This window comes from Coturnix japonica, chromosome 3 (genome assembly GCF_054131305.1).
Source record: "Coturnix japonica strain WE chromosome 3, WE-NBRP24, whole genome shotgun sequence".
Lineage (NCBI taxonomy): Eukaryota > Metazoa > Chordata > Aves > Galliformes > Phasianidae > Coturnix > Coturnix japonica.
Window position 1 is genome coordinate 53778957 of NC_140665.1, and position 58897 is coordinate 53837853.

Below are 58897 nucleotides of genomic sequence, written 5' to 3' on the forward strand. Positions count from 1 at the left end.
ATGCTCCACACACTGGAGAATCAGATCCTGTGTGCTTCAATGCCTGCTACTTTCTAGGCATTCATTCTTGTATGTGTGCTATATACTATCCTACCCATAAAAGTCTGTGGAAAAAAAAAGGGATTCTGCCATAATTATACCATTATTACATTTGGCATATTTTAACACCCTTACTGGCAGACGGAAGGAAATTAGACCGAATGCATTATCTTCTCAACACCAGAGGGAGCCCATCTGGGATGTCAACCATTTAATGGCAAGGGCGACGGATTTTATTTTGAGAGTATCCTCATGATATTTCTCTTTTCCTCTCTGTCATGCATTTGTGTGTATGTGTACATTCACACCAGGGTTATTTATATCAATCACCACAGACTGATACCATACCACACACATGCATGTGTGTTTGTGTGTGTGTAACCAAAGTTGTGTGTTGTAGTGTGCTTCATACTTTTTGTTTTGATTTTGTTATTTAATTCATAATTCAGTTGAGATCCGAGATACAAATGCTAAGTAGTTTTTTGGCTTGATGTCATACAAAGTTTTAACACAATGCTTTTTCCTATGGCTTCCCGCCAATGTGTGTGCCTTGCACGTCATTTGTGGATGCTCTCAAGAAAGAATGTGCAGAATTGCATTTATTTTTTGGCATTATGGGTTGTATGAAAGCTGCTTTAATGCTTATTCTAGGCCAGCAATTCAAAAAAAAATGTAATACTACTTGAGTTTTATAAACAAGAGTTTAAACAGGGCTGTTTTATGTTATTGTTACTTACATTTTATAACGAAGAGGCAACATATTGGCCATCAGAAGTCAAACTTCAATTTGCTTCCTCACAAATGTGCAAGTTACACGTATGCTGAAAGCTTTTCCTGCTGTTGAGCCCAACTGTTTCTGAAAGAAAGTGCACAACAAGGTAAAGTGCAGTAATGAATGGCATGCAACTTTCATTTGGTTAGAAGTTTTGCTGTTGATTTCAAAGGAAAAAGGATGAAATAGAAATGTGAAGGTCTATGCAGAAGGCAAAGTCTATCTAGACCATAAGTAAATGTTTGGGAGTAAGGACTTAGTTTTCACTCCGTATATATGAAATGATTGTCAATAACAGCTTTCTGACTGGTACTCTTTGCAGTATCACATGGAGAATATAGGTTCAGCAACCACTCTTTTTACTTAGAAAACTGAGTAGTTCAAAAGGAAGTTGGCTGGAGGCATATATGCCTTGGCTACATGGAGTGTAAAACAAAGTTGATCTATGTCCAAGACATGAACAACTAATGTTTAGGAGTTTAGATGTGGACCTTGGATCTCGGTCTGGACGTACCTTTCCTCCTTGCAGAAACTGTTTTCAAATACCATGATGTTTCTTGTTCCTATCACAACCTGTGGCACCAGGAGTGTATAGCCATTGTCAAGAAACTTCACAGGTAGAATTTTGGGATGAGTTTGTTTACTGAAACATACAAAAGTCACCTTGACAAAATGATGTCTGACATGGAAGTGCATATGAAGCAAAGGTGTGGAATTGAATTCCTCCATGAGAAAAAAACTCTGACTGCTCCATCACTGACTAAGCTGAAGGTTTGAAATTCCAGAGTCAGGCCAGAGAAGATCTTTCTCTTGCAACATGATAATGCCAGGCCCCATACCAGTTTGAAGGTGATAGAGCACTTTGCAAATCTTGGCTGAAATGTCCAGTCACACCCACCGTATATTCCAAATTTGGCACCTTCTGATTTCCATGTGTTCATGCCGAGTAGCAGCTGTGAAATAGTGGGTCACCTCTGCTGGGGCAGATGTTTTGTGAACATGGCAAGCAGGCTCTTGTTCAATGCTGGTGAAAGTGCGTAGCTCATAGAGGTGACTGTTGAAAAACAATGTTTTGTAGCTGAAAGTTTACACCATCAAACAGTATTATTGCAGTCTTTGTTTTAGGAGGCATAACTTTCAGGGCATATAATGATGGTGTTACCAACCTCCATTATCCTTTGTGCAGCATCTGTCTTGCTTTATCTCAAGCTTTCCTGGTCCTTACCAGGTGCTCACAAGATTGACAGTAGAGGATGACTGAAAGCCTCTCGATTCTGGTTATTAAAGCAGGGATAAAATACAACTTGAGAGATTGTTATGTGCTGTAACAGCAGTTGAACACATAAACACCCTTCCAGGTTTCTTGCATGGTAGCTCCATTTGTACAAAATCAGAGCAGGCCAGCAAGAGAGGATGCACCATCCACTAACAAAAGGGAGTTAACAAGTGATGAAATCAGGAATGTGCTGATGTCTCTAAGCAGAATGAGGGGGATAAAGTGTGGGAAGCCACAGCTTCGTAGAGATGAAGCCACTGTTGAGTTAATTAATTGGAGTGGGATGTCTGCACGCTAAGGGGAGGAAAGGAACTTCATTTGGTGTGTCCCTGAGTTTCAGGCAGCAGTTACAAGGGACTGTGAGGCTTGGGGAAGGATGGAAGTGTTGGGCACAGCTCAAACTGGCAAGGAGTCAAAGAAACTTGTCAGATATTTGTGAGAATATGCTACAGCTGCTTGGGCTGGAAATGCTCCACTGTGCAAGCAGAGTGCTGGGCCTCAGCAAGACCCTGCTCCAGCTTCCCCATGTTTTCTGGCAAGGCTGTGGCTGCCAGGTCAATCTTTGCAGGTGGGACCTGGCTTTGATAATACGAGATGCTGTGGGCTTCCTGTGGCATAGCATCTCCCCTAGCCTGACATGTGCTCCATGTGCCTGTTAAAATGTGCTTGCAGAATTAGGGGATGCCTTTTGCCTCTGACTGTTAGCTATGCCCCAGCATCCAGGTGATCCGTTTTTATTTAAGGACAAAGCAATGCAGTTAATGCCACCATAAGTGATGGTCCCTGATATCAAGAATGAGTAGGGCTAACTGCTTTACTCAGCTGCGAAGTAGTGACTGCTTTGCACTCAGATGCAGCATTAAAACTTTCTTTCAGTCTCATAGTCTTTCTTCTTCCTTCTCCCCTTCCCTCCTTAACCTTCAGATGCTTTACACTGATACACTATAAACTTTATCCCAGAGCTCAATTGTCCTAGTAACTTTGGAGGAAGAGAAAAGAATAATTTCAAAACTGATTTTTCTGGAAATACAACTACCTATATGTGAAGGTAGTTATCATAGTCATACAAAATGAATCTGTCCACAGAACTTCTTGGATCTACAATCCTATTTGTATTTTGCATCATTCATCTCTGGAAAGTGTATTTTAATATTGGGAAGGAAAGGATGATGTTGGAAGAAAAGATAAAAAAAGTCATCAGGATCTGTGGTTTTTATTTATTGATGTTTCTGATAAGCTTGAATAATACCTGGACAGAAAAGTAATAATTGTTGACATAACTTTGACTCTTAACAATTTTATGTTGTAATATTTCCAGCTATTTATGTCTGATAATTTACATCTTTAGATGTTTTAAGATGGAAATATTATTCTGGAGAAGTTCTAATATGTTGTTCTGGCTTCAGATAAGCTCCACTGAAGCACAAGTTTTAATCTTATTTCTCTCAAAAATATCTGTTGTTTTTTTCAGGCGGAAAAAGAAAGGGAAAGAAGGATGCTGGGCTGTTTTTGCTGTCTCACTCATTAACTTAGTTAAAGATATTAAAGTATAGCAGCGTCCGTGCTTTAGAAACTTAGGTATCTGGCTGTGACATTAATTTTGTGCAAGGCTGGAGACAGAAAGTGTTCAGCATGGATGGCTCTGCCCATCCTGATGGTTCCTATCTCTCATTTGCTCCTGGGAGGAGTGTGATAACTATTCATCCTGTGGAGAAAGAACAGAATGAGATGAAGACAAAGGAAAGGAACATTTTTCCTGTTTAAAAATACAAAGTAAGCATAAAATAAGTCAAAGGGAGGGCTAAATTCCACTGCTATTCAGAGGTCACATATTGTGGCTATTTATGAACATTTTACAAAATCCTAAATATATGTCAGGAACTTCACAGACTGTGGAGGTGAACCCTGGCACTGGAAGCTCTGATGTGATGTATCAGGATATCTGATTTACACCTGTCCATAGTTTTGGATGAGACTCAGATATTTCACCTCAACCTTTTATCTGAACCCGGAGTGCTATTTCATACATTTTTAAACTTATCTAAATGAGACTAATGATATTCCCACTTGCTCATTATTGATTGAATCTATTTTCTCTTTCCAACTTGATCAAGGTGGAGGAAAGGATAGAAGAACAGCTGCTTGCCTTTTCTGTCCAGCCTGTGGAGGGTAACAGAATGTCTAGAGCTCCCCTGTCCACCTTCAGAACAGGAAATAAAGGAGAATCCAGATGCAGAAAAATAAGATAGGAATAAGTTTTCTTTTCTTTTTCTTTCTCATCCAGTATCCTTGAACTGAAGAGTTGATGTTTTTATCTCCATTTTCCCCTCCGCTCCATAATGAAAAGAGTTATTCCAAAATCACTTGGCAACCGTGAGACAAGCTATTTCCTAACCCTCAAAATAACTGTTGTTTTGAATAGTTCTCAACTACTTAAATATGCATCCACATGTATGCATGTTTTGCATGGGAAAGAAGGCTTATAGTAGAAATAAATACTCATGGTTAATAGTTACTAAAACTCTTTTACAATCATTATTATTATTTAGTTTGGACCAGTTCTGTGTCTAGAGTCCTAGGCATTAATCAACATGTATGTGTGACATAAACTGTGTAAGCACTAAGGAAATGGGCAGTTGTAACCCCAAATTTCTGCCATCTAGGCAGAAAGGTTTAGTTTCTTAGACCCCAAGTTCAAACAGGGAAGGGAATATTTTTCCTTTCTCAAATCTGAAAAGGCCTTTTAAACACTTTTGACTGGCAGCCACAAAAACAGAAATACCAAGCCTGACTTATACAATAAAAAATAAAATTATGGGGATGCAGTTTGCCCAGTTTGGCTTGGCAACTTCATTTCAGTAAGTAGTGAGGGGGCAGTGGATATTGTTGTGCACTTCTGGAGGCACTCACTGATAGCCTTCATTTGATCTTGGATGACTTAATGTTCTTGATGTGAGGTTTTCTCCAATCATTGGTCAGTAGTAAGCTTGGTAATTTCACTTGCACTATGGTTGTAGTTGCTCCCTGCCACTAGGTATTCATCTCTGAAAACTTACCAGAGGAGTAAAGTAGGCCCTGGAAAATAAGATCTGTACTTTGTGAGAAACAGGAATTACCAAATGAGACTGTTTTTTGGTTTTTTTTGTTTTTTTTTTCAACCCATATATAAGGTTTCTTGTCTTTTCCAATGAACAAGAATTATGAGTGCTTCCATAAAATGTCTCTCCTCTTCAGAGCAATAAGTGAAAGGGAGATAATCATTGCTAGGGAATGATAGCATGATAAAAATATACTGAAATTTCACATTTCTCAAATAGCATCTCCTTCTTAACCTACCTCTTTTTACTTGAACCTTTCCTCGCTTTCTAAGTGGAGCTGTGTAAAGCTGTTGCTCTTCTTCACTGAGGCTTGTTAATTTTTGAGTCCTAACATCTTTTTCCCCTTTGTGCATCCTGAGGAATTTGAAGAACTCCATATTGCACAAGGAGAGAAAGACTTTGGTATGTGTTGAGGCCCTTTCAAAAGCATATTTGAAAATCATCTCTATTACTAATTTCAGCAGAGATCCAGCCTAGAGATTCTTTCTTGATCTGCTTCTATTCAACTGATAAATAAAAAGTATTTGTTTTATGCGAACATTTTCTACTGATTTAGTAAGGCCGATTCAAATTAAAAAGCAATGTAAGGTAAAGTAACAAAAAAAATAAAAATAAAAATAAAAGGCCAGGAAAAGCAACAATTTATAAGCAAGTATTTTACTGTGATGCATTGCTGTAATGGAAAAGTTGAACCATTTGACCTCTGGAGGTCTGTTCCAACCTGAACTATCCCATGATCCTGAAACTATTTGGCTTTCTCATCCTGACAAAATGTCTTCAAAATATAATACCGATTTAACGTCTTTTTTTTTGGACACTTCTCATAATCCTGCACCTCTGCTTGCCCTTTTCTTTGCCATGCTTTCTAGCACTGCAAGTACAGCAGCAAACCCATTCCCCTCTTTGCACATAACTTTGGTAGGGGTTGGATACTTAAGGAAGATAACAGATTTGATGAAGAAATTCAGAAACACAAAACTGACAAATGAAATAAACAAGTTTATCTTATTTCCTGCATGGGAGCATAAAAATGAAAGTTTCAAAGGAAACAACTTTCAAGCAACAGAACATGTAATAACATGTGATTTAAATTAGTTTACAAAGAAAGATTTAAATATCAGCTTTTATGTCGGCTGGATGATATCTACCCAGTTTCTAAAACATTCTGGGCTGTTTTGTTCAACAACAGAAAAGATTTAACCTCACTGAAAACTTTATTATGTTACTTAAACAAATGGAAATGTAACAACATAGATGAAATGAATAAAAACAAACCTTGAAAAACTTAAGTCCACCAAGACCCAGCAAAGAAACCACAGACTATCAGTCAGATTAGGTCTTTAAAACTAACATAAAAATAAGTTAGGCATGAAGCAAGGCAGCAATCAAATCAAGAAGAAGCCAGTTATCAGTCTTCTTTACTTGAACTCAATTCTGGTTGTGATAGGAACAGTGGGATGGTTTGGCTATGGATATCAATCTGTTAGTTACATTAAAGGACATGGGATCTGCCCTCATCACCCAGCTGCTCATCACAATTCCTCTACCTGAAGGTATGCTTCTTTTTGAATATCTGATGACCCATCTTATGTGAGTGCCTCCCATGAAATGGGCCAAGTTAGCAATGATGCAGATTTGAAACTAATGATTGTATTTTGGCTGTACTAACTAACTCTGGGTTAGGAGAGTTCACTGGTCAGCCTGCCGTCTTCTGTGTAGGACTGAGCACTGTAAGTACTGGGATGCCCTCTCTGGAGTGACAAGCTGAAGCTGTTCTGAAGCTGGAGGATGAGTGTCTGCAGTATTATCTGTTTTGATGGAGACTTTGACTGACCCTCACACAGATCTGCAGCAATTCCACAACAAAAGTTTAATGATTTAAAAAGGCTGGGATGTTTCCCAACTAGAGATAAATCAATAGCTAAAGAAAAATACAGGAGACAAAACAGAAAGAAAGGAAAAATATTCTGCTCATGAATTCCATCTTTCACAGTAGTTGAGATTCTTTTAAATTATACTTGGAGCTCTGTTCAAAAAAGAGACAGTGCTGTAAAGTGCCTTTTGCTAATTGGCATTCCACATATGAAAACAGATTGTGCAGATATTTGCACAGACCCTTTACTGATATCTTGAACTTTTTTTTTCCCCAATATCCATGGAGTAATTGAATGGCAGCAACGTTCCTTGGATAGGGGGCTTCTTGGCCTTGCCCTGGTGTCTTACTAACAGCTCAGCCTTCTTGGCCAGATGTTCCTTCAGACCCATGGAAAATCAGTTCCTATGGGAATTGATATGAGAGAGCTCTACAATTTTATCTAGTTGCATTTAAATGAAGTTTCTTTGGTTATTGCCTATTTTGGGCAAACTCCTGCTGAATCAAAACTTTGGAAGATTTTATCCCTTTATATCAGGGCTTATACATGTGTTCTTCCCCTCCAAATAACAAAAATGTGGACTGAACACCCCCATTCCTGTCGGAGCCAAGGTTTAATCTGAGTGACAAGGTCCAGGGATGATAGTATGTTGCCAGGTTACGTAAGGTCCAATTCACATATCCAATTAAAAAGAGGGCTTTTGTCAACAACTGGCCACTTAAAGTTCATTTATCAGGAGAGATAAAAGTTAGCAAACCAGAGGGCTGACAATCATCTTTCCATTTGGAACACAGCAGTGCATCAGGCAGCTGATCTTCTGGAGCCTCTCTCAGTACAGAAAGGCTACTTTAAAATTTCTAAGATGAAATGCAGTTGAGAAATAAATTTATCTCACCCTTGTGTATTATTGCTCTCACTATTCATAATGTTCATTTCCTCTCCTGGAATCCTGATGTGCAGCAGCAGGTTACACAGTCCTGGCTTCTGTGAACCCATTGGCTTCACTTAGGATACACATCTTCATTTTCAACAATGTTGTCATGTTCCTTCCTAATCCAGGCCACTGTGTCTGCTTATTAACTAATAGGAGGTATTTCCTCAGGACAGTTCTTGTCTTCATTAGTATGTTTGCTGGTTTATCTCAGACCTGCCAAAATAAAGAATGCATAATAAATTTCAAAATAAAAGCCCTGGATATTTTAAAACTTCCTCCTTATAATGAAGAAGTAATAGCTAGGTTTTTGACCTCTTTTATACTCTTTTGGAGGCACAGTTTGAACATGCCAAGTATGGGAACCAAAGCATCCATTAACTAATTAAGATTTAGTAACTTCAGCCCTTAAATGAGTTCAAAATATTACTTGCACTTTTGCCCCTCTTCTACCTACCTTCACCTCCAGGTGCCATGCTTCTGTTGTATGCCCAGCAAATGAACGTGTCAGGCCAAAATTTAGCCCTTCATAGCAGTAATCTCAGTAAAGGGTGTAAAGATTCATGTGGATAACAACAGATAGCCTTTTGTCTTTTGAATGCTAAAGCTGATACAGTTGCACTGTGGAACAAAAAGTACTGTTGAAATAAACTAAAAACAGTCAGTGGGAGAACTGTGATAGTAACTGGGATGCAAGGAGTTTAAATGCAAAAAGAAATGTTAAAATGAGCTTCAACAGCTTAGTCCTGTAGTCCCTTCCTAAAGGCGCTTATCTCATAGGCAACGGAAATGTTACCTGATTAAGAACTTCATGTTCATGCATGACATCAGCGGAGCTCTTGATATTTATAGTCCTGTAAATTATGGATGTGCAGCCATTTCTCTTTGCTGGAGCAAATTCAAACCCAGCGTAAGCTCTGCTAAACTTGCAGCTGGGTAGGCTTGGCCCTTTTCCTCTTGCGCAGATCCTACTCCAGAAAAGCACTTAACTCTTAAGAACAAGAATAATCTGATTAATTTTGCTGGAGCCCTCACATTAGAATTTGGGCATGTATTAGACTTACAGGGCCCCGGACAGAGATGTGATCACTCAGTTTACCCTCAGTGATAAAATAAAAGTAAAATTATTTCTAATTACATGTAAAACATTCAGCTTTGTATGCAACCATTTTGTTTCTGTCTTACTCTGATACTAGCACACAAGAGCAGCTAGATGTCTCACTAGAACAAATTCTGAGAAACTTTTTCCTTCCCAACCAAGATCAGTTACAGGATCTTTGCTACCAGCTAAATTTCTTTCCTCATTCACAGCTTCAAGCTTCAGAACACTTCACAAATATGTCCCAAAGAGCTCTTGTTGCATAGGGTCAAAAATAAGTGGTGCTGTCCCACCTCCATGTAGGTTGTTCTGAAAAAAAAAACAAAACCCCACAACAAGCATAGAAGAAAAACCCCAAAGGGGAAAAAAACAACCAACCAACCAGCCAAACTAACTAGAAAAAATCACCAAGAAAAAAAACACCCAAACCAGCATACCCTATTATCACTTACATTAACCAGATTGAAATCATTTGGATTGTTTGACTGTTTCAGTCCATTTAGTACAATATGTAACACAAGGAAGTGAAAATCCCTCTGAAAGGAAGGCAGTTACTGTTTTATGTGAGGTTCCATGCACTCACAATTGTTCTCAGGAATCTTCTTGGAGAGACAACTGGAATTTTATATCTTTTTATTGATTATGACCAGTATTGTATCAGGCTTTAAACAATGGGTACAGTTCTTACTTCTTTACAAGTTAGGCATCTTGCTCTTATTGACCTTTAAGAAATAAAATATATTGGCATTAAGCAACCTGATGCTGAGAAGTGGTTTCATTTTGGAGTGTTACACTTTAGGAAGAGCTTATCAGAGTCTTGTAACATATTGGAAACATTCTCCAGAACACCTATAAAATTCATTAGAGACTAATGTCTTGCGCTGAAGCCTGATAAGACAGAAGCTCGGTGAAGAGTTGAGAAAAACATGATCCATCAGAGTCATGAGATTCAAGGGTTTGGAGTAAAAAGCACTAAGCATAGATAGGGAGCATTTCTATTTGTAGAAAAAAGTAGTGATCTTCAGAAACAATTTTTCTCACAGGGAACATAAAAGATCTTAGAATTTTTAATGCTGCATATATCCAAGGTGAGAGCTTCAGCACCAAATCATATAAACCACAGGTTTTATTTATATTGCCGAGTAAAAGAGTCTTAGGAATACAATCTGTATTCTGATTTGCTTAGGACTTGCTTGCTCTGGAGTAGACTGAACACATCTACATGACATAGTGATGGCTACCTGAATGATGCTTTAAACCACAAATATGGAGCCAAGTGTAGTATAATTTAAAGCCTTTGAGAGTGGACCCTGATGTGACCAATTAACACAGCTGTACCAGGGGATACAGACCTTCAGAGAGCTTGATAAGACCTAAATTAACGATTAAGCAAGCAGTTAAGTGGTATGGGTGATCAGGGGCTAGTGCCTGAACCCCACCGCCAAGGGTTGCTTGGTTCATAGCTTACTCATGCTTTCAGAGCTCACAAACTGGGTGCCTGCAATAAACTGCAAGCATATGTAGATCTGTAACTGAGTAAGAAGGAAACCTGCTGTTCCTTTTTTTTTTTTTTTTTTTTTTTCTTTTCTTTTTTAATTATTATTATTGTTTCTAGTGTAATGATGCTACTGTAAAAGGAGAACATATACATTCATTGGTTAATGTAGACATGAACAGAACTGCACTGGCTGCTGTGATTGACTTTCTGTGCTGGATTTTAGATATGGAACTAAACCTTAGGCAGAGGGTTGAAATGGATACTACTTAACCTATAATGCTTCCATAAAATAAGAGAACTGGGATAGGTCATAGGTCCTCTGTAAAAAAAAAATAATTTATTTATGATGTCAACAGAAGAAGAAAGCTTTATTAGCATTGATAATAGAAGTGTATGTCTGGAAGCAGATAGAAATGCCAGGAACAAACACCTATACCTATTAAATATGTGAAAATATAGTAACTGCAAAGAGATCATTAAAAGGATAAAGTAGCAATGCTTATATGAAATTATATAATAGGTATAAAAAGTACCTAATGAATAGTATTTAAGAGGATAAACTGTAAAATGAAGAGTAATTATTTTACTCCATTTCTATATTGGCAAGAAAATCCAGGTGGGAAGCATTAACCATTCTTTGAGCTGCTATATTTTCTAAGGAAATATCAGAAGTGATAATGGGATGGCATTGCCTTATATGATTTGTTTCTGTGGTCTCTGAGTGTCAAAAATACATTTGGCTTACAAATTAGAATAGAATACAAATAGAAACCAAACTTGCTGAGGATGCGCTCTACTGCTGCATCCCGATAACTGATAGAAATACTGAACAAGACTTGCTGTAGAACTGAGCCCCAGGGAACACCTCTGGTGACCATCCACCAGCCAGATGTAGCGCTATTAGCTACAACTGCTGCCACTGAGCCTGTTTATTTCACAGTTGGACAATTTGTCTAGAAGGATACTACAAGAGAAAATAGCAAAGGCCTAACTAAAATCCAGAAAGATTATTTTCACTGCCTTCCCTTCATCTAGTAAGCAGGCAGTCTTATCATAGAAGGAGATCAAATTACTCAAGGCAGAACTTTTCCTTGATGAACCCATAACCTCCTTGCCTTTGTTAGGATTTGTAATAATTTTCTTTATTAATGCTAAAGAAAGCAGTTCTTACTGCAAGAATCATAAAATTATAGAATAGGACTATAGACTTATAGACTCATATGTCCTATAATATTCTTTATCAACCAATCCCATGTATGTCTGAGTATAATGGGAGTTCAAAACATTAACTTGTGCCACCTGTTTTTTCCTTCTTTCCATTCTCTATTGCAAATGCATCAATAATGAAAGGGCACACCTATACTGATGCTTTTCACAATTATTAAATCTTCCTGCAACCTCAAATGAAAATTGAGAACTCTTTTTCAAGGACGTGAAACAGTGCTTGCTTCAATGTGCTACGGAGATAAATAGTTAAAGCATGATAGCATTGACTTTGGATTTTGAATTGATTTTGAACACAGATACCTGCAGTATGTAGTACAAGGTCTGCCAGTAAAGGCAGAGTTTTCTTTAAGGACACTTGTGATGAAGTGAAAATTTAAGGGAAAAGTAAGATGAGGATAGGAATTCTTGACAGCCAACATTTGAAAAGGTGATCAATTTTTATGCACAGAGAAGCTCTCTACTTCGTCACATGCTATTTTGTCTGTTTCACAGGCTTGACAGAAGCTGTTTGGCTAAATTTGTACCTCTAACATGAATTCCAGCTACCCTGTCAGGAAAGATATTGGCTCTTTGATTTTATATTCCATAGACTGCTCAAAGGAGAAGGTTTAGGCTTGGAAGATACAAGTTCTGTCGCCAAACTAAACAAAACATACAAGTTTCAGTTTCTAACTGCTGTATTCTTACTTTGGCATATGCTACAAACTATACACTGGCCAAATAACACGATTAACTTTCTTAAGCTGAAATAAGTTCCTTGTGTGAATTCCCATCTGCTAAAGCAAATGGTAAAAATCTTTTGATTAGAAGAGAGCCAAAATCCATTCCTGACCTTTCAAGATGATTATTGCTATAAATAGATAAAATGTGACCTATTTCATGTTTAATTGTCAGGATATTGAGACTGTAACTTTGGAATCTGCTCTGTGTCCGGATGCCTGGAAAACTCTGAATCCTGCTAAATCTTGACAGTCCCAAGCATGCAGATAGCAAAGGGCCAAGACTCAGGCCCATGGGTTCAATTTATGTAGCAGCTTCTCCCACACACAGCTGCACTAACGTCAGCAGCAAAGGTTACAAATGAGGTTTCTAGATATTTTCAGTAAATTAATTAATTATATTCTGTTGTTTTGTACTTTTCAATTTTCTGCAGTTGCTATTTTATGCATTTTTTTTCTCCAAAAATCTATGTTCTGTTAATTATTAATTCTGTTGTTATATTTGAAATCATTCATTAAACTTCTAGAATCATAAACTTCTCCCATGTAACAGCTCCCATTCAGTAACTGCATAGCAATGTAGTCTGTGTTTGGGTTGAGGGTGAAATGATGAAATGCACTTTACTAGAAGATACTCTTCCCCCAGTACCTCTGGTGTTCATTCAGTCTGTCAGAGAGATGCTAGCTTGCTTGAAAACCCACTTTACTCTATCTTACTGGAGCAAGCTTCACAGGACTAGTAAAGATAGTGTGTGGACATGGTTTTGTTAAGGATATTTGAGGTCCACATCTTTGATCATTGCTGAAGACTGTGGAGTACTCTTCAGAGCATGTTTACACCAAGTGCTGTAGATCCTCCAGATGGCTACAGAAGAGCTGCTTCATTACCTGGAGCTGTACAGATCCATGTAATCATGCAAGGTGAGATCCTAGATTTACCCAAAATGTCCTGATCTGATTAGGTTTAAATTATGGGGCTCTACAGTTTGCAGTTCTGCAACCGGTACAGTGAGCTGTGGGACATCTCTCTACTGACTGCATAGAGACAAGAGCTTCTTAACTGTTTTTCTTTTATTAAATATATAAAGAGAATTATAAACTGTAAAGAGATACTGAAATATTTTCATAGGTGAGAAATTCAGTAGTGTCAAGAATAGATTCAGATGAGTCACTGAGTACTGATACTAATGTATATCACTCCCTTTAGATCCCTGCAGCATGGCTGACTGGGGCAGCCTACCAGAAGTGTATGCTTAAGACTAAGAAACAGAGAAGTGTGGGCTGCAGATTTTTGGTATATATTGCAAGAGTTGCAAGATAATAGTTTAATACAATATAACTGATGCTCATTTGTGCTCTCTAAAGAGGCATTTCCTAACCTTGTCATTTGAAAGGCAACACCTTAACTGTGCCTAACTTTAAGTCTTGTCATATATAAACTTAGTGGTGAGGACAGCTAAATAGCTCACAAGTCTGAATAAAAGTATCAGCTTTCTTGAAAAAGAGGCTACTATCTAAAGATTCTACAGGAACCCATTCTTGGGGGCAATTGCAATCATGAGAGTACAAGCAGAGATTTGACTTAAATCCCAGCCACATATAAAGGTTTCTGGTAGTTCTTCTCAATAGGTTGTGAGCTATCTGTCACGAATACTCACCTGCATTTGAACTTGGATACAATACAGGCCAGTATACCAATACAAGTCATTTCAAATTAAGACTTACTCTTTTCTGGCTCTATAGCATAAGTTCCAATGCAAAATGTACAGAACACCCACGTAACCATGGCTTTTAGATCTCAAAGTAAATGTTTTCACATAATCATGGATTGCATCCAAGCAAATGTCTGTAAGATGACATTTCTGGAAGCTTTTGCATCTTTACATTATATTTAGTTTACACAATATACTGTACAACTGGAAAAATGGCCATATGAGCCAGACCAACATTTGACCTCTTGTAGAGTGCCTTTGAGAACAGGCTATTTCTCTACCCTCCTCTATGCTAACACCTTTTACATCAGACAATTTCCAAATCAGGAATTTCTTTGAAGTTTCTGGTCTTTCTTTCATAGTTTACTTTTCAAAACATCACAAGGCTAGTGGAATTTTTGTATTCATGTGCTGGGGGCCCCCATGCAACTGAGCCTGGATCAAAGTTTCTCTCTCTTCTTGACATCCACCTTATTTTTTTTTCTCTCTGTGATGCAGTCCTGTTGCAGTCTGAGTCACCGGGAGTCACCAAGAGTTTCTGGATGTAGTTGAATCCTGGACCTCCTGGCCCTAACATCATGCAGACTTGGTCCACAAGTGACAGGCTGTTGTGTTTCTCACCATAGTTCACCATATCCAACACACTGGAGAACCATCAGTGCAAAGAGGCTGCTCATCCCTGTAAAGGCCCCCAGCTGTACATGAAATAGATGAAAAAATATTTAGGGGAAGGCAACCATTATTTTTCTACTGGAAATGTATCAAAGGGCAAAATCCAGCGCCTTGTATCATCTGGCTTACTAATGCTACATGCTCTTTCCAGGTCTTCTGTCAAAATAGATGGTGAGCCATTCTGCTTGTGGGAACTGCTGTTAGAAGGGCATGACAAGAGAAAATAATTTCTTTTTGAGTGTTCCTGAGTATCCTGTGAAGCCTGATCCGAAGCAGGCACAGACAGTACTGATGGAGGGCCTTTAATAGTCTTTGGGACAGATTTGAGACAGATTTTTTTCTGTCACTAGTTATTAAGAAATTGCTATGATGATACCTGGGAACAAGGAGAGGGAATATCTCATCTCCTGAGAAGTGGTTTTGTTTGCTTGTTTGTTTTTATACACTGTAAAATCCAAAGATGTAAAAAGTGCCAGCTTTCTCTCTGCTCAGATATCTGGAAATATAACTTACTTTTGTTTTTTAACGTTCATATTTTGTATTTCATTTTTTTCCCCTGCATTTCTAATATTATTTTTTAGCCTGCAGAATCAGAGAGATGGAGCAGAGATCCTTGTCATTTTCAGCTTAGTTTTAGTACTACCTAGATTGCACAATACATCTTCCTTCTCTGACTTGTTTTGCTCAAAGGAAGAAAAGCAAGAAGTAGAAAAAGATGGGACAGCAAGTGGCAAGTGTGAGAATATAAATGAGATAGGGTAAAAAAATACCTAACATAACAAGGAAAGAAATAAGCTTTCTAAGAAATTAATTTGGAATAAGATTTTGAGTTCTGAATGCATTATATTCTCTTTTTTATTCAGTTTCTCTATCAGATCTTCACATAGGTAACATCTCTTTGTTGGTGCTTGCAAACTCATGTTTTTTGAAATGAGCACTACTTACCAGTGTCAATCCTTATTTTGTATCACACCTATTTGCTGCCAAACTCAACTTTTTTTTTTTTTTTTTTTTTTTTTTAAAACAGGGTGGCTTGTGGGACAATGCCCCAATGGAGCAAGGGATGTTGTTTACATCCCTACATAGAGCAAGTCAGCATATAGATCCTAAATCCAGCTGTTTCAAATTCATATGTGGACAGTCACAGCTGATTATATGCTCAAATATTTTATGCTTTGGTTATGAACTCTGGACAAGGATAGCTTGATGAATATCTGGGCCTTTTGCAGTGCATTAGTATAGTCTGGGTGGTGGAGTGTGAGCAGTGTCTATTTTGTAATTATATAACTTGGTACTGGTTCAGTAAACAATACTAAAACACACCCTTCTTTCCCCAGCAGGACAAAAGAGATCACTTTTTATGCTCCTCTTCATGCTCCAGCTGTGCAGATAGAGAAGCTCTAGGAGTGGCCAAGGGCACAAAGCTTTGTGCTGTGAATTGATTTCTTCAACGTCTCATCACAGATAAGGTTGAGTGAGTGTCATTCTTGTCCTCAGGAATGGCATAAAGACAATTTCTTTTCTCAATCTAGACAACTTTTTTTCTGAAACATGATGATGATGATTATTTTTAAGTCTATGAGACTGCTCTTCCCCAATTGGTTAAAACTGAGCAAGAGGATCAACAGCTAAGGTCTGGGGTGGTAGAGGCACACACATATGCATATACAGAGAAAAGCAACACATATTGTGGCATTGTAAGCCTCTTCTCAAATGCTGACAAATTATGGACTTTGCTTCCCAAGGCTAAAAGTCAAGCATTGGCTACAGCAAATAAATAAATAAATAAATAAATAAGTAAATAAATAAATAAATAGCTCTAGTGAGGAGGCTTTAGTAAAATAATAATTATGCTCTGTTTCTTCCCCAGTAAATAAATAAACTAAAAATCTGTTTGAAATTTTTAAAAGCAAATTCAGCAAGTCTTTCAAAGAGAGCGCCACAAAGCTACAATGTTAGCAACACTGGCCTTACTCAAGACAGAGCTTTTAAGAAGTTGGAGTATTTATAAACTGCCACATAAACTGATAAGTCTGTATGATTTTATGCACCATAATTGCTCTTTGCTACATCTCAAGGAGCACAGAGGGGAACATGAAGCTTCCCATCAAGCTATTTGTCACTATAAGAGAACATTTAACAGGAAAATAAAATAGTTAACAACCTTTAAAACAAGCTGAAAACTTTAAAGTAATGGATGTCTTAAAAAAACTTCAGGAGTTGGTTCTTTATGGGAAACTCAGAATTAAAAAAAAAAATGTTTGGAGTAAAGTCAAAATGTTATGAGCAGTGTTCTGCAGTAATGACACATATCAGCAGTATTTGTAACCAGAAGAACAATGTGATAACTTTTAATCGCAAGGGACCAGGCTTTGTGGGAAGTGCCTTATACACAGACATCCTTTATAGGTTTCCAGTTATGACCTATGTCTAAAAGACATTTTAATGATAACTAAAGAAAGTAGATAGATTGTCTTCCCAGAGTGTTGAAGGTCCTGCTTGTTGTCATCCGCAGCTCCTATAAAGACCAGAGATTTTCAAAGGTACTCTTCTGTCCTGCTATCAGCACGCAGTACCGCAAGGATGGGACTATCTAAGATAAAACATGCCAGAGACATGTACTCCTCAGGATTTCCTGTGGGAGTCTGACCAAAAGAAGGCAATATTAATAAATATAAATTCTGGAACATTATTATCATCAGAACCGTGTCATGCAGCTTACCCTTGAATTCTTACAACCCCTCTAGTTTCTCAGGCGGTTCAAACATTTAACTGCAACTGGTAATAGTGTGAGACCTCCCCACTGGGACAATCGTTTTCAGTTACATTAAAGGCTCAAAGACTATGATAGACATGCCGAAGGAAGGAGTTTAGCTTGCGGAATGTTTTAACTCTTTGAACTGATGTGGGATCTGGGAGTCCCTGGCCCCTGAAAATCCTTAAAGAATAGATGCAATCTGAAAGCAGATTACTGCCAAAAAAATATGTAACGGCCCTCCCTTTGAGGATGCTGTTGCCTTTTTTATTTTCACTTCCTTGGAAGTGGTAGTTAGAGAGAGCACAAGAAGCATGTTTTTTTTTCTGAAGAAGGTGAAATAGGCCACAGCCTTAATCAACCATTTAAAGAGAATTCAAATTTTTTTCTGTTCTTCTTATTAGGGGCATCTTTTGGCAGAGAATGGAAATACCAGTACTTGGTATTTGAAATATTGCTCTTAGAAGGAAAAAGAAATAGAGAGTAAAATAAAACTCTTTTAAAAATGCTGATCTTGCAGGTTTTTTGGGTCAAAGCCTGGCACACTGTGCAATGTAGTGTTTATCATTCTGATGACAGGCACCTACAGGACAACTTCTCTCCAAGGTTTGTTTTCCAAAAGTTGCTCTAAATCCTTCATATTACACAACAATTGGGCACTCTCTGCTGCTGCAGACTAGCAGGTCCATCCAATCAGTTGTTGTTTTGGAAACTCGAGAACTCAAAAAGCCATTTGGTTCCATACCAGTCCGTCCTTATATCAGTTTTTATTAAGGTATGGGCATTGGCAGTACTTCAATCTTTCATGCTTTGAGTTGGTTGCCACTGGCTACTGCTGTCATCTCCTCTTCCTCTCTAATTCACAGCAAGTAATAATAGCAAATAAAAAGTAGTTTGCATCAAGTCATTCTAGCTCAGTGGAACAGTAGCTTCTAGACTGGAAACATAGCTTAAAAAACAGCTGTGAGTGGGTGGATCACACTCTAATATTGTATCTCAGCTCTGTTGAAAATAACTTTCTTCATCATTTCCTAGGAAAGGAGTGATTAAATCTCTGCGCAAGTACATTTGCAACATTCTTTGCCTTGCTCATTCCAAATGGAAAGCTAGAGCCTGTCTTTTAGGCAACATGATAGTTTTGTTGTTCAAATTGAATCATGCTGTTATTTTTGATGGAATGAGCAGTAGAAAGCAACTAAAAGCTTAGTTGTAAATAAATATAATATACAACAAATGCTTTTAGAGAGGAGCTTTCATGATTTTTGCTTTCACAAAGATCATATTAACTTTATAAAACATAAAAAATACCTCATAATTAAACACTGTTATTTCCAAGTTGACATCACATCTGACTCAAAGGATGACTTTTTGATTGGGATTAAATTTAGTTTATTGGAAGGTTTTAGTATAACTCCTTAGCTTTCTAGGACACAAGATAAACATAACAAACATGGCATTTATCTTACAACTAAAACGCTGATAAATAAAACTTAGATAGTTAAGAAATATATTTCTCTGTTTCTTTAATTCTTTATATTATATATTTGAGAGCATTTTGTGTATAGAAAAGTCACTGTTATACACGTTAGGATGGTCAGATCATCCTCTTATTGTTTACATGGGTTTTTATATAGTGGAAAAACTAAAAAAGGGACAAATGTAAAAAATACAAACTCACATGCTCCAGAACCAGCAACTCATGACCTATAACATATTTTTGTATTGACTAAATTTCAGAATCATTTTAGGACATTTCCACTTACGTTATTTAGAATAGTGATGGAAATAATACCTGGTTTAAGTTCCTGTTTAATACCTGGTTTAAGTTTAAACATATGCCAGTTAGCAAACAGCAACAGTTAATTAGAGCTCTGTTCAGTCAGTAGCTCTGGTTATCTTATTTCCTGGTTTCCAAACTGGATTTACTTGGCAAGGAAAGGGAAGTGTTGTGGTGGGCAAGAATGACCTTTCATGACCCTGAAATTGGGCAGATGAATGAATCTTTGCACAACTTGGAACTCAAATTAATACCCCCAGGACCAAAACTGGTTTTGTTCTGGATTTGTTCAGTGCTTGTTTATTTATGTTATAGGATCCTAACACTGTCAAAACTCAAAAACAAAAGCAAACAAATAATAGTAAAACCCAGAAAAAAATTGCTGCCCAACTTGGGATGTCATTATCCCAAGCTACTTTCAAGTATGCAATGGTAGTAAAGACTTCCAAATTCTGTATCATCCTGCAGTTTCCCTTCATAGTCTAGGACTGGTTTTAATACTTGCATCCCAGGACAATTCACATCTCACCTTCTCTCATTAGTCAATTGTTATAAAATAGAGGCACCAAATTAGTTACTAAAGCATCTGCTTCTGAATTACTATTAGAAGTCTTACAAAGCAAGAATGGTATTGAAGAGGTCAGTGCTTTAAACCAATATGTGAAATAATTCTTTCCTTGTCCTTTGGCTAAGATGTGCCACAATGCAACCAAAACTTCTAAATTCCAGGGTTTCTTCAATTCTTTACGTCTCCTCCCAGGAAAGAGCCTGGTTGGATTTCCTAGTGAACTCTTGGAAGAAAAGCTCTCAATTTCATTGTCTAATAGCTATTTGTAATTAGTTTCTACTTGTTAAATCTGAAATACAGAGAAAGAAAGGCAGAATTTTGTAAGCAAATCAATAGCACATTGGAAATAACAAACTGAATTCATGATCACCTCAAGTAGCTAAATCTGCAACTAAGTTCCTCTGTTTCACATAGAATCAACCTGTCTGCAAACAGTGGCTAGCTCAGAATCCAGCTCTCATCCCTGTGTTCAGACCTAATATGATTTACTCAGTTTTTTCTTCCTGTGCATGCTGAAGTACAAAGGAAAATATCCCATATCTACACAGCATTTAATAAAAAAAGAAAATAACAGCCTATATCAATCATGGATTTCTGCCTCTTTGCTATATGTTCTAAAGCGTGGAACCAGACAAAGAGTTAAAAGGGTTAATGAGTAGTGGCAGAGATGCAGCTGGGCCATGTTACGCTAAAAGGACCAGCTGATTGGCAAAAAGGAGGATTAGAAAATGGAAATAGATGAAACTGGATTGAGAGCTGCCAGAGCAAGTCTGGAGTTTTGTTTATGGGGTTCTTATTTAGGATTTTGTAGGGACTTAGGCTGTTGAGGGAATTCATTGGGTTCTCTCAATGCTAGTTTTTTGTTATGACTTTAAATTCCAATAGTTATAAGGGTTAGGACTGCAAAGATAAATTGACAAGTGTATATATAGTTGTATAACTGTGAATTTAGATGTAAGTAGGATTTCCTGGGTCGCAGGTGTAACTGATAACAGCAGTCCGATGTAGAAGGATTATAATTGTGTGGGACTGTTATCCACCAGAACTATGGTGGAAAAAGAAAAGAGAGCAATGGAAGGTCTCCAGAGCTGTGCTTAGAGGAGGTTCTAGCTCTTACTCTCTCTTCTGCAGCCTTTCTTATGTCACTGAGAATTTGACAGGGTCTTAACATCATTCACATATCTATCTACCTCTTTAAGTATCTAACTGCTTCTGAGCTTTTATGGTAAAAAATTAGTGAGCAATTAAATTGAATAACCATTGGGTTAGTAGCTCTATAGGTAGGAGCCTGCTGGGAACAGTGAATTTTATACTCTTTTATTTATTTATTTGTACTGTAATGTAATGGCAATGCTCTGACCTGATTGTATACAGGTGAGCTCAGGCCCTGCAAGCTGCTCTCAAAGGGGCAAGTAGCAGTTTCTGTGCATGTTTCTTCTCAATTTGGAAGTTCATGTCAAGCTTCGTGTTGTCATAGCCACAGTCTCTACACTGGGCTGAGGGTTACAGACAGTGTACTGCCTTGTATGGGCAGCACATTTCTCTTAACCTAAATCTTGGTTTGTGGATCTGACCAGACTTGGTGGCCAGACTTTCTGTCCAGAGGTGTAACAGTGGTGGTGCCTCGTTACAACACCCTCGTCCATCCTGCTGGCCCTGTTTTTAAATATTACTGTGTAGCTGTTGGTCCAGCTATGACTTATTTCAAAGATGAGACTAGTGTTTCTGGTCCAAGACATGCATCTGTTTAGAATCCTTAAATAAAAAAGCTCCAGACCAGATGAAGTTTTTCTCCATCCTGTCATACTACAAAGAGACAGAGCACTCTCTTCATTCTTGCTGAGATTAATCTCTGCTTCAGAGTAGGATTCATAATGCCTTATCTCCTAGAGTTTCTGACCATGCCTGTGCAGGTAGATAAACAGTGTGTGACCCCATTGCTTGGTTTTGTGGCCAACACCTCGCACTGAGTGCTGAACCCTCTTACCCTCCAAACAGGATAGTTGGAAGTGCTCTCTGATGTGTCAAATTCCAAGTGACCTCCAAGAAGAGAGGGTAATTTAGCTGTGCCAGGCCCCCCAGAACAGCCAGAAACAGCCCTAACAGCAGCTTAGGAGATTGGACTCAGATGCAAGAACAGCTGCTGGCACTGATTTACTAATATAGACATAGATACATAACTGAGAGCACACACTGCAGAGCTGGTACCAGCTTTTTACTCTGGCAGAGACTGGTTTGAATGTATGGCTTCAGTGTAAATGGGGCTGGCTTGCTTTAGCCTTTTGCTCACAGCAGAAGTGGTATCTGCCGCTACACTAAGGTTTTTGACTATGTGTCTACGGATGCTAGTACTGGCAGGAATGGAGGGCACTGAGACAGATGATGCATCCATAGGCAGCTACCTGTTTGTGGCATGCTAATGTGGACAGTCACAGCTGACAAATGTCCTGGACTCACATGCCCTCTCCTAAACACAGATTTGGAGAGGTGAGAGTAATGAGCCTGTACTTTAAATCCATCTAGAGTTTATATCCAAATTCCTTCTTACTCTGATACCTTGGTGTTTATTACAGTCCTAATAGACCTCCTGTTCTGTGGCTTCCTCATGAGAGACCATTAGAGTACATAACGCTAGCAGGGGGATGCTGTCCTCCTCTACCTCTGTTACTCTTAGTCATTCTTCAGCTCACTCTTTGGGACTGCACTTACCATTTTCCCATAGGACAGCATTTAATTGCTCTTTGACTGACCTTCTGCCTTGTCCCAACAACTTTGCCCCTGAGGTCATTACACCAATTCATTATTCTCAGAGAAGGAGGAAAAAAAGCCTCTCCTAATGTCTAAGCTTCTCTTCCTATTATTTCAGAGTTGATTAAAAGAGAATGATTTAGAGTTATTAACTGCCACCTTTTAAATATCAGGTAGCAAAGCATTCCCTGAAAATACAGGCTTGAGAACCCCCCATCCTTCTGTGCTGAGAAACTCTAGCTTTTGCACCCAGGAATAGGAGAAATTCGATTTGTAACAGCGACTTGAATATCATGCTGGGTCATTAAGCATTATCGTCTTCCACACTGCATCATTTGCTTTAAAAATGGTGGTACAATCAACTCAGATCTGTGCTCTCTCTAAGAAAACAGCAACATTTTGTGGGACATTCCTGAATGTTCAAAACCATTAGTCTATCATGCTGATTACTGATGCTTATAGCACTCTGCTATAATGTGACTGTGGCCTGTACTCTAAGAACATTTATTAACCAGCTATGGGGAGAAAAAAGAAACAGTCCTGGGTAAAGAAATCATTTAATCTTTTGCACATGAGTGCACCTCCATAAAGCTACAGTGTCACCTACCTTTCCTTCTCATGTGCTCTTCCCCTGTCCCCTGGCTTTGGGCTTGCGAAGCAGCCACACTGGCATAGTGTTGCAGTAGCTCATTAACCCTACATCAGACATTTGTAAAATAAGCATGTAACATGAAGCAGGACCACAGCAAACCACCTAAAATATTAATGTATTTTATATGCAATCTCACACATCTTTTGTGCAGCACTGCTGTTCATTTGTTTGATGGTATAGTATCAGCTGTTTGTTGTTGTTTATTTTGTTCTAGCAAATTTTCTTTCCAACTTTGCTCATTTGTGCAGCTTTCCTTTTACAAATTCATCACTCATCTGAAGTTTCAAGGCAATATTTGCAAAAAGGTCTTCAAAATAATGACGAATTGCTAAAATGAGCATTGAAAAATAAATAAATCTAGTAACTATTCATCAAAATTACAAATTAGAAGTGTATTTCCTCTAGCTAATATGTAGAACACTTCACCCTGGCATAGATAAATCATGCGTTTGCCAAAGGGTTAGTTAAGGCTTCCAGTTTCTATTAGGTCAGCTTACTGAGGCTGGTTTTCTGAAGAAAGGATGCAGAAGTTATTTCTTTTTTAAATGATAAGTGAAATTCAAGGTGAAGATGGTAGTTAAGAAAATGTATTTTTCATCGTCTTGAAGTGAGAGAGGATCTGAAACTGTTCAGTAGTTTCTTTCTTTGGTGCAAACAGAAGATTCAGAAAAGGAGGAAGGAATGAAGATTTCTCTCAAATGCAGGGCTACAATTCATAAGAAAAACAGCTTCCTGTGCACACGTGAGCAGGGTAGAGATTTACACTAAAATAAACAACAAAGTAGGGCTTTGCATGGAAAGTACTGACAAGGCTGCAGATATTGGCTTTTAAGCGTTTCATCCTGAGTATCCAGTATCTCCCAAAAGGACATGCAGTAGGAGGAAGTGTTGAGGTTAAGAATTCAGCAAGATTGCACAGATAGTCTAAAGGCTTGGGCAGAAGGTCTGAAATTCATTATGAGAGCGTATCCCATGGGGCACCCCAAACATCCTATAAACACTGGTGCAGTTCAGAAATGAAGGAACAACTATGGTCAATCAAAAGATGTCTCCTCCTCTGTGCATGTGTATGATGAGGGATAAAAAAGGAGGTAATTATAGCTACTCTCTAAAGTGGTTAGAGACATATGTTGCTTCTATTTTTAAGTAATAACCAAAGCACATCGAATTTATACCCATTTCTTAATAATCAAACAGAAATGTGCACTTATACACTATACACCGATACGTCTTAGTGATGAGCAGTGAGGAAAAACACAAGTTTTTTATTACACACAGTGAAATAGAAAAACCATAGTGAAAAAAAGATTTAGGCTGATGAAGCAAAAATAAAAGTGAAACAATTTTGCATTTCAGTAAATGCTTTGATTGACAAAAATAAACCTGTTCAGAAGAATTTGAGGAGTGACTCGGTGAAAAATGAACTAACTGCCTTAACATCTTACAGTGAGGTTACCCAGCACCGGAAGCAGATGTTGTCTTGAGCAACAGAGATTGGGTGCAAATCCAGCAATGAGCACATGCAATGTACTTGATTTTCAACACCTGCCTCAGATCCCTTTCAAAGAGTCTTGGGTGTTTCTGCTTTCCTCACACCATTGATTGTGATCTCTTTAATTTACATTATCATTTTACAAGTTTAAAAAGGCAATTATGCCTCAGTGCTGTGATGGCATAGGAAATAACAATGAAAGAAAAGTATTGCAAACAAGTGAAATGACTGTCCTGTACTCTGTGCTGCAGACAGGCTTCAGAACACCTGAGCTTTATTCCTGCAGATGCTTTTCACAAGAATCACAGTGTACAAGGGTACATATAAATGTAAACCTGCTGGATGCATTGGAATAGCTGCTGAACATTACACAAGATAGTAAGAATAATTTGTAGGACTTGGGTCTAGTGTTAGAACCCTTATGCAGTCACAAACCTGAAAATCTAATGGAAAATATCTTCATATCACATTTGCTCAGTTTTGTGAATTGCAAGCCACTTAGACTGTTTCTCTTGCAACAGCCTGCCAATTTGTTGTCACTCTTGTAAAGACTTTTCATCTGAAAGTTCAGTTTTGCAAGTACAAGATGTGGGAGCTAAGATGATATATTGAGGCATATAAGTAATCAGGAAAAAATGCAGTTCAGCCCATGTATTCTTGGGAAATATGTATAAATATTTACAAATTATAGAGTTAAATCCAACTCATTTTGTAAATGAAGGGATATTCTGCCTTTTTTTTCTTTTTTCTTTTTTTTTTTTTTTTAAATGGGAAACATCAAAATCCAGGAAGCATGAGAGAAAAAGACATGAAATCTTTTCCAAGAGACATTCATAAACTCTCATAAAATCAAACATCATGCAGACTTCAACCTTTTTCCTATTTTCATTGTGTGCACGCCTACACATCTGTGCGATCGTGGAAGCAACTTTCATACAAGGACATTTTTTTTGCATTTACCAGTTACTTTTGTAAACAACTTAAAGAGACTGGTGAGGTACTGCTCTGGAGAAACGATAGCACATCTGCAGCACAGGCAGTAAAAGTCAACAATTAATTAATTGTTGAGGGCTCCGTTCATGCAAACGTTTGGCTCTGCTGTTCCTGCATGATTCATGGTTTGTGATCCCTGGTTCCCAGAGAACTCAGTCTGGTCCTCCATTTCAACCCTTCCCCTGCTCCCCACTTCACCCTTCCCTGCCCACACCCAGTTGCAGAAAGGCTGAGCCGCGTTCCTAATAGAATAACACTACTTTATGGCAAACAGCCCACCCCTGCATCATGTAGCCCTTCTGAGCACATATAGGGAACACAGGCAATGCTTTGCAGAAGCCTATCACATAGCCTTCCTTGGCTGGTGCCTGTAATTGACTGATAGGGAAATCCCTGAAAAACAAACAAGACGCACATGGAAGCATATACAATCATCTCATGCGTATCTGGATTTTCGTAGATTAGACTTTAAGCCCTTGGTGTAGAAAGCAGTTTTTATATCTACCTGTATGATTTTTCCTCCGGCAGCCTGGAAGGCATGGTGCATTCAAGTGGATTTGAGATTCCAGATAAGAAACAGCACAGTGCTTTGCTACAGTTGCCACTTAGAGCAAGACCCACTGTCTTCCATTGCATGTAGGATTGGTATATTTATACATTTATACTACTAAATTTGTAGTACACATAGATGAAAATTTGTAATTCTTAGGTAACTTCTTGAGGTGTTTCTTAAGATGTTCCTTACGTAAAGGATGCCAAAAAAATTGCAGCAACACTTCCTGGAGTTAAAACCCTTTCTACTCATTAATATCTTTATTCTTACAAGCTCTCAAAGCTTCCTACAATTGCTAGACACTTTTAATGTTCTGCTAAGTAACAAAGTGCCTACCAGTGAATTTTTAAAGTAGTCACTGAAGAAACAAAATGTAAAACCATAAACAAGCCTTGAACAAACAAGAAATAATCAATGCATGATGATAAAGGGAATCAAAACATCTCTGGCATCTCAGCCAGAAAACTTCTACAGATGTTTTTTGATGTATGATAAGAAGAAATAACATTTTATAGTCACAGACCCTCAGTGAAGCCTCTGCCTTCCATTCTTGTTAAGTCACTTGGAGGGATAGGCAGTTAGTCTTCCCCTGCTGATCTCAACAGCCCTCCTAGTGAACTGGTTTGAGTGGCTTTTTTTCCTCCCCCCTGCACTCCCCCCTTTGTTTATTTCCCTCTTTCTCTCTTTCCTTCATTCCTTTATTCTTTTGTTTCTCTCTCTTTCTCGTATTGGGGGAGGAATCATAATCTGATTCAGTTTTGAGAATAAAGTGGTGGAGGAAAAATTGTGCTTTTTTGATGCTTTCTTTAGTTACTTAGATCCAGACTGCTTCTAAATTAGCTGTATAATGGAATTGCAACCCAAGTTAGATAATGCTGATGGGGAAGACTTGTTGGTTTTATGCATTTATTTCTTCTTGAATTTCTGTTTGAAACAGACAAAGAGACTAGTGAAAATATTGATAAAAAATATTTCAGAGATAAAAATTTTCTTCTCATTCTTTCTTCAGATAATCTTTCAATCTTGGCTTTCAATTTGTAGCTGTCTGGCAAATTACAAATTTCTATGTCCTATACATCCACAGGTGACAGCAAGCTGCCAATAAACCAGGCAGCCTGCTATAGGCTTCTAGGAGTTAATAACTTTAATTCAGTTAGTTGCTTCCTAACCAAGTGGAAGGTTGCTAGATGAAGATTCATTGCAGTGATCTTTTAAGAAAAAAAAAAAAAAAGGAAAAAAAAAAAAAGAAAAATCATCAGTAAAAAAGAAAGATGTCTTGTTTCATTGGTAAAACATAAACAGAACCGGCTATGGGTGCTCTGCCTCTTCCACCATATCAACATTTTGCCTATGGCAGGACACACAGGAAGTCACTTTAAAAATAATAATAAAAAAAAAATACCTGTCTAGTTGCTGCAAAGATCATTTGTCAAGAGAAGAATGCTGTGGAGGGAAACTCTGACCTCTAAACCTGCAACAACAACAAAAGCCAGTGTTTTAAAAAGTTATTTTGAAGCCTAAATAAACCTTGACAGACTCCCCTTAAACTTCTTTTCCAGTGATTAATTTCCAACTAGGGAAATATTGACTTTGGGAGAAAATGAAAATATTTCCATCTTTCTCTCTAACACTGCATTATAAGATCATCTGACCTGCTAGATAGAGTGGAAAATCACTATCAGTCTTGATGTTATTAGATGGATCAGATTTCACATCTCTTTCCCTCTGTTTTTCTTCGCTTCCCTTGTATCAGCACATGATCCTTCCCAACTCCATTCACTTCAGCCTGGCTGGAGGAGGCAGAGCCCTCCATGCTCATAGCACCTCAGTGACTGCCCTTTGTGTGGGATTTTTGTGAACATGCAAGGGCATGGGAGCTCCAGGAAGGCCATGAGGAAAAAATGTTCAGTGCCCAAGACATTAAAGGAACGTGGTTATGGTTGCCTTTGTGCTGTCCTTATGTCTTCTCCCTGAGCTCCATTTCAGAACTGTGGCCATTTGTCCTGTCACCCTCAAACCCCTGCCATTTCCTTACAGATCTTCTCTCGTGGGTTTGCTGAGAAGCTACAAATGCTGTAGGAATCTTTTAGTGGGTTTCTGATCACATAATACCTGTGAAAGATTTAACGGGAAGCTAAATAAATTGCAGTCACCAGTATCGCATATTCATTTACTGTACTTCTCAGTCCTCTTCATGAGGGAACCCAATCTAAATTTCCTAGAGTGAATACAGCAATCACTGAAAGCATGTGTACAGCTTATGTGTGTATCCTATTTCTTGTCTGGCCTCACAGACAGCAGGAAAAAAAACCAACAACATTTTCTCTAATAAATGGATGTTCAATCCATGCAGTTTCCAAAAGAATTAGCCAACTCAAATAAGAAGAGGAATTTAAAGAAATATCTAGCTCAGCTCTCTGTGTCAAAAAAGACATAGAGAAAACATCAATCAACCCCACAGAATCCACTGCAAATTTTTCTTGGAAGGACGTGGAACATAAGTTGCCCATAGTTCATTGCTGTAGTAACAGTGGCTGTAAACTGTGGTTCATCACTGCCCTGGGGATTTACCTCACTATGTTCTTCCCCATGGCAAACCTCTCAAGGGCAGAATTGTTTGGTTTTTCATGAATCAGAAGAAAGGCTGAGAAAAACTAACATTTCTTTTACAGTCAGAATATACTAGTGGTCACTAGGTACATTCTAAATGAAAAATACAGCCATCCTTCCACAGCAAATACAACATCCAACTGAATTCATATGAATACACACACATAGGAAAATAAATACTTTTAATACTCTTCTATTACAGAATCCTCCCACTGGCTGAACTGCCAACTTCCTTTCACACCCAGAAGCTGAAACAAGACTTCCCAACACTCACTTTCTTACCAGATCCAGTTCTTTAAGCTAGGACACCAAGTACAAAATCTTTCCTTTGAAGAATTGTTTAATTTTACTCTGCTTTAATAATCTGTACCTAGGCATTCTCTTTTAATGTATAGGTGTTACAATTGAACAATTCTGGCTCTTTTAAAATATTTTACGTAGTTTTCTACAGGTTGCCTCATAATGACACATTTATTGTATTTTTGTTTGTCTTGACATATAATTCCTAGCTAAAGTAACAGTCTTGGCTTGCTCAAGAATAAAGGAAAAATTGATGAAATTTCCTGTGCTGTTCATACAGTAGGTAAAAACAATAACCACACACTGAGAGGTGAAAGTCCAAAATCTACTTTACTGAAAGTCCTTGACTCAGATATGTTAATCATAGTGCTGGTGTGCCAATTTATAGACCCTGCCCTGAAGATGCCAAATCTGTTAACTAGAAGATAGATGAAAAGTTTACACTTTCTTGACGTACAGAAATATATGAGCTCTTTCTTCATTTTATCAATCTTCTGCCGGCAGCTCCTGATGATTTGGCTTGTACACTGTGTGAGGATGCATACACGAAGAGTTAATGAACTTGACAAGACTGAGTAAATATTTATTTAGAATTGCAAACACACCATAACCCAAGGGGTTTTTAGGCCTATTAGCCCAGTTAATCCCTATTAGCAAGACTGAGCCAAGAGCATAAATGTTGAATAGATCCATACCTCTTATCACTCATCCCTCTCAGAATCTCTACTTCCACTATGCTCACTCCCCTCACTCTGAGGTTCCCCAAAGGTTATTTCAGAAAGGCATTCCTTTGTCTTCGGACTTATTATTCACAGGTGTCAAATTATGTTATTTCCCTTTAAAGGCAGGGGTAGTTGATCGCCCCCTCCAGCGTCCCTGAGAAAAACACTGACAGAGCCAGGAACCTGACCTCTTCTATGAAAAGCACTAGGCACAATTGCTTCTGCCTCCTGCCATCACTCCACCAGTTTTCAGTGTATTAAATTTTGAATGAATGTGATCTAATAACTTTAGCAAACCAGATACTTTGAGAGCCTTTCAGCCAGCATCTCAATTCACTTCAAAGCTTTATCATTTACATTTACATAAATAGTTTCTCTTTCTCAGTGAGTTGTTCCCTTTTCTCTGTAAGAATCCAGGGACTCCTCAAAAGAATACTGCACTCCATCCAATTCCCTCATTGTACATCATTTTTTCACTTACATTGATTAGCTGAGGGAGAATTGTTTCATGTAAACTAACCACCACAAAATAATCTGTTTTCTTGGCAAAGCTTTCCCCATAACACATTATATGACTGACAATAGCTTGGAGGGGTTTTCAAGCTGAGATCAGAAAGAGGGCAAAGCAGTCTTGCCAAACTCTGTGAGGAATCTGAAAGGAAAAGGAGTTTCCTTTGTAATAAGGAATAGCATGCCTTCTACGGATGATCACTCTGCTTTATAAGGTGATTGAGGGCTGGTCAAACCAAAATAAACAGCATATGCAAGGAAATACTCAGATCTGAGATGCTGAACAGGCAGAAATCAGCATAGGTCCACCAAAGGTAACAAATTAACTTTTATCAATGCCTGGATGCATAATTAAGATAGAGGATTCAGAACTGAGATTTACTACTGAAAACTGACAATTTTGTGGGGAAGAGGAAGAAAGCCTACTAAATGTTTCATGGAAGAAAATTGGGAGAGCTTACTTCCTGAGCAGACCCAAACTGCATGCATATTCTGATGTTTCAGTTGCACCAAATTCTGTAGCTTTACATCTCCCATTCTCAAATATCAAAATGCAGCAGTGATGCTTTTTGTTAATCAAGAACTTACACATTGATAGTATTTTACAACTGATTTATCTTCACATTATCTTGCCATCTCAAAACTTGGAGTTTTGTTAATTGAATTACCTGTTAATTGAATTACCACACAGCAACAAGGATGTTCTTGGTTAGCAATGACATGCTGCTTCTTCTAGGCCTAATGCCCCAAAGCATTCCTTTTTTGAAAGTATCACACTCATGGTCAAGCCCAGCTTTGTTTGTGAACTATTAGCACAGCTGTAAATGATTCAGTAAGCACCTGGTATGGTAAAGTAAGAGTAACATAGTGTTTCTTGCATGCTTATTGCCAACTCATGTTCATTGAAACATTCTGTTTTTGTGTAAAAGTAAATGGGCACTTTTTGTTGGGAGAATTAAACAGCATTTTTTCATTGCACTGTTAGAAAAAGAGCACCTATTGCGGGAGTAAACAGATAGGGCCTAGAACGCAGAATCTCCTTTATATCAGTACTGAGAACACATTTCTGAGAAACAGCAGTCTTCAAGCTAAGTACAGACAGGGAGCTATTGCTCTGTCTTCTGAAAGTTAAAACCCGCTGCTGCTTTCCCTCTTCATTCCATATCTCCTTCTAATCTGTTCAGCTCCTGTCTGTACTCCTTCATGGCCAGCTGGCCTTCCTTCTCTGCCTCTGTTTCATGCAAATAGAGCAGTCACACTGAAAAATGTGCGTTTTCTCTTAAGGAGTAAGTGAAGTACCTTAGAATTATACTCCAATATTTACACTCTACAGAGAAGTTTCTGTCCAAGAGTAGAGCATAGTTTTTCCTCCTGTCTCCTTCATAGGCATCTTGCTTTCAGAGAATTTTTTTGCATCTCCAGATCTGCATCTGCAAAAGCCGCCAGAACTCAGAAGATACCATTTTGTTTTAGAGATAGATTACCACAAATTCTTCACAAGCATATGTACTGTCTATGCAATGAGCTTTCTGAAAAACTGCTTTGGAATCTGCAGTGTATTGCACAGATACATGGACTATATAGTGCATCCAAGAGCTCCATACAGAAAGAAAAGCTTTTTGTTAATCAAGAACTTACACATTGATAGTATTTTACAACTGATTTATCCTTACATTATTATTAATTTAAATAAAACAAAATAGCGATGAGAAGTTTGAGGTTCAACAAGACAGTGACATAATGACAGCACTGCTGGCTTGTGCTATCAAGGACACAGCTGTAGAGTGCAGCTGGGTATATTCATTGGTGCTATAAGAAGTCTGTGCAGGCAGGGCAACAGAAGGCTGAACATAAAATAAGAAGAGAAAATGCAGTACTGCAGTGTTTGCTGATCACCCTCTGTGCATAGAATGAAGAGTGAGCAATCTGTATACCAAGGGAACAGACAGGGGAAAGCTAAGCAGTCTTTTTCCAATGAGCAAGAGGATGGGATTCTTCTCCTCCTCTTAATAGAAGAGGAAAGCAGGAGGAGCATCCATGGAAGATGAACATTAAAAAACTAGGGGGTGTCACACAAGAGGCATAAAGTTAAGAATGGGTCAGGGCTTAAAAAAGGGAAATGGGGATTCTTGAGGCTGACAGGCTTTAAGGAGGAGACAATTATCCAGGCTGAGCCACCTTGACCCTAGGGGTGAGCCCACAGTTGTCAGCATGTTCTCTCCCAACGCAGCTCCTTCAGCTAGGCCTCTGTTTACTACTTTCTAAAACCATAAGGAACCTGAACTATGCAATTTCTACTTGCTAATTTAACCACACTATGTTCACAGAAAGCATTTTGTACGAGGGACATGACCTGGCTTGTTAGCACCATATGTTGTAAGATACAGAAAAGGATCTTTCATACTTCAGAAGTCTTGTTTCTCAATTGCCGTCTCTTACTTTTTAACTTCTTTGCCGTTTTGAATGGATTTCAAAACAAATCAACAGACACATAGAGTCTTTGGTTATTTTTGGCTGGAGTTGGATAAATGAATAGTCCAGAAAGTTTCTGACATTGTGCCAAATGTCTATGTGCCTAAAGTTTAAGAGTCACGTTTTCCAGGAAACCTTGAAGTTTGCCGAGATTTATGCTTTTGATATTGTCATCCATTACTGTATTCAAAGGAGTTGTCTGCACAGGGGTTGATAGAGGGCAGTCAAACCTTTTGCACTGAACAAATTATATCATTAGGTGTCTGCCTGTGGGTCAACTTGTTCTCAAGCCCCAAAAACTAAACACAGCTGAGATCTAAATCCCCTGACAAATGAAGGCTGTGAGCAAGGATCATGAATAACATATGGCAAAAGGAATTTCCAAACACTGTGCTGCCATACAATATACACCTGATAAATGGTTGTCTACAATGATGCTGTTGAAAAAGGCACTTGATGCAAGCCTCATGCATGGCAGAGAGACATTAACAGAACTTAACAAGATGTTTCAAAGCTGACAAGGCATTTATCCAAATGTGCTGTCTGGTCCTCCCTTCCTTCTTGTAAGGACAACATCTTTATTTTCTTGTACATGGGAACAAAGAGCCATAAGAATTTGACTTATCATGTCAGAAGCCTGTGGGGCAAGAAGTATTCAATAATGAAAAGGCACAATAAAGGAAAGGATAAAGGAAAAACCAGCAAAATAATGTTTGGGGTTAATTTTTAGGTGTATTTGTATGCACAAAAGAATAAGTCAAGATTACGTTTTGTCCAGTTAAATAAAAAAATGAGCACTTTCCCTGGATATATAAGACACAACTACCACTGGGGTGAACTCAAAGTTAACCAGCATACAAAACAACAGGTTGTGGCAAAACAAAATTATGGAGTATTTAATCTAGACCTATCCAAGTAGCATCATAGCCTCGAAACTGAGAAGCGTTACACAAAATTCGTCCAGGACAAATGTGTCTTACAGCACATCTCAGAAAACAGGAGCCTTTTGACTGGAGATAGGTTTATATGTTAGTTGCAATGGATACATGGATATTGTGTCATTCTTTGTTTACTTATTTATTTATTTGCTTTGTTGAATATTTCAGGATTTATTGGTAACCTGGGGTCCTCCATAGAGTTCTCTCTCTGAGCAGTGAGAGCTCCTCTGCAGCATAATCTGCTAAGCTATCTCCGGCCTAAACATATACGCACGTGCACAAATATATGTAGTGTGCTTGTTACTGATGGCTAGTCTCCTGAGGTGCTACTTGCTTTAATGAGCTCCTGGCTCATTCATCCTGGCAAAATGAATCAATAAATAAAAATCATGGGAATGGGTTATTTTCAGAAGAGATGTTCAAAAAGAGCACCTTTTAAAATTTATTTTTTATTGATTTTTATTTATTTTTTTAACTAATGAAAGTAATTGTTTTTGCTAGGAAAAGAAATCAGAGAATAACTGGGATGATCTGTTTTCCAGATCCTTTGTTCTCAGACCTTTCTTGGAAAGTAAACTTTCATTCCAAATGTGAAATAAACATAATAATTATGAAGTGATTAAATAGTGGTGCAGAGTTAAAATAGCCTGGCACTATTTAGTCCTTAAAAAAAATTGTCAAAAATGATTTTTTTCAAAGGCAATTCTCCAGTTTTTATTGATAGTAATTGAAGTAGAAAATAGGAAATCTTATCATGCTGACTCCAACTTATCATTCTTTTTCAAACTTATCTACAGCTTCCAAGAAGGGGCATTGATACCTTTGGAAAAATAGTAATTATTTTTAGTGCAATAGGAAATGGTTTTGATGCAATAGAGAAATAGATGGAGTTATTTTTAATCCTCACCCACTTCACGACTCTGTAAACAGTTGCCTAAGCACAAATGATGAAGCGGCACAAGTCAGGAATTTTGTTTTCTTTTAGTCAAAGGAACCACCAAGAATGCAGGGAAAGGAAACACAAGTCTATGTGTCTCCTGTGCCAGTGAGAACTGGCCGCTCAAATAAGGCTAATGGGTTAAAACTGTGGTCATATAGCAGGAATCACCATTGCTGTGAGACCAAAATTACAAGCGAGTCTGGCTGTTAGGTGTCAAGTTCAGCTCTCACAGATTGCCCAGTGTGGTCTGAGCCAACTTTTCAGATGTTCGTCCATACACAGAATGATGCACGTGTCACTCAGGGTCTGTGCTTGCTCAGACAACACCTCCATTAAGGCTTCAGAAGAGAGATTTTCCTGCCTAGAGGTCATGTGGAGTCTGCAGTGAGACTGGTGTGTAGTGTGGGGCATGGCTAAGTGCAGGACCATTCACAAAAGGACTGTGTTAAGAAGGTAACTGCTTAAGATTCAATAATTGCATGAACCTAAGTCTGATAATTATTCTTACTATTGCTATTAACTTTTACAATAGGAATTACTTCCCCAGATGTTCCATAAAATGCATGGATGTGTACGTCAGATTTGCTTGGTGAAATTCTAGAGTCTTAGCAAAATGGGAAGTCAGATTAGATGACTGTAACACTTCCTTCATGACAGAAAAATTCATGACACTATTAGATGTTTTGCTAAATTGGAGTCTAAGTGATAAGCTAAATTAATAGATTTCTGTATTTCTTTGGGTGGTCCATTCATAACATGAGAATGCTGCTTCTGTGCTCTGATCTGTGCATACATATATGTGTGCACGACCCAAGTGCTGATAGATAAATGTAATTTTATTCTCACACTATTTTCTTAAAAGCTCCATAGAAGATCAAGGAGACCAGCTTTGCATATTCTTTTTTGTGCAAGAAGATAACTGAATCACAGTAGCCACTCTAGACACAAAAGCCACTTGCATTTCAGTGAGGCTGTTCGCATGAGCAGACCTCTGCAAAACTGGGCTCTAAATGTTGCTTGGAGTTACAAAGAAGTTTAAGTGCTGAACATGTCTTCCGTACATGTTTCTTTTTAGCCTGTTCCTGGCTTTATACCATCATGCTTTCTTCACAGGAAACATCTATGCTAAACATCACTGTCAATTCCAAGACAAGAGACACATTCAAAAGCACATGGAAGCTTTTTTTGTTACCATAAGTTGCCCGCAGAGGGTCCATTCATTCTGTTTGCTTGTTCCACTGTGTAATAGCTCAACTCAAGTATCAACAAGATAAGCTTTTAAAAGCAGAATATTCCCAGCTGTTGTGGTCAGGCAGCAGCAGCAGGTTCCTATCTGAGGACAGCAGAACAATCCAGTGCACCCGCAGCGATGGCAGAGTCGAGGGGAAGCATGTGTTCTCTGTACACAGTAGCGAAGGGTCCAATAGACAGCAATTAGCACCAGCAGAATGAAGATGAACGGTCATATACATAACCTTAATAAAAATGTCACAGAAGAGAAATCTCACACCATATGGATCCATGCTGAACTCTTTTTTTTTTCTTCTTCTTTTTTTTTCTTTTTTTTCTTTTTTCTTTCTTTTTTTTTTTTTTTTTTTTCTTTTTTTCTTTTTCTTTTTAAGGACCAAGACAGCTCCATTTCTTTGTAGCCTTTTGCATTAATTTCTCTTGCGAGTTTTTGCAGCATTCTCCCTCTCTACACAACATTGTACGCCTATTTTGTTTGATAACTATGGAAAATCATGTTTTCATTTCTGTATTTGCACACAGACAGTCTCAGAATTCCATCAAAAGTATCTCCCTCTCAGCGTTGGCAATGTGTGTAAATTACCTGAAGAAAAGTGCATCCTACTTCCATTAACTTTAGGAAAGAGCTTCATCAGAATTTGCAGCATTTTATTCCTGTCAAATTCAAGCTGATTGTTCTCCTATTGCTAAAACTAGAAACTTTTTCAAATACTAAGGGATATCAGTCTCTCATTTTAAAAGTGAAGCTCTTTTTTTTTTTTTTTTGTCACGTGCATATGGAGAACAGATTATTCCCTTCTTCTTTGCGATAGCCCACTGCATACTTGCCATACTTGCATCCTATTGTCAGTTCTCCCTCTGTCTTCTCTAGATTACACGAAGTAACTTAATCTCATTTCTGCATCCCTGGATAAATCTCTGGATGTGTTTAAGAGCCGTTTGGATGTGGTGCTCAGGGATATGATTTAGCAGAGGGTTGTTAGAGTTAGGGTGCTATAGTTAGGCTGTGGTTGGACTTGATGATCTTCAAGGTCTTCTCCAACCTGGGTGATTTTATGATTCTATGATCCTCTGCATCCAAAGTGATATTTTTTAGACTTCTGATTATTCTACTTGCTCACCTTTGGACTCTTCACTCAGCCAGCTTGAACTGTGACAATCAGAACTGGATATAGTACTGTGGCTGAGGTTATATTAATTCTAGTAGGATGGAAGAATTATCTTATGTGACTTGCACAGCACGTTATTGCAGATACATCAGGTTTTTTTTTTTTTTTTGTTTCTTTTTTTCTTTAATAGAAATGAGCCAACTTGCTGTATTTTAGCTCCATTGTTTCTCAAATGCTTTATATGCCAATAAAATGGTAGACCATGATGTTAAAACACAGAGGGGTGCAGAAATCTCAATCATTTTGCATAGGATTCAGCCCTTCCAACGTTTAAGATATCAGATCTATTTTTACCCTTGGGAGTCTTTACACTGAAATTAACAGTCATGCTCACATGTTCAAAATTTAGTCACAAATTCACTGGCTATTTTAGGGAAAACATAATGACAAAATTCAAATTGGATTTTGGAATGCTCCTTTCTCTTGTGCCACCCCTTTCCTGTTGATATTGTGTAGTATTTCTAAAGACAGGGACAGCAATTTACACAGAGGCCCTGATCCGATCCTTGGACCATTTCTTCCAGAAAAACAAACTTGACGAATCTTTATTTAGAGAATGAAAGCAATATTATTTCAAGGAACAAAGCAACGCACAGAAATACCCACAGGAACACAAGTGTGGACCAATTCTAATATGACATCTCATTTTCCCCCTAGTCCCCCTCATTTAGCTTTAGTGATGACAGCAATCCACTTACAGTATGCACTAAAACATGACTATCTTCTTTTAAGAATGCTCACTTGTAATCATACTGCCATATACCTCTCTAAACAGAAGGGAAATGGATGCATGCTTACAAAAATTGCCTTTGACAATTTTAAATGGAGTGAATAATGAATCAGTTCCAGCTCAAAAGCCATAGAAGTCCCTCTCCCTTCCACAGCCCCTTAATACACACTCCCTCTGTGATCTGAGCATTAGCTCTTAGGGACTATTGACTCAACATGATTCAGGGGTGGCTGGTTTGCATCAATATTTCTAAAATCCCTCTCATTATCTTGCATGCGTCAAAGTTTGATAAGAAGGAAGAAGGATGAAGCTATTTATAATTCAGAATGTTACCAAAAGATATTTAAAACCAAATCACAGTAAGACGGAGTTTACTTTTAAATCAGCTTGAACAAAAGACACTGTTTGAAAACAATTAGGAAATCTGACAAAATTAACTTTGACCTTACAATCTAATAAATGCCAACACAACTTTTCTTCTGATGTCAGTGTGCGTGTGTGTCTGCGTGTGTATTTTTGGCACTGCAGTAACTTCACAGCAAAGAGACATACTGTAATTTAAATCTCAGGCAAGAATTATGCCTTGCTGCTCAGGAGCTCCCTTTGGAGGGATGTGCTATTTCATTGCTCCATTATGCTGGACATCCATCTGTATGGACAAGTTAGATTAGTGCTTGATTGTTCTTAGTACTTGTGGTAAGCAGATATCCTCTCCTGTCCCAGTTTTTTTGTTATTCTCACTACTCAGCTCACAAAGAAGAGTCTTTTAGTTTTCTTCTTAGTTACTGTTAGTCTTCCTCAAACAAACAAACAAACAAACAAAAAACACACACACACACAAAACAAACCAAAAAACAAACAACACAAGCCAAAGCAAAAGAAAAAAGCTGCAATCCACACGACAAAACCATCTACACAACCAACTAATCATCCACAGTCTTACCTTGTGGAGAGGGATTTGCACTTCCTTTTTCTAGGTGATAGTCCTTTCTGTGGCCTGAGCAGACAGAACTGATCATTCCAGTTTGTGTCACAGACAAGCCATCTCTGAACATCAGGGTGGGACCAGAGCCCTCCTGAGGTTCATGCTTTCCAGAGTGATCCTACGGTTTCCCCATAGGCTGGCAGAGCTAGGGGGTGACTGAGAGGTCTCTTTCAGACATCATGATATGTGGATCCTGAAGCCATCTTCCCCAGCAGACTGACTGGCAATGCCCTGAGCAGACACCTCTCTGATGGGATGTTCTCCTCCTCAGTTTCAGTCCTTTGTGTCACATAGGTTTCAGTACTCACCACTGTCTTAACTACTGATAGAGGCTGAAAACATTGTTCTTACAGGTTCCCAGACACACTCAATCTGGTCCATGAAAGTCAGATAGCCTAGCTCCAGTATCCTGAGAATGTAACTTCTTAATAAAGCATGCAGTTCATGTAATCCATAGGAAAATGCCAGCTTTGATTTGCAATTGCTTTAAAACAGTCTCATTTATAAATGTTAATTTAATCCTCCTGGAAATTGTTTTTCTGATTGCTTTAGATAAAAAATAGTCTTCCCTGTAGATTTTAGAAAAAAACAAGATGCAGGATCTTCTGAAGTTTATTAATGAAAGATTAACCTGCCAATTTAAAATGAATTATACTCCTATTTCTGCTTCAAACTACATTTTTCCATGTAGCAAGGATCACTTGAAAATGTTTTTGTTGAAAAGCACTATCTTTTTTGGCTCCTTTTATCTTCAAAAGGCAGCTCCAGGATAGGAGCTTTCATTTAAAAATAAATAAAAAGTATCATTTATGGTACTTAAACTTATTTTGAGAACCTGAATCAAAGTATGACGGTTTGCCTTTCATAGCCTTGAGACAGTGTAAAACTATAGCCATGCTGCGTGAAATACTTCATTCAGCTCAGCCTTTGCTTTGATTTGCTTGCTTGTTATTTATTTACACGCTATAGGTCAGACTTTCTCCTGTGCCAGAGCTCTACTCTGTTTGGGGATGGGTCATAAGGAAGTCATTACCGCTCCCAATCTTCCACATGATTTTTCCTGGTTGCCAGGCAGCTCTGTGTTAGACCTCTTGTGCAAGGTCCTTAATAATGCATTAAATTGAATGTGACTTCTGGATACGCCTAGACTTTGGCACACACTTCTCTTCTGGGCATTTACAGTCCTTAAGGGTAGTCTGATTTTGGAAAGATACTGACAGTTAACTTTCTTGAGTCTGCATTAGTGCATGCAACAGGAGAATTTCATTTATTATAAAGATGCCTATCCAAATACAGCTTCAGAATTATGTGAATCCCTGATCACTGCCTGGCGCAACAGAATAGGGGCTTTCAGGAACTTCAGAAATGTAAAGACCACTTGTAAAGAAATGGGACTGGAAGATCCTTTCCAAGACAGAATGTTAAATGGCAGCATGGAGAGTATGGCTGGAAAACCTTTTGTCCTCTCTTCATGCTTGGTAGACTTGAGGGCAACGTTGCCCAGGCTTTTCCTCCTAACATAGCTGCACTGTGTTTGAGGATCCCAGAGACTGGCCCCTCCATCTGGACTCATCCCACCCACTTCAGAGAGGTGCTTGGTGAGGCTGGCCAGCATGGACTTTCTCCTGAAGCCAGGGGAGGAAGTTGTCTCCCAAGGGTGGTTCTGGCCATTTAAGTTTGTTGTCTGCATTTAAGGAAGCTGTGAACATCTTGGACCTTAGTACACAGGCTGCTGTGAAATGTCTGTTGTTAAGTGAGTGGATTTTTTAATGATTTATATCTGAATCTGAATAAACTGAAGACTGTTAAGGAAAGGTAAGGATGTATTTCTACTAAGGATTCATTTGCAAATTGTCTGAGATTTTTTTGTTATCATTTTTTATTATTTCAAAAATACTGAGTTCTTTTTGCCACTTTCCTATTTAGTGATAAGACTTAATGAAGACTGAGGCCAGGAGATGAAAACTGAGAGTTCCCAGTCATCACTCATCTTCATGGCACAATGTGAAATGTTTGAGTCCTAATTTCTTCCGTTCTTTGTTGTTGCTGTTTGTTTATTTGTTTTTCCTGTCACATCACAGTTCCTTTAACTGGAATAGCTCAACCCAATTGTAAACTGTAGGTAAATCTGTGGGTATCTCCTCAAAGACTCAGTCATCAAAGTTAGGGCAGATGCCATACTTAGAGCCTAGCTTTCAGCTCTCTGAACCAAAATTCATTTTTTCTCTTCATGTAAATCCAGTAGATTTCAGCAACTGTGGGTCAGCTGGTCTGTGTGGGACCATTTTGGTGCATTCATGGGTTGTGAAGATGTTAAAAATACCTAGTAAGAATGGGTTTCTTAGAAAAAATTAGCTAACAATTAACAATTAATTTTAAAATATTTAACTAAAATCAGTACCCCAATTTTTCACACTTTGTCTGATTTTTCAAAACAATAGATTTTGGTTGGATTTGAAGTAGAGAGAAGTGGATCTCTAGCAGGTGATTAAGCCCAACCCAGACAAGCAAACAAGTTAATTCACAAGTCCAGCACAGGCAGACTTCCCACAGAGACCTGAGACAGCTACATTTCTTTTTGTGGTAAGACCTGTCTTACAAACTTCAGTAAAGAAAACCAAATGCAAAAGTCATTCTCAGGTGTAATGTTCCTAATGGAGGAAGGAGCTCTTCTATAAGAGATGTGCCAGTCCCCACCAGAACTACACCACTGATGGTACCAGTCCTGTCTGGCTGAGAGGTGCTGCAGGAATCATTAATATTTCTGAAGAATGGTTCCAAAGGTGGGGGAGAAACACATTTGTTGCCTGGGGCGGCTCTTAGATTGTAAATTATATGGCAGTCCCACATAAATACCTTCAAGAGCTTTTAATGAACCATATCCCATAGGTGAAAGCCAACAGCAATATTAGAAATGGTGTTTGTTTTATGGCCTAGAAACTGCATTTTAAATGCTAGTATAGGTTTATATGACAGTTGTATTAAATATAAAATAGGCCCATTACAAAGAAAGCCCTTTACATCTGCTTTTATCTGTGTCTAAATGGCATGCCCAGCTCTGCAATTTCTCAAATGAGACATTTTTAGAACTTTATTTATGTTACAGCCATAACAAACTAGCAACTAGAAAACTATAATGGGCACAAACGGCTAATAAAAATGAGATTGTTGAAAAATACTTCTTAATAGCAATTTACAAAGGATCCTGATAAAACAGAACTGAGGCTCTGTTTCCCTGGATGCTTGCCACTACTGTAATCACAGTCATTTGGCAACAGGTACTCCCCCTCTTCCATCTTCTGTGACCATTTCCCTCTGAATATGCTGAGAGCCAAGTACCCTGAGGTTACTCCCTGCTTTGCCATTAGTCACTTAGTGCCTACTGATGCATAGACACAGAGCAGCAATTCCCCTTTTCTCTCCCCTTACCATGCATGGGATGACCTGAAGGGTTTATCGCAAGCTCAGAGGAGAATAGGGCAGCAAGGCAGTATCTGTCCTACACATGCAGAGGGTGCCCCTTTTGCTTCTGAAACCTGCATCACCTCTTTGATGAACTGATCTGTTTACACAGACTGGCTAAGACGAGTAGGTCAAGCTCTCTGTTTATAGACTGAAAATTATTTTGCCATGAGCTCCCAAAGCAAAGAACTGGAGACTGAACTGATTTCTTTTGAAGGACAACTTCTGTGAGTTTAGAGAATGTCTGTGTGACTGTTCAGATGATGTCATGAAGAAACTTTCTGCCACCCAAGGAAGAGATGCTGTCTCCCAGATACAGACTCATCTGCTGCAGACCTACTGGTTAGAAAAGGGAGAAAAGGGCAAAGCAGCAAGTTCTAGTCAAGGTCAGATAACTTGTTATGATCTAATCACAGGTAGAGATGAATATCATTGAATATAAATATATAAATAAAAAAAAATATATAAATATGTCTTAACTAATGCAGCATTATACCTACCTAGTTTTTAAATCCAATGGAAAACAACATAGTTGTAGGAAACAAAATGAAACAGGTTTGTTGGTTGGTTTTGTTTAATTATTTGTTTGTTTTTTAAAGAATTATCAAGGGCTGAAAACACTGAGCAGTTTATTGAAAAAAAAATAAAAAATAAAAATAAGATATGTCTTAACATCACTTAAAACCTGCCCTGAAAGTTGGTTGTTCATGTCATTACTTAAAATCATATAGTGAGAGACAGTCCAAATTCCATGCAAAGTAAGATTTACATCAGTGTGGGAAACCACTCTAGCACCTTCCAGGGAGGCTGCCAGAAGCAGTGGAAACGGCACCTACATGCCAGAAATCTCAGCCCAGATCTCTCCTGATCTCACAGCTCTCTGAAGACATCCACTCTAACATATCCGTCATGCTTACTGTTAGTTCAATTTCAGATGAAAGCTATGAATTCTGTACCTAGAAATTCTGCCTTTACCCAAAAGGGATTCAATAGTATAGCCTGAAATATCTGAAAATAGCACTATGTGCAAAATATCTCAAACAATGGTAGGAAAAGAGAGTTGGCAGTACAGGTACATATACATACATAGTATACTGATTGCGGTATAAGTGCAGAATGATTTTATATGTTTTGTATGCTGTGAATCTGTAGCTTTACCTCAATTGATTCTAGCCTCGTGGCTGTCACTTCAAAAATTTAGCCTTCAGATAGACCTCTGCTGACTTTTTTTAACTGAAAATTAAATATTTGGCCAAAGATCAAACAAAAGGAAAAGAAAGCATAAAAATATATTAAACTCCAATCAAAATCTTGGCAGCAACAGGAACTGCAGAAACAGCATCAGTTTAGAGCTTAGCTAATCAAAGAACATGGATTAGCCTGACCTGTGAACAGCTGAGCTTCCACTCTACAGGCAGGTAAACATTTCTTCTTTTCTTTTTTTTCTTTATCTTTTTATTTCATTCTGAGAGAACCAAGGAAAATAAAGTATTTTCCTTGAAAAAGTTTAGATAACATGAGCATTAGTATAGCATCTCAGTTTGTTAACTGATACTGCAACATAGGACCTTAGTTTGTTTAGAACTGATCCTCAGGGAGTTAGTGAAACAGAAAGAGTAAACAAAATTTGGGTTGCTTTATTCTCAGGAGTAATCAATAAGAATGCTTGTGTGGGCAAGACAAGTATGATCTGACCCAAAGAAAATACATTTGGCAAATTCATGTAAGCCGGAAAGTCAGTAGCAGCTATTGAGAAATCATAGTCATATTTTAAAGTTGTCCTATTGAGGATTGCCTTTAAACCACATCTCCCCTCCCCTTTCTCTGTTCCCCTTCTCCCAGGATTTTGTCCCAAGTACTTAATTGTGAGTGCAGTATTTTTACTGGGAAGACATCAAAGGCACTGATTTTAGAAATTCAATTTTATATAACACAAGACCCCTGAACTTTAACAAAAGTTCATTTCATCAACTATCACTAATCATCTGTGAGTCTGGTTCTTTACCAACTAAAACACAGTGATATGAATAATGGATTTTCCCTACATTTGAAGTGTAAGAATAATTGCAAATATGAATGCAAGCAACAATAATGCTTCGCATGAGTCTGTTTTCTGATTTGGCAATGAAATGCAAAAGCAAACTAATACTTCTGCTTTAAAAATTGCTTAACCTGTAAAGCCAAAAAAGTGTAAAACACTTAGTGAAGCAGTGAAGCGCCTTTTTGTGCATCTGTTCTAGCTATTATTTCTTTTCATTTTCTTCCTCCACTACTCTTCATCTCCAGTGTCTCACTCAGATATTAGCATTAGAAATTGCAGAGCTCCTGTTATCACATGTGAAAGGCCCTCTACTCCTACCTCTGTGGGAGCAAGGATGTTAACACTCAAGAGAATGAACCTTTGGTGTGAATGCTTTTTGGCCTCTACCTGAAGCAGAGTGGTGAGAAGATGAGAGGTTCTCCCAGAGTTGCAATCTGCTGTATTCCTACTGCCTCTAGCGATGCAAAACGGCCACTTGGCGGGAGAGAAGAGAGATGCTGTTGGAAACATCTATCTCCAGAGGGGAACTTTTCTTCCTTCTTCCCAGAAGAGGCAATATAGACTCATGCTGTTTTGCAAATGCCATGAATACATACAGATCACAATCTCTCACTGGCTGATGATTAAATTGCATTTTGGACACAAACAACTGTGGCCAACATCTCTCAAAGTAGATAGAATGTGGACCAATAAGAGTAATTTAAATATAATGGGTCCATAATTTATTTATCTATTTATTTATTTATTTATTTATTCATAATTAAAAGAGAGTTACACAAGATTTCTCCTGTAAAAGTAATGTTGTGATGTAAAATACAGCTTTGATCAGATACTGGAGCTGTTTTCTACCTGTGTGACCTTTCTCTTGCATGTCAGAAATGAGGGAAATCAGTAGAGAAAGAAGGAACATGAGTCATTAGTGCAGAATAAAGCACAACTGTCAGCTGCAGCAAACTGGTTTTTAGATGAAAACAAAACAACAAGTAGTCCCAGAGATCTTAAGGTGTAAACAACAGTTAAAACAAAAGTACTGTCATATATATCTCTTGGAAGTATCACATGTGCAGTAGAAAGTAATGGCAAAATGAGGTGTTAATTCCTCTCTGTGTTGCTGGAAACATTTATCTGCAAGAACTCATGTCTTTCTGGTCTTTAATTACATTGATTCTCTCACAGACATAAAGTTGCAGATCTCTCTAATTATATGAATTAGTGTTTCACCATTGTTTCACAACTTGAGTGAGAGTCAGTGAGAGTACAACTCCTAAGAATGAGAAACTGCAGGAAGAAAATTGCATGCTGAATTCATCCCTCAAATCAGAACTGTATTCATAGATACTATTTTTCTGATCAGCTCTGAAGTGCACATTTGGTTATCTTGTACAGTTTCATAGATCTATGCTATAAAATGCCAGTTGAAAGACAGAGACACAACTGAAAAATTTTGTATCAACATTTGTAGGTTTTTTAGTAATGCTTTTCTATTCTGAAGGTATGCATGCAGCATTTATGTCAGCATTTTCAGTGTTTTACAGTTTGCAGACTCCTGTAAGATTTTATGTGGAAATATGAATATCTGCAAGGCAGCTAAACTGTTCCTTTTTGGGAATAGGTGTGTTTCTCTGAGCTACCTTTTGAAAATCCTGTAGTACTCTTCTGGAGATCTGATGGATCTTCAAAGGTCACGCTGAAATTCAGGCCTCGCTCTTGTAATAAAGAAACCTCTGAAGATTTAGGTTGGATTTATTTAGGCAGAAGAACTTTGAATATATTCCAGAATTTTTTGGGTTCTGAAGAATTTCTGCAGAAAGAATAAAGAGCCAACTCTGTTTAAATTAGTTAATGAACAGTAGAGACAATTTTCTCTCTCAGTTCTTTAATACAAAATGCCACAAAAATTAATTATCTGCCATTTGAAGATCATGTAAGGTTACAGAACCGGAGTTCCTGTATCTTGCATGGATGGCTTCCAGTCATTTTATTTTTAGAAACCAGAACTAGAGGAATACGCCAATTTAGACCACGTTTCCTCCCCTATTTAAACGTCATGAAAAGTGCTGGACGTGTAGATCTTAGGTTAAGCAGTGAAAGGACCAAGGATTAATCCAGGTCATCCTCACTTCACTTTTCAAAAAATAAGAATGCGCAGCTATGAATGAATTTTATTCTAAGCACTTAAATAGATACTAGTTTTAGCCAACGAAAGTGTTATGAGGTGTTGTGAGGAACACTCTAAATTTTAAATTCTTCAGAAATTGTGTGCCTCCGGTGGTGCAGTGGTTAAGGACGCCACTTTGCAACACTGGTAGGCCAGGGTTCGAATCCCCCCTGTGGCGCAAGTGGTAGAAGTGCCGCTCTGCTACACAGGAGGCTCGAATCCCGGGGGTTGGACTCGATGATCTCTAGGGTCCCTTCCAACCCGCACGAGACTGTGATACTGTGAAATGACGTTTATATTGAACATGTATAATTATATATTGTGTTTATACAATTTACTTACTTCTCTTCTAGTGGATCATGGCTTACATAAGGTCAGGAAGAATTTATTAGAGAAAGAAATAATGTGGCCTAGAAAGATCAAATCACTTGACCTGATAGAACATTTATGCAGCTGAGACTTGATTTCAGCTCTCCTAGGTGATATTGTTTGCAAGCGTTACTCATACTGAGCAACCACAATGACACAAACCACAAATGCTGAGCTGTGAGGATGTGTGGTTAATTCTTAAAACCAACTTGGATGAAAGAACTGATTTCTCACAGGAATATGAATACTTTCTTCTTACAGGTGTTTGTATGGTACCAGTCTTCATTTTATACTTACTCAGAGGAACAAATTTACTATAGTTTGAATCCTCTTTGTTTTCTGCTGGCTATAAAGCTGATGTCTGTAGTGCAGAATTGTTTTGCTCAATGATATTTGAGTACCAGAAGAGCCCTTCCTGGTTTGTGGTTCCACATGCTTTATATTTTTCAAACCTCTAACAACTTTCATATGCTCCAGACGGATGTCCCACCACCATCCCTGCAGGACAACTGTGTCACAGGACCACACTCACAGTCTGGATAACTGTGTAGGAAGGGCTGGTATCTCCTTCTCACCACTTTTCAATTAACAATTAAAAAAAAAAAAAAAAAAAAAAAGTCTTGGTAACTAGTTGGGGAGGACAATACAGATCCTAACTGTCACCCCTACTCCCAAAACATGCAAACCAAAACACCCATTGATCTGGGAGGAACTCATAAGGAAGCCAGAAACAAGCACAACAAATCACAGAAAACATCTGCAAGTGACCTCAGTTAGAACACATGACTGGAAAGTATTCTGTATCCAAGATAGCCCTGAGTTCAACTTTCACCAAAATCCAAGGACCACCACCTCTGCTTTAGTGACTTGAAGTATCAGGAGTTCACAGCTCATGCACATCTCAACATGTGCAATAAAGTCCTGCTATCCTATGGGTCCCTGAGGAATTTCCTCAGAATAGTGAGCTGATGCTTCCCTTAAGAGTATTTTTAGGGATGCAAAATAAATGTTGAAGGTAAGATGGCTGTGTACAAAAGAAGATTATATTCCAATCACTTCAAAGAGAATGGGGGAGAAGGCATGTTTCTAATTTCTATACAAAAACAAAGGAAGTAATTTCTTTCAAGGTTTTTTATTTGTTTTTCAAATTACACAGTCCTCAAGTTTTAAAATAATAATCATTCTTGACAGCCATTTAATAATTGTTAGTGATCTATAGCTTTATTATAAAGTACTCATCTAATGATGTATTTCCTTTACCCTGAGGGCCAAGTACAAAGCAGGGAAATTATCTTGGTGATACTTTTAATAACTTCCTGTGGGATTGCAAACTCTGGCTGAAACTGTCTCTGCAAAAGAGTTAATCATGTAATTTCACAGATTAGACAACAGAGGGTTACTAATGAGAAACTTCAGTTCAGTGATAAACTCTTTTTTTTTTTTTTTCCAAGAATATTTTGAGAGGCCTGTAACCTTTGGCTGACACCCAACAAGGCTATTAGTTTAACCATGGGATGCACTACCAAATGTACAATAGTCAGCAGAACTTTTCCTTCTGAAAATTGCTCATAACCCTCTGTGAAGAAGCCTTTGAAAACCCTGAAGGGATAGATGGAAGGGAAAAAAATCAGGCAAAAAGGGGCTGACTTATCAGCTTCCGATAATTGGCATGGCTTCAGCTTCCCGTTTCTTTTCAACAATGTACGCTCGCTATAGCAACCCCGGATCCCATTTAAATGTCATGCTGCCCTCTGTTCTATAAACATGTATCATCCATCACTAAATATTTAGATCTGAATTGTTGGAGCTGAGTTCTGTGCCAGGGGTAAGGGGATTAATTCCTTTCAAGGCCCTCACATGATGGATTTTTCACTGAAGTAAACATCCGAGAAGAGCTCACACTACAGCCATAAAATATATAAATAAAGTTTAAAGTTTAATTAAGTCAACATTATTTAAAGTGGTTGTCATATTTTATGGTGAACTCTTCATGTTTATTTTGTATGACTCCTCATAAATAGTCTCTCCCCTTCAGACAAAAGGCACGGCTGGGTTAAAGAGAAGGGTCCCATGCATGCGTGGTAGGGGAAGTAGGATCTTGCAGGCTCAGGAGATCCACAGCGAGCCATATCGGGCCTTCTGCTATCTCGTGTCTCCCTAATGAGCTGAGATGTTGTGCAGACACAGGAAAAGCATGGCGGAGTTTACAGCGGATGTGACACGGGGAAGCCCTCTGAGTGGCTATTGGGGCTCAGGCAGGGGAGGGCCTCATCCTGCCAGGTTTGCAGTTCTTCCCTGGCACAAGGGAGGAGATTGGTGTGGAGGGGTAGGCTGAGAGGGGCAGTTTGTCAGAGGAGAAAATTACACCAAGCATCTCTGGAGACCTGATCCTTCTGTTCCTCTTTCATCCTTGTTTTTATCCCCCACAAAAAAAACAGGCAACCCAAGGTGCTTCCAAGAGTAAAATGACATGAATCCATTATGCTGCTTGATCCTTTGGAACAGAAAGAATAATTTTAAGAGTAAAAGTAAGCAGGGAAATGCGTTGAAGGAGTGTTGATCAGCACTCTCCCGTAGGGGGGGTCTCATCACATCCTGACAAAGACTTATGGATGATTAGCTGAGCATCCAGAGGAGAAATGGGAAAACAAATGCTAGACCTCTAGGTCAAATCTCTAGAAAACTTAAATTCAACTTCTGTTCTCTCTCTGCTGCTGTGGGCAGCTCCTGCCTGTGCTCTTCATGTCAGCAATGGACTGCAGCCTTTCAGTTAAATGACGTGTCTTTAAGGCAAACACAGAACTGTTGTGAGATGCTCATATCCTCAAAGGACATTTGCTGTTTAAGACCAAGAACTCTTTTTCACTCTTTCTCAGGATTTTTTGTCTGTGACAGAGGACCAGAAACGTTGCTGGCACAGTAGATTTCAAAGACTGGATTTGTAGGAAAATTATTCACTGTGATGGAAGTGGTGACCTCCTAGAAAACTGAGATCAAGTCCTTTGGTGTTTTTGTTCCTTATCAATGAAACTGGATTAATGGCACTTTCCCTTGTTTACTCTGCTTAAACTAAAAAATGTGTCACAGAATCAGTTGCCCATAGCTATTATTGTACTACAAGTGCTGAAGCAGGAGAAGAGCACATTCTCTAATTTGATTTCAGTTATTCCTTTCCAAAAAACATTTTTCTACAAATCTGTGAGAAGTGCCAGAAAAATGTAGAACTTTACTCCTGTGTTTATTCAAGATTATAAAGTATGAAATTAATATGTGTATGTACATACACTTCTGTACATATATGCACACATTTTATGGATTATCAGGTACCAGTGTTTGATCTATGAGCATGGATGTGTTCATTTAAATTCAGAAACACTCATAGAATAATAGAATTGTAGAATCATAGAATGGCCTGGGTTGAAAAGGACCATAATGATCATCTAGTTTCAACCCCCCTACCATATGCAGGGCTGCCAACCACTAGACCAGGCTGCCCAGAGCCACATCCTGCCTGGCCTTGAATGCCTCCAGAGATGGGGCATCCACAACCTTCCTGGGCAACCTGTTCCAGTGCGTCACCACCCTGTGTGAAAAATTTTCTCTTAATCTCTAACCTAAACCTCCCCTATCTCAGTTTAAAACCATTCCCCCTTGTCCTATCACTGTCCACCCTCGTAAACAGCCATTTACCCCTTGTTTAAATACTCCCTTCAAGTACTGAAAGACCGCAATAAGGTCTCCCCAGGGCCTTCTTTTCTCTAAGCTAAACAAGCCTAGTTCCTTCAGCCTCTCCTCATAGGAGAGGTGCTCCAGCCCTCTGATCATCTTAGTGGTCCTCCTCTGGACTCGCTCCAAGAGCTCCACATCCTTCCTGTATTCAAGGCCCCAGGCCTGGATGCTCCAGATGGGGCCTCACAAGAGCCAAGTAGAGGGGGGACAATCAACTCCCTCTCCCTGCTGGCCACCCCTTTTTTAATATAGCCCAAAACACAGTTCACCTTCCAGGATGGGAGCACATACTGCCGGCTTATATCCAGCTTCTCATCCACCAGGACTCCCAGGTCCCTCTCTGCAGGGCTGCTCTCAAGGAGATCTTCCCCCAGTTTGCATAAATACTGGGGGTTGCCCTGACCCAAGTGCAGCACCCTGCACTTGGCCTTATTGAACCTCATTAGGTTAACACAGGCCCACTCCTCTGGCCTGTCCAGGTCCCTCTGGATGGCTTCCCCTCCCTCCAATGCATCGATGGCACCACTCAAGTTGGTATCATCCACAAACTTGCTGAATGCACACTCGATGCCATCGTCTGTGTCATTGATGAAGATGTTGAAGAGCACCGGTCCCAGGACTGACCCCTGAAGCACACCGCCCTTGACTAGTCTCCACCCTGACACAGAACCATTAATCACAACTTAGCATAGCTTCTAGGAGGATCTGCTTCATGATCTTCCCAAACACAGAGGTGAAACTCACTGGCCTGTAGTTCCCTGGATCTTCCTTTCTCCCTTTCTTAAAAATGGGAGTAATATTTCCCTTTTTCCAGTCTCCAGGGACTTCACTAGATAGCAAGGAATTTTCAAATATGATGGAGAGTGGCTTGGCAACCATATCAGCCATCTCTTTCAGAACCCTAGGATGGATATCATCTGGTCCAAAGGACTTATACACGTTCAGTTTCATGAGGAGGGCTCGGACTTGTTCCACTGTTACAGTGGGAAGGAAACCACTCCCCACACCCTCAGCTAGAGTCTCAGGATCCTGGCAGACATGAGAAACCTGACCACCAGTGAAAACTGAGGCAAAGAGTCAGTTAGCTTTGTCCAGACAGAGTGCATGCAGCAATGTAGAGAAGACTGAACTGACAGCAATTTCTAGCAAATGAAGCCACAACAACCATATGATGAAAGATCCCTCTGCTTTCATTCTCTATTGGTGCTGATTATGTTGCTTCAAAATCTTTAACATTAGGTAACATGATCATGCTGAACACAGTATGAAATGTAATGAGGTCTTAATCTACACGGCAGGTTAAAAGCTAAGAGAGTTTCTAGGGCTATATGTGGTATAAATGGAGTGTAAGCTAATATTATTTGATAAGATAGGAAGAGGCCCAGCTGAATTGAAAGCACTTTCATGCAGGCTCTAGTCTTTGCATAGAAGTGAAACTATTAAAACTGAAAAGAAATAAGGAAAGAATGGGGGAAGGAGGGAGAGAGGAAGAAAAGAAAGAAGGGAGGGGAAGGAAGGAAGGAAGGAAGGAAGGAAGGAAGGAAGGAAGGAAGGAAGGAAGGAAGGAAGGAAGGAAGGAAGGAAGGAAGGAAGGAAGGAAGGAAGGAAGGAAGGAAGGAAGGAAGGAAGGAAGGAAGGAAGGAAGGAAGGAAGGAAGGAAGGAAGGAAGGAAGGAAGGAAGGAAGGAAGGAAGGAAGGAAGGAAGGAAGGAAGGAAGGAAGGAAGGAAGGAAGGAAGGAAGGAAGGAAGGAAGGAAGGAAGGAAGGAAGGAAGGAAGGAAGGAAGGAAGGAAGGAAGGAAGGAAGGAAGGAAGGAAGGAAGGAAGGAAGGAAGGAAGGAAGGAAGAGGAGGTGGAAGGGAGGTAGGAGGGGAGGGAGGGAGGAAGGAGAAGAGGGGAGGAGGAGTGGGAGGGAGTAAAGGAAGGAGGGATGGAAATTTCAAAGTATAGAAAAGCAGCTCTATCATTCCAGAGCAAGTAAACTGTTCTGAAAAAAAAGGTAGAGGGGGAAAGATGTTTCATTTCAACTTCATCCACAAGCAGTAAGGATTTGTCAAAAAACATCCACGGAATGAGTCCTAAAGATGTTAATATTGGGCAAAAGTCACCAGTGCTACAGTTAATGCATGGAGTGAAATTCAGCCAGTGACAATGACCTAGCAGTGATCTAGTAAGCTTTGTCTTCTGTTTGCCAGTCAAGCTGCTCACAGGATCTGACTTCCTATCTCAGCTGACAAAACTGGGAAGCAGGTGACAGGTTTGATTGCACATCTATTTCACACTCAGAAGTATTGCAGCAAATAATTATATTCCTGTAGCCACTGCTGCATTTCTCTTGAGGGAGCTTCCACTGTGGGGGGGCTGAGAGGTAAGAGGAGGAAGAAATCCCCACTATGGGGCTTGCACAACAGAAAAGTCTTACAGAAAGGATGAAGTAGGACTGACATGTCACCACTGTTTTAGCTTTTCTCAATAATGGGGATGGACTTCTATCTCAGCCTCATGACCACACTTCTGACAAGTTGTGCTTTACTCTATCATGCTATATTCCAGAAGCCAGCCAGATAAGACATCCATAATATTTACTGTTAACATTAAATTTCCCTCTTTCCTCCTCATCCCTCTGCCTGTTATCAACTGCTTTGGCAAACAGTGCATCAGGGGTATGGTTTCTCTGGGGCTGTTGGTTTTGCATGTTCTTATGTAAGAAGTTTGCCTCTTTGTATTCCCAAGTATCCTGAAAAATGCAAGCTTAATATTAGTTTCATTTAATAAATACTGCAAGTGCGAAGTAAATCTAACAAAAGCTATTGGTATAGTAAAAATTATGGATTTTCAAAGTAAAATCAAAACCAAGTAATATTTCTCAAGTATTTTTAGAGAGGTAGGTAGAATTTACAGGAAAACAAGTGTTCAATCTCATAGCAATTTCTGACCCATAAAATGTTTGTCCTGTACTCTAAGATGGACATAATCCTTTTGCAGCAAGTGTTGTTTGAGCAGTGCTCTATTCATTCAGAAACTACAATGTCTATTAAGAGGACAGTCCCCCTGGAAGGGAGTAGAGGTTCAAGTCATTGCTTTTCCTGATGGGAAATATAAAGCAACTAGATAGGGAATGATGATTAGGCAGCCCTTTGCACATGTAATATAGAATTTATAGAACTGCCTGAAATAGTTCCACTGATGATGAATCATCCTGTTCAAGGGATTTATTGTGGACTGGGAGAGAAAGTAGTTCTGGGGAAACAGGAATATGAACACTAGCTCTCAGTTTGGCTAGCTTGTAAGTATTTGTTGGCTATACTTTGGACATTTGCTCTCCCTTTTTTCCTTGACCAGAAATGTGATAATTGCCAGACATGCTGTATATGTTTGTGCAGAAATATTTACTTCTGACAAATCAACAGTTTTTTGACCAAAAAAAAAAAAAAAATCATTTTCACTGGAAAATTCTGTAAGATCCCTAGCAGTCAATGCTCCAAGAACTGCCTTTAAGCAGCCAAATCATTTCCACAAGTATGAATGCACAGTTCCAGCTACTATAATGGAATTTGCATGTGTATATCAAGGGGCAGAATTTGGCTTTTGTTCTGAAAGACACTGTGTAGTTTTAAAAGAGAAATTCATTTAGCAGTGATGTAAGCCTTTGCAACTTTGCTGTTTTGTCTATACAAGATTCCAATTTTATAAAATGGTATGAATTAATGATATGTATTTATATTTGGGTTTTATCGCAGCATGCAACTGTCTAACAAACCAACCCTGAGCATCTCTGTTAATTGATGTTTACCAAAGCAGTCATCTCTTAGTTGTAATTCATTTGTTATAATAATAAAAAAAAATATATAATCATTTTCTATATTCATTTATTTATTTATTCATTTATGTTTCTGATTTCACTTCTTCAGTGCCAAGGAACTTCAGCAGTTACACCGACATACAACTGATACAAAGAAGTAATGAATCAGACACCGTAAAATAAATCCTAGCCCATTGAATTCAGCAGGATTTCTGCCCTTGACTTCAAGAGAGAAACATTTCCACTGTATTAAATAATATTTTTTTCTCTGTGCAGGTATGACATAAAATTAATACCTCATTTATAGTACCCAGGTATGTATTGTATAGTTGCTGCTTTATTTCTGCAAATGCAGAAACAACAGAGGACTTTTTAATCTTGATTTTGGTTGAAATTCTCTCTGGTGACTACATTTTGGGTTCCAAATACTCTTGGGAGAAATCATTCAAAAAGGTATAAACAAGGTAGCTTGAGCAAGAGCCTTATCCATGGCATGCTGAAGTCAAAGTTTGGTGTAGCTGACCTAGAGATTTCTTCAAGAGGAGTGTGAAAATAAACAGTGACGTGAAGTGTTTGGGTTTTACTTGTTTTTTTGGCAAACGACCTGGCCCTGATTCACCTCTCACTTAATTGTGTAAGTGTTGTAAGCGATAAAGTCAGATCTCATCATCTGGAAGTAATAGAAGCAGGAAAAAATACTGTGGAAATCGTAAAAAGGTCTTGACCATGAGAACACAAGCTTGCTGTTTATCAGTGAAGTGTTTCTGGTAGGGACTGGACTTCTCCAGTGTAGTGGCAGGTAATTCTGTGGTATATTTTGAATCAATCTCTTTTTGATTATGTGTGATCAAACTCATACAAGGGCAATAAGAGCAGAGAAGAACTCATGGAGTGATCAAAAACCCAGTGAACAAGCCCACCAAAGGGCTCACTGGAGCTCCTGTCTTAGAAGAAACCAGAAGAGCTTGGCACTGTTTGGCAATGCAACAAATTCTGACAGAGGGTACAGTTACTTTCCACCAGTACACCAAGGAAAAAGGATTGAAGAAATACCAGGAAGATAAATTTAAACAAACAGGGAATATTGACCCAATGAGAAATAGGTATGAACAGTCCAGGAATTAATTTAAGCTTTAATGCAGAAGATGGATCAAGTGCCCATGAAGGTAACAGGTAAAATATGGAAAGGTTCAAAGTGGAACCTGATGTGGATTTGAAGGAATGAGGACTGACTCTGTGGTGCAGGATCATTTTTCTAGTGTCAAATTCCTTCACTCTAAATCAGGATAGTTCTGAGGAAGACAGTTTCACAAAGCTGGCAGTAAAGAAGAGTGTATCACTTCCTCCCTTGTGACTAATCCTTCTCCCTTTACTGACTTTGCTCTGATATCTGGGAAGCCTCAGAAAACCTATCATCTGCCACCAGAATAGTGAGCAGTTCCTAAGAAACAGGTATGTCCCACACACATACATGCTGCACTCCTCTCTGTATCTGTGATGCCTCATATAAAAAGTGCTGACAGCTCCAGTAGGGATTTTACAAGAGATTGCCATTCATATTCCACAAGGACCAAAAGATCCACATGGGAATATTTAATATAAACAGTAATAGTTTCCCACATCTTTGTTTAGAGAATAGCTTGAGGATTTCTAAACTTTAGAATCATATTCATTCCAGAAGAATGGTTTCACTTATAGCCATATAAATCTTTCCTCTACATAAATGACATTTCTTTTTAAATACGTATCTGAATTCTTAAAGATGATATTCGGGTAATAAGACTGCAGTGAGTAGTACAGGTAAATCTCAGCCAGTTTTACTTAGCAGCAAAAGACCTGAACTGCATGAACTGCAAGGCTTGTTGGCTATCTGCTTTTACAGTGTGATACTTGCCAGACTTGCCAGACTTCTTCCAGGAAACACAGTTGTAGTGTTTTATTTTTTCTTTTCTTTTTTTTTTTCTTTCTTTTTTTTTTTTTTTTTTTTAATGAAACAAATGAGAAAAAGGTTTCTTTGAGATTTCAAGATTGGACTTTCAAGGAAATCTAAGGCTGAAAAACCAAAGCTCTGCTTCCAGCAGGGTTAGGCTTCTAATCAGAGTGGTCAGGTCATGGTGCTTTATACTTTTTGAAAGTCCGGTGCTTGTTTTACATGCCTAAGAAGGAGCTGTTAGATACTGAGCTTTTTGGACTGACTCATCTGAAACCACCAAAGGACCATTTCTCTTAGCTTGCCTTTGGGATATTTTAAATGCCTTTTTGGCTTCCTTACTACTTTTAAACATTCCTAACTTCTGTAATAAAACCTACTGCTATATCATACTTGTCACTACTGGACACAATCTGATACAACACATGCAACTATCTGGGGAGCTATCAAATGCAGGGGAGGGGAGAAGAAACTATCTTTTTTAAGGATACAGTATTGCTGACTTCCAGCACTCATGACTAGCAGAAAGCTTTGAAACTGAAAGTATATTTTATTTCAATTCATTTGTGCGCTTACTCTTGGGATTTGTAAGGCTTGTATGTTTCAGCTTTTTTTCCATAGCCAGGTGGTCTCAAGTGTACCACAAATGAACAGTTATGGGATATTGCCTTATAGTAGAACGCTGCACATTAACTATTCATGAACCTTTTCCCCAGTCACACCCATCAGTATTCTGAATTCCTTTATTCATATCTACGAATTGTGGATAGGTTTAAGTAATGCTGATATTCTCTTCATGAACACTGATTGAATGTCAGTGTCCTGTTGCATTTACTCTTACTGGAAATGAAAAGGAAGGATGAAAAACAAACATAAAAAAACACTGCAAATTCAGTATCTGTTATTTTTGCAGTTAATCCTGGACATAGCAATAGGAAGTTTTACTAAAATTTACTGCCCATGAATTCTGAATATCATGGGAACTCAGGGAAAATTTAAAACAAAATTTAGACTTTATAACCTTAATGGCTATATGTGACCTGGAAGATTTTAACACAAATTGTTTCTCACATTCATTTATCATCATTCCAGGAATCATGACATAGATTTTGCCACAACTAATCTTTCCGAAAGGAGGTGTGTATGCTATGATACAGCTTAAGAGATAATCAGAAGCAAGAGAGGAAACAAATACTTTTGTTTTTACCTCATGAGACCATTACAAAAACAGAGAACTTGTTCAGAAGACTGAGGGAGAAGACAGGTTTATAACCTTGTTTACTGTTTTGTTTTCTCTCTGGCAGTTAATAGAGAGAAGAACATTTTCAGGTCTGTTTTGCAGCATTACTTTACCGTTATTAGTCTTGGGATTTTGATGTAAGAAAGAAGGAAGCAGAAGTTTTAGATGTAATATAACAAACCTCTTCCACTTGCCAGATGAACCAACAAAGTTAGAATCACTTTCTTCCCTTCCATACAAATGATATGTTGTGTCCCTTTCTGATAGACCTCTGCTGGGAAAGAAGCTTAGGATGACTAATGTCTTCCCTCACCAGTGCAGTCATTAAAAAGAACCTAGAATCAGGTAAGTTGCTTTTTCATAACACTAAACAGTAGGTCATTCTTTACAAAGAAGGTAGCGTTTTTTGTAAAAATAATGTTTTATATGAAGAGGATTGAAAATTATTTCTTAAATTTCCATGCTGTGGATTCATTAACCTGATTTACCCATTCTCTGGATTTCATGAAAGACAGAATAACATAGAATGGTAGGAGTTGGAATGACTTTTAAAAATTACCTAGTGCAAACCACTTTCATGGACAGGGACATCTTTCACTAGATAAGGTTGCTCAAAGGCCCACCCAACCTGACTTTGAACATTACTAGTGATGGAGCATCCACAACTTCTCTGGGCAACCTGTTCCTAACACCTCTACAGTATTCTGTGAGAATTAAAATAAGAAGGCCAACAAGCAGTCTAAGTCTATTCAGTTAAATATTTAAACTAAACACATAATGTCAGAGTTGGTGGAAAAGAGTTAATTTCCAATTCACTGGTATTTATTGATTCAGTAGTCAAGTGTGTTAGAGGTGCCAAAGGCAAAAAGCCAAAATATAAGATGTTCAACAAAGAGACTACTTGGTAAAACTTGATCAACATCAGGAATAGCTGGTGTCAAACCTATTTTGAAAACACAGTGATCACAGTAAATACATTATCCTGCTCTACTTCCATCATCATCAGAGATTTTGTTGCAGCTGCAGCTTGCAATGGATAAAGAATCAGTATAGTTAAAACCTCTTTCCTGTGTTTGATGAATGTATCCA

General features: G+C 38.5%; 3 long non-coding RNA genes across 5 annotated transcripts; 2 read left to right on the top strand and 1 right to left on the bottom strand.

The window, feature by feature from the left end:
• The first annotated feature begins 3558 nt into the window (after positions 1-3558).
• On the top strand, positions 3559-4331 carry LOC146761409 (uncharacterized). The gene is made up of 2 exons (XR_014944038.1): positions 3559-3860; positions 4202-4331. It is a non-coding gene; the product is annotated as an uncharacterized LOC146761409 (long non-coding RNA).
• Positions 4332-6348: 2017 nt separating this feature from the next.
• LOC146761410 (uncharacterized) lies at positions 6349-39391 on the bottom strand. 2 transcript variants are annotated; one of them, XR_014944037.1, is made up of 2 exons: positions 39038-39391; positions 6349-8206 (listed from the first exon to the last, which is right to left on the bottom strand). It is a non-coding gene; the product is annotated as an uncharacterized LOC146761410 (long non-coding RNA). The 2 variants fall into 2 exon arrangements; XR_014944036.1 differs by lacking the exon at positions 39038-39391 and adding an exon at positions 8448-8699.
• Positions 39392-42528: 3137 nt separating this feature from the next.
• Positions 42529-46123, top strand: LOC107311695 (uncharacterized). Of its 2 annotated transcripts, none has more exons than XR_001554194.3 (3): positions 42529-42927; positions 43860-43959; positions 44828-46123. It is a non-coding gene; the product is annotated as an uncharacterized LOC107311695 (long non-coding RNA). The 2 variants fall into 2 exon arrangements; XR_014944039.1 differs by having other exon boundaries at positions 43866-43959.
• The last annotated feature ends 12774 nt before the right edge of the window (positions 46124-58897 follow it).